Genomic DNA, 72,089 nt, shown 5'->3' with positions numbered 1-72,089 from the left:
TGCTCACGGCTCCAACCTGCTCACGGCTCCATCCTGCTCACGGCTCCATCCTGCTCACGGCTCCATCCTGCTCACGGCTCCATCCTGCTCACGGCTCCATCCTGCACACGGCTCCATCCTGCTCACGGCTCCAACCTGCTCACGGCTCCATCCTGCTCACGGCTCCAACCTGCTCACGGCTCCATCCTGCTCACGGCTCCATCCTGCACACGGCTCCATCCTGCTCACGGCTCCATCCTGCTCACGGCTCCATCCTGCACACGGCTCCATCCTGCTCACGGCTCCATCCTGCTCACGGCTCCATCCTGCTCCTGAAAACCTGGGGCCTATTGCACAAAACTATGATAAGGGATTAAGCCGGGATATCTTGGTTATGGCTCAACTGGCTCAACTTATCCGTGATCCGGTTGCACAAAAGCGGGATAGTTGGACAGCGGGATATGTTATGACATAAGTTACCATGGAGATTTATTCTGTGGAACTTAGCCTGCTCCAGACCAGGCTAAGTTCCAGGATCTATTTAATCTCATCCCTTATCTCAGTCAGCAGTCACCACAAATGGAAACCAATAGTTATTCCACTGCCCACTGCACATTGTTATCACATTCAACCAGACCCACTGTCATTACTTAAACATTTGTGATCATTAATTGCAATCATTTTAGATAAATGATGATTTTGCAATCATTAGATAATTTACAGTTTCCCATAGACTATATGTAAAGGCTATTTGACCAAGAAGGAGAGTGATGGAGTGCTGCGGCAGATGACCTGGCCTCCACAGTCACCGGACCTGAACCCAATCGAGATGGTTTGGGGTGAGCTGGACCGCAGAGTGAAGGCAAAGGGGCCAACAAGTGCTAAACACCTCTGGGAACTCCTTCAAGACTGTTGGAAAACCATTTCAGGTGACTACCTCTTGAAGCTCATGGAGAGAATGCCAAGAGTGTGCAAAGCAGTAATCAGAGCAAAGGGTGGCTATTTTGAAGAAACTAGAATATAAAACATGTTTTCAGTTATTTCACCTTTTTTTGTTAAGTACATAACTCCACATGTGTTCATTCATAGTTTTGATGCCTTCAGTGAGAATCTACAATGTAAATAGTCATGAAAATAAAGAAAACGCATTGAATGAGAAGGTGTGTCCAAACTTTTGGCCTGTACTGTGTGTGTGTGTGTGTGTGTGTGTATATGTATATGTATATGTATATATATATATATATATATATATATTCTCTTATGATCAATCAGCATACACACGCACGCACACACACAAATACACACACAAAATTGCATACATATAATGAAACAGCAGAGGAGCATGGAGCATGAGGAGCTAAGATAAGGTAAGATAAGATAAGAGGAACTTTATTTATCCCAAAGGGAAATTCAATTAAGTCATTGAGCTCATCTATTTATCAAAGAGTTATACAATCTGATGGAGTTACATTTACACAATTTCACTCACATCTGCAGTCAGTTTCAGTTACAATTTCAACTGATTCATAATCAAGTACAACTACGTTTTTGGAAATGTTAATTAACTATTGGATTGTAATTGTGATGGTTTCAGCGGAGCAGTGAGTGTGTATTTGTGCACTACTTACGCATTCAGGCGGTCTGCAATACTTTGCCACGCTTTCTCTCGTTGTTTTATTACTGTGGCGGTGTTGCCTTTCTCTTTGATTTGATCCTTTACCTCTTCGTAAGCCTTCAGGATTTCTGCCTCCGACGGGAAAAGTACGCTGCTCTTGTTGCCATGGTGAATCGGTGAATCTGTGATCGATGGCGGGGTCTATTTGAGGAAGCCGCGTGCGCGCACTGATCCAGGATTGGTTTCACCTGGCTTGATGAATCCGTGTCTGCTCATCCTGGCTCGGTCTTTGTGCAACCAATTAAGCCTGGACGCTCTTGTTTTGGATTCGTTGAACCCAGCTCATTTATCCTGGATGTCTGAATCCTACTTTTGTGCAACGGGCCCCTCCTCCTTCTCTTATTACTGTGCCGACAAAGCGATGTTCATTATTCACACACACTGTGAGACATCCTCAGTCATGCAGCAACACACACTCAGACAGTTAAAGGGTTAATATTGTTAAATTAAAGGACGACAGGTGGACTCAATAATGCAGACAACCACAGAGCTCAGTTCAAAAGGGTTTATTTGCTCCACTGAGAGAATTATACTAGTAATCCAGAGTGGGTTTTGAACCCAGGTCTTCTGCATGCAAGGCAGCAACACTGCTGTTGGACCACATGGACAGGTAGTACTCTCTGGCTGGTACCACAGATAAGGAGGACCGGGAGAGGACAGAGCTGGACTGAGGCAGGGTTGGGGAAATCCAGGATTGGGTGTCAGAGGAGTGGAGCAGAGCAGGCTGACGAGGATGCAGCTTGAGGCTGGACTGCAGCGGGCACAGACAGCAGCAGGTGAGGCAGGTCAGCAGCTGAAGTTCTGGAGATGCAAACTGGAAACCAAGGAGATCAGAGTTAGGAGCAAGGTAAACGACCACAGACAAACATGCACAAAACCTGGTGCAAGACAGGTGCCAAGAGCTTTACCATACAAAGGTTGACAACGAACTGGCGATGACTGCAGAGAAGAGCCAGTCTCAAATACTCCAGGTGGATTGCTGAATGAATGCAGGTGTGGAGATGACTGCTGCAGCCTGCCTCACCTGCTCACACTCAGAGGCCGTTTACATGTACACGGTGATTTTGATAAACGGAGACATCTTCCTTCGTTTGTGCCCTTCGTTTACACGCAAACGGAGATTTCTCCTCTGAAAACGAGTCTTTCTAAAAACTCCGGCCAGAGTGGAGATTTTGGAAAACTCCGGTTGCGCGTTTGCATGTAAATTGAGATAAACGCAGATAAACGGAGTTATAGGCAGTCGACGTCACAGTATGCGCCGGAACTTGCACCTGTGTCAAAAGTGCGACCTATGTTGCTATGGTGACAATGGATACATGGAAGGCTTGAGCTTCTCGTTACACTGCCACCTACAGGTTTGGCATGCTCTTGTGTATATATACACGGGTAAGTGTAAACGAAGATCTTTTTGAAAACGGAGACGGTGAAATGTCCGTTTATGAAAATAGCCGGCCACGTGTAAACGGCCTCTCACACAGAAAGGAGGGAGGAAGGGAAGACGGAAAGGAAAAACCAGGTGCAATCCTAACAAATATGGCTTCAGTTCCCTCCTCAGTGTGTTTGATCCACTCTTCAGCTGTGGCTAAACGTGCAGAGGAGCCTGAAGAGAGATCTGATCAAAAACAAAGAGATGTGTTTGCAGATGAGTGACAGTTCACCAGGGGCCTGTATCAGGAAGCAGGATTAATGTCTTAGCGAGGTAACTTCAGGGTTAACTCTGGGTTTTCGGTCTCACGAAGCCGGTTCAGTTCTTATCGGGGTAGATCACCATGGTAACTTACTCTGAACGGCTATCCTGCTCCGGAGCAGGGTAAGTTCAGGGTTGAATCTGATCCTATAAAAAGCACCACCCACTGGCCAATCAGCTGTTGATGGCTGACAGAAATGCAGCCCAGTCATGACGGGAAGTTTAATTCATTTGATTGATTTTGATTTGAAAGTTTATTTTGAACATTAAAAAAGAAAAGAAAGCAACAACAACAGACAATGAAAAGATTGTTCAAAAAGGAGTGGAAAGAAGTGGAACTTTCATCCCACCCCTTCATAAGAAAGAAACTGATCATTTGCAGACACTTAATAGCACCATTAATTAGTGCCAACATTTTGTTTTGTTGGAGGAAATGATCCCTGTTAAAGATAATGGGCCTAATTGACAGCTTTGCTGCTGGAAATGTGGAAAGTAGCCTATCATGTCTACACTTCATGGTGTTTGAGGGATTTTCCTTTTTGTTTTTTAAAGAGGGACACTAGCTATATTTTTGTGCAGCTGTTAATTTCTAACACAGCTCAATATCAGGATGATTTTATTCAGACTATCAATTTGGTGTTGATATGATTTAATTGTGGCGTCAGCTTTAAGCTTTATTGTAGCATATATAACGTTATGACAAAGAAGACCAATTTATCAGACGCAATGATGTTAGACGATAATTGTAATACACGCAATTCATCTGCGCAGCATTGATTTCATGGGATTCAAGGGTGTGATCAGTGTCAGATGTACAGGTACAGGTACTGTAGCTACTTGAACCAGTGATGAGTCATTTAACCTGCACATCATTTTATTTGCTGCCTTGTTTTGTCTTGATTTTTCCCTCTCTCCTCCTCTATTTCTTCTTTCCTCACCCGTTTCTTTTTCTTCTCTATCATGTGATTTCATTGATGTTTTGACAGGGGAATTTCTTTGATAAGCTTTTAGTGGCTTCTAACCTCTCCGGCACTTTTCTTTTTTTAATCTTGTAAATTTTATACTGTCTGTTTTTAACATTATGTGCAAATAAACTAATCTAAACTGAAACTAAACATTATTCATCCCGTTATGTGTTGCCACGCATGTTTCCTCCTCCTGCAGCTGCCACGGTGTTGGCCTTTTCTCTAATGTTGCTTTTCTCCTCCTCATATTTTAGTAGAATTAATCTCTGATCCTCACGAGAAACACTTTTTTCCCCTCACATACGGCGCTCTGTGAGGACGCTCAGTGACGCTCAGTGAAGCTGCGCTTCTCTCATGATTGTGATTGGTCCGCTGAGTGCGTGTTCACGGCTCTTGATAAAGCAACCCTGGGTTGAGTTACCGAGTTGATATCCAGCGTCGTGATACCGATTATCCTGATTGCCATTGTTAGGGTTAGTCAACCCAGGATAGGTAAAGGTAAAGGTAAAGTTCCACTGATTGTCACACACCTGAATGTGTGAAATTTGTTCTCCGCATTTGACCCATCCCCTGAGGGAGTGGTGAGCAGCAGCGGTGCCGCGCTCGGGAATCATGTGGTGATCTAACCCCCCAATTCCAACCCCTGATGCTGAGGGAAAGGTTGATCTCGCTTTGTGATACAGGCCCCTGGAGAGAATCAGAGCACTGATACAAACACATTTTGACTGTGTAAGGGTGCAGGCTGGATTTCAGATCATGTGCTGGGGACTGAAATAAAAATGTGGTCACAACAAGATGAAATATTTATTTCAAAGTTAAGAGCACAATCTGTGTCCTTGTTCACTGGAGGAGGAGAACATGTGAGACACTGCTTCAGTTTGTGCAGTCTGTGTGACTGATCTAACACGAGAGGTGTGTTTCCTCTCAGGGGCGAGGTCAGGTGTTGAGTTGTGATGGTCAGAGCTTCAGGGAGGTGTCATGTCAGTGAGGGTCCTCACAGGTATGTTGGTACAGGTGTGTCTATGTGTGTGTGTGTCTGTGTGTGTGTGTGTGTGTGTGTGTGTGTGTGCCCGCTGACCAGAACATGCTGGAAGCTATGAATACTATTATATATATTGTGTGTGTATGTGTGTGTGTGTGTGTGTGTGTGTGTGTGTGTGTGTGTTCACAGCAGGAGGCTGCACACACACATACACACACACACACACACACTGAATACTGATACACACAACAACATATACACAGTGTGCACACACAAACCTAACTGCGTGTCAACACAGCTGTACTGTGACTGATAGGTCACAGGTTCAAACCCTGCAACACTAATGAGTGTGTTCAGTGTCACAGAGCAGCAGTGGGATAAATGACCTTCTGCTGGTTTAATCTGCTTCATTATTAATCTGCTGTTTGTTCAAATGTAACTCAGTGAGTGTGTGCACACTGACATGATGTGTGTTTAACACACTGCAGCACCTTCAGCAGGCTCCAGGCTGCGTCCTCACACACTCTCAGTTCATCCTGAGTTCAGCTGCCACAAGCTGAGAGACAAATGTGTCGTCTGCATCATATGGACATAACAGTCATTAGCATGTTAGCCATCACGACTTTGGTCAAAGACAAGATGAAAGAACCTTGACGGCCTGAATAAAGTGTCACATGTTTATATGAATAAAACATGTTGGACTTTGATTCAGACAAAACATCAGAGAAACCACGACATCATCATCATCTTTGTGTTCGGTGCTAATTAGCAGACGTTAGCATATAGACACACTGAACAAGATGGAGGCCTGGTAAACATGACTGTACATCTGCCTCCAGTCAGCAGGTACAGGACCAGTTTAGAGCCACCACCAAAGATATCACCACGTTTGTTCACGTTGGTCATCTTTTGTGTGGGACAGCCCAAAATCACATTGCCTGCACCGTACTGAACACAGAGATGTATTCACACTGCTCCTGTGGGTCATATAATATCAAACAACACAACTGTAGTGACCCAAAGGTGTTAATGAATCAATAATCAAACTTGTCGTCCAGCCTCAGGACCAATTATTTATCACACCTAGTGAGGATTCAATCAGACATCACTCTGATAAGATATCATCTCCACCATGGAGTGGGTGGAGACATGAAACCTGTGACGGCTCCTCTGCCTGCTGTGTTTCTGGCTGAATCCAAATGTCCGCACTTCACCGCACTCGCAGACTTGCAGACTTTGCGGCGTGTTCCCGGGAAGTCTGGGAGCGCTGAGGGCTCCAAACCCACATCCAGTCCACAGGGGGCCTCAGGTGGACCTGGGTGCAGACATCATCAGACTTCACTGATTAATACAGACGTTGAAGGTTTTTCAACTGCCAAAAAAAAACAACTTATGAATGTGTAAAATAGTTATTGATAGTTAGGTCTATTAACACATTACTTGAATTGTGTCGGACTAAAATAATATTCAACCACATCATGATACAGAGATATGTCTCAGTCCAGGCTGCAGAGGGACTGAAATATATTATTATTGCAGCCTGTCAGACTGGACTGTGAAGAAGAAGAGCAAAAGAAGGTCTTTCAATTTATCGAGTTATAGTCCTGATTTAGACGTCTGTTGTCGAACACGTGCAGCCTGTGTGTTATATATGATTTATTACACGGCTCTATTAAATGCTGTAGCCTATTCTGATTGGTCAGTTGCGGCATTCAGAGGTCTGATATTACTGTGTAATGACCGTTGCTATGTAGCCCAGCGTTGCTAGGGACACTGCCCTGACAAGGAGATTCATCTGTTGCCGGCAGTTTTTTTTCTCTCCCCCTGATTTAATTTAGAAATCAATAAAAATCGTATAACTAATCAATATTCTGTCTCAAATTATTTATTTAACTGATAATTAGCCGTGTAATAAGCGGGATAATGTATAATGAGCCAGTGAATACTGGGAAAACAAGTCCCTTCAGGGGAATATAAGCCCTCCGCTGCGTGTCGGGGTTCTATTCCCCTGTCGGGAGTTATTTTCCCAGTATTCACCGGCTCATTATACATTATCCCTTACATATATGTTATATAAAGACGTATCAATACATTTGTGTTCAGTCACAAAAAAGCCTCCACATGTGATTTATATCTTGTTATCTGCAGGAACAGATGAGATCAGCTCTGTTAATCAACTTATATGACACACATATGAATATGACAGCAGCGATACTTGAACATTTCCACGGCCAGGGATGGGCAGTATTTCTATTACTTGTATTTAAAATACGCATTTCAATTACATTTGAGTATTTTGTAATTTGTATTTGATAAGGCCGATAAAAAGCAAATGTAATTTGTAACTAAATACTTTTGAGTGGAGTAATTTTGTATTTAAAATACTCAGAATACTTTCTCTACGAATCAAAAAACAAAAATAATAGGCTACACATTCTTATAATATTGGATGTAACATTATTTTTACTTAGTTTTTTTTTATATTTATATCTATATGTTTTTTTAAACTTGTGCCCTTCAATGACCCAGTGGTCTGTTTTACTGGACTGTGCATCACATAGGAAACTGTATGTTGTTGTGGTTGATGCTTGGGATGAGTCTGCTACAAATGAACTGCCTCACATGGGATCAATGAAGTTGTCTGAATCTAGATCTGAATCAATGAATAATATTTTAGGGTAGCCTACACCAAACTGTGAGAAAACAAGTGCAAATTTGCAATAGCTGCGACCAAATACCATTAATGGATGAATCATGGTCGTTCTTTCTGGCATACTTACTTGTGGTCTCTAATTGCAGCATGTACATTTTGAGCATTTTTGGTCAAGGACTTTTTGAGTTATTCACAATGATGACAGTGAACACGTCACACTACGTTCAGCTGAGGTCTGTGAGGGTCAGTCTGCAGGTCCAGAGGGTGGAGGTTTGGATTCAGCCTCCGTCTGCCGGGCTGCAGACCTGGAGGTTCATCAGTGGGATGAGACACACCTGGACCTGCCGTGCATCCTGCATATAGACCACAGCGTCAGTCAGTCAGCAGATCTCCTCTCACCGTGCACCTCTGCTGTGTGCTCCTTCCTCGTCCTCCTCCTGACCTCACAGATTCCTCCCGTCCAGTAGTCTGGATTATTTTGTAGTAAATAAATCAGCGTATTTGTTGGCATACTCGTGTGTCTCAGTCGTGGGGTTGAGCTCTGACAAACTGAGATGGTGAAACACTCTGTATCCACGACAACAGCCTTCAGCGCAGCTGATTGTGTATTCAGCTGCTGTCATGATTATTGGATGTGCAGCTATCCCATGAAGAAGTAGCACTTAAACACGCCCTGAGGGCTATTAAGGCTGGAAATCAGGATTTTAGTGGGTCCTACATGAGCTGAGACGTGTCTGCGTTACTGAGAGGGCTGAGCTGTGTCATCAGGATTCAGCTCACACTCACAAATTATTCCACTTACACTGTACATGATCCTCCTGCTGAGCACGTCTAACACACTGCTGACAGTCAGAGGGAGACACAGGCAGGTACCAGGCACACCTGAGACAAATCAGACTGAAGATTTCATCTGTAAAACCAGAATCTGTTTGTGATCCTGTTCTTAAAGACTTTAAGGTCTCACTGGGACGGTTCATGACGCACACCAGGGCTGGACTCAGGATTGTACTGGTCAGAGGAGGGTGCGACTGATCACTCAGGTCTTCAAAGACAAAATGAATTCTGCTGTCATAACTAAAGTTTTACTGTTACCCTCACGGAGGCTCTTTGCAGAGTTAACCTCTGACACTTCCTGTTTAACCCTGAGGTCATGACACGACATGTAAAAGTCGTGTTTGATTTCAGAGGTTGAAGAGCAGTGCGTCTGCTCCTGAACGCAGCCTGACTCCACTCTGTCATCTGGCAGCCTCTGCACAAACACCATCACATTAAAAGCAGCCTCGTCTGTGATTTATTGAAGCCGTCCGTCTCTTTCCTGCTTCGTATCGATCCTCGGAGGAGGAATCAGTCTTTTCTGTTGGCTGCCTCCTCACAGAGGTCAAAGGTCAGCGTCAGTCACAGAGCCATGACCCTGCAGCCGGTCAGCACTTTACACACTCCTCAGGTTTAGATCGAGCAACAGAGTCGAAGGGTTTGATCTGCTGTGAGAGGAGGTGTGTGTGTGATGTATAATGAAGTCAGCTGGAGGGAAATTTGTTCACCAGGTCAGAGGTTTGGGATCAGGTGACACACAGAGAGACGCAGTGATGTCATCCTGCTCACCAAGGACGCAGTCTGAGTCTGTTTCTTCCCTCTGCGGCTGAAGTGTGTGTGTGTGTGTGTGTGTACATGCACATAGTGAGGACCAAAATACATATTTAAGCAATAGAGCGAGGACATTTTGGAAAGTGAGGACATTTTAGCCGGTCCTCACGTCTTCATTGGCCTGTTTGAGGGTTCAGACTACAATTAGGTTTAAGTGTGTGTGTGTGTGTGTGTGTGTGTGTGTGTGTGTGTGTGTGTGTGTGTGTGTGTGTTCACCTATTTACCTGAGGCTGAAACCTGAATCCAAACCTGCAGTTCCTCTAGTGTCCACCAGAGGCTGTCTCCCAGAGTGAGTGTGTCCCTCCATGTTCGCATGTACAAACCAACGTGTTTACAGCCTGTCTGGTCTCTGGAGATCAGTTCCACATCTTTATACAACTCACCCGTTCACATTTTATTAAGGCTTAAAGTTACTCATCATTAAGGGGGCGGGGCCTGTTTGACTGACAGGCTGTGTGCTGACAGTGTCCTCAGCTGTGTGGTCACTTCTGGCTCCAATAAAACAAGATGGTGACGGATGAAATGCTGAACTGGAGGCTTCAGAGCAGGACTCAGTTACAGCTTTACAAGCAGCAGCAGCAGCAGCAGCAACAGCAGCAGTGTGGATTCTGCTCGGGGCTTGACCGTGTTGTGAGTGACACAAAAGACACTTTGAAATCTGACGTTAGCGCTCAGATGGAGACGCATCTGTAGAGATTTGGATTTAGGCTGAGGTGGTGTCTTTAGTCCCGTATGTGTTCCTGACATCTCACCAGGGTATGTGACAGTTTATGACAGTATATGATATCTGAGAGTTCCTTCATTGTTCCAACAATCAGCAGCTCTGCTCTGGTGCAAATAAACCTTTAATTCTCTGAGTGACATGTGAACACATGCTGACTCTGTCTGTGCTGGTGCCTGCCAGCTCTGTACTGGTCCTGTAACGTTATCCCCACCACTCCCAGTTACCATATGTCTCAGATGCCTGTTCCACCAGTAAAGACTGACCTCTGGTGGTCCTGTTCCTGCCTCAGGACGGCCTGTCCAGTTGGGGACAGAGAGCTGAGAGTTGGCTGCTCTAAAACAGACCAGAGGACAAATGTACCTGTTTCCAGTCTGGCTGCACCTTCCTTAAGACACCTGAGGGCTCTCTGAAACCAGCAGGTGTGTTCTCTGAGACATCCTGAGAGTCCTCACAGAGCTCCTGAAACATGTAGTGAAGAGCGAGGAAGTGATATGATTGGTTGTCAGAGACACGCCCCTCTGTGAGCCTGTGAGGTGTGAGGACACCCAGTGGACATGAGATGAACTGCAGACTGTGACAGAGCGATCACTGCTGATGAAGGTTGAGACAGACTCAACTCATCACTGCTGCTCTGACCTCACATACCTCAGTGATGACGTCATCACTGCTGCTCTGACCTCACATACCTCAGTGATGACGTCATCACTGCTGCTCTGACCTCACATACCTCAGTGATGACGTCATCACTGCTGCTGCTGCTGCTGCTCTGACCTCACATACCTCAGTGATGATGTCATCACTTTACTCCTCCTCCAGTCAGGAAGCTTAAAGTGAAGATCGGGTTTTATTTTAGATTTAAATCTTGTTTATTTTCAGTGCTCATAAGAAAACTTGTGGAAGTCACCTTTCTGTGTGTGATTGATTACAGTGACGTTTTGTATGTGCAGACGACCTCCTCCATTTCACGTGGCCTTGATTCAGTGCACCATGCGTCTCTACGTTTTATTACACATGCAAAGTCACTGACTCATCACTGCAGTCTTTATGACTTGGTGGGTTGGACGTCATTGACCACTCGTAGACAACAACATAATTTAACAATATTTTTATCTATAAAGTAATACTGGTCAAACATCCAGCCGACCTCTGACCCCTGCTGTGTGTCAGCTCCTCCAGCTGGTTGCTCCTCCTGTGCACTGTGCACACAGTGAATTTCAGGGCATCATAAAGTGGTGACAGAGACGTGCTTGTTTTGTTGTTAGAGGCCGTTTGAATAGTTTTGTTAATGAGGAGTTTTGTATCATGTGTTGTGTTTGTTGCATTGTAATGTGCTCTGATTGGCTGCTGCCTCGACCAGGTCTCTGGTAGAAGAGATTTTCAAACTCAATGAGACTTCCTAGTTAAGTAAAATAAATAAAAATAAGTTCTGGCATTATAGTGTCGGGTGTGAAATGTGTGTGTCCCCCTAATGAGATGGACCCATATGCACCATCTGATCTGTTTCATTTCCTCTGTCATCCAGTGTTTGCAGAACATTTTCTCCTCTGATTCAGAAACTCTTAAAACTCCTCCTGCTGCTCCGACTGGTTTTACCTTTGAGAGCTCACAAGACAAGGAAGCTTTGTAAATACGGCCCCTGATGTTTTTATTTGTTGTGTATAATCTTGGCAGTGAAATGTCCTGTTGTGTTGGCAGATCATTTCACTTATTGAGAAATATTTCACTGATTGTTCCTTGTTTTTAGAGCTGATTTATTGAATTGAGGAGCAACAGTATTAAAAAATCTTTCATTTGATATTTCTAAATATTCTGGAGCACTGAGCCACCTCGATATAGCGCAGACCACACTCACATTTAAACCACCTCCAACCAAACATCTTCTGCTGACCAGACTTTGTAAAATCAGTCTGGACCTATGAAACAGTATTTGTTGTGGCGGTCTGATCGAGGCCTCGGCCTCCTGACATCACGCTGCACATTCAGTCAGAACAAGATTCAAACAGAGCGACAGGTTTAAAACAGTAAATCACTTTTAATTTAGTTCTCTCATCGGCAGGTGAGCTCGTTTTAAACATGATGACAGATGAAGTGCATCGGTAGAAGCTGACAGGATTTAATACATGATTTGATACATGCTCCACTCAGACGCGTCCGTGAATCCACATATTACAAGCCAACATTATTACTCAAATAAAACCACTACAGTTCAGCTCTTGACCTGATAGAATAAAAAGATAAGACAGATCCATCGCTAGATACAACGGTGGCAGCAATACACAGGATTGCCCAAGCAGTAAAGTACACGTTCCTTTAAGAAACAGGGAGAGAGAACGCGAAAAAACCTAACCTCTGGGTTTTTTAATCCCCAATTCAAGTAGTATTTACCCTTTTTTTTGTGTGTTTGCGTGTTTCGATTTGTTTCTTAATAAATTCAAGTTCAGCATGAAAAACAAAACAAAAAAAAGACAAAAAAAGTCCAGATAATACGTGTTGGTGGAGAGGAGACAGGAGGAGGACAGGAGGAGGAGGTGGGCAGAAGAAAAACAGGAGTGACATTCTGGGTTCCTCGGAGGGAAATGAAAAGCAGCAGGTGATGAAGAAGAAGACGAATGAGGTGAAGGGGGAGGAAGAGGAGGCAGCCGTCTTCATGACAGACAGATGTTGAGACTGGCTGTTGAACTCAGCAGGAGCTGGCGTGATCCGACGGTGAAAGCTCTCGACCAAACCTGCGTCAGTTACAAACAGAAACCTTCGGTCGGCTGGTTCAGGAGGAAGAACGAGGAGCAAACACGTCAGGAAGGAGGCGTGTGTTTGTGCAGCAGCCTGAACTCTGACTGACGTGAGTCACTCCAGCTCCTTCCTCCTCCTGAAGGCAGCGTGGAGAAGGTTTGTATTTTAGCTTTGTCCAATTGGTTCCTGCTGCAGCAGATCAATAATCGTAATCTAACTCAGGTTTGGAGCACCCTGGCGTTTCACTGGCGCTGGGCAGAGTAGCGGCCCTCGCTGGGCCCGGCGCCCCGTCCAGAGCCGAAGCTGGGTTTCTGTGCCATGCCTCCGCGGGTGGGGGGTCCTCGGGGTCCTCCGCCGCCTCCTATTCGCTCTCTGGGACCGCCGGGACCTCCTGGACCACGAGGCCTCACGTCCCGCCTGTCGCCCTCCCTGGCCGACCGGGTCTTCTTCTCCTCCACATTCAGGCGGACGTCACCTCTGAACTTGATGGGCTGAGGAGACGAGAAACACGAATTAAAATATGTTCCAATTTAATAAAAGCCTCGTTCAAAACAATCCAAACAGTGACGTAAACACGACGTGTGGATCCATGAGGACCAACAGTGACAACAAGAGTGACCAGCTGACCAGCTTTTATACAAACTGGTCTCTGAACAGACAAACTGTGGTTCTCTCGTCTCACCCTGTTGCTGAGGATCTTCTGAACAGGCTCAGAGTCGTCAAACACCACGAAACCAAAGTTTGGTAGCTTCCCTCCGCTGTTGATCCTCAGCTCCAGGACTGTACCATACTCTGTGAAGGAGGGGGGACGAGACACGGTTTACTTAACCATCATTTTATCACCACTGTTACATCACTACATTTGGAAATGTTAGTTCTGATTTAAAAAATAAATTCATGGGTTTCAAATATATTTACTGTCAGATTTTTAAACTTCAGAACAAAAACATCGACTCATACGTTCTTCATGATTAAATCTGACTTACGTTCAAAGAACTCCTTCAGTTCAGTCTTGTCCACGTCGTGAGGGACGTTTCCCACAAAGAGCTGCTGGGCGTCGGGGTACCTGACCACCCTGCGACCCTCCGACTCGCCCTGCTCCCCTTCACGCACTGAAACAGATGGACAGAGGGACACATGATGTCACATGAACAGAATCACTGCCTGGTTTATTACAGCGTGCACTGTGACTGAACATTAAGACGTCTGTATACAGACTGACTGACATCACTGATCTTTAAAACCAGCCACATGAGGCCTCAGGGTGGACGTTCTGCAGGGTTTCTCCTGCACAGAGAGTTAGAAGCAGCCACCTCCTGCTCTCGACAAAACTCTGACAGCTGTCATAATGCACTCAGTGGAAGATCACATGATCAGGGTGAAACCACCTCCGCCTCATTCTGAGCAGGGACAAGCCTGATTCTGTGTCACCTGCTCCTGGTCAGTGATGTCATCATTGATTTCAGGCCACATGTTAAAGTGTTGCTGCTCTCACAGCTGCAGTCTGTTGTTCAGCAGCTCACGTCACACTGGATCATGTTTGCTTCACACTAGAGGCCTGATGCTCTGTTACCTCTCAGTTCCATCAGCTCAGAGGCCACTGATCCACTGCATACTGTGTGTGTGTGTGTGAGTGAGTGAGTGTACCTGGTCTGGGTCCTCTGTGCACGGGCGGAGGACCTCCAGGCCTCTGTTCCCGCGGCCTCTGGTCTCTCTGTGGTCTCTGTGTGGCTGTCTGGGACTCTGACTTCACCTCGGCTCTGGGCTGAAACAGTCGACAACACGTCAGTGAGGAGAGAACGAGCCTGCAGGTTCAGTGACTTCACTTTGATTCTCATCATAAAGGAGGGCGCCGCCAGCAGCGGCTGTTTGTGTCCTGCTGCTTTCACCTGGACTCAGAGAAGACGATGTTACGCTGCAGCTCCTAAAAACACTTCACACATCCGTCCGCTCTCATCTTTGAGCTCTGGGCACCATCATCAGGCACATGACCATATTCTGACCTCAGTATTATCTATGTGCACATTTTCAACTCCAAACAAACCTGAACGCTCATTGGATGTAATCACCTCCAGGTGATAAGTATCTGAGGGTGGGGGCGTGGCCTAAAGTGACTCAGACCTTATATTAAGGTGTGCAGAATTATCAGGCAGCTTCAATACCTCAGGTACAACACGCTGAGACAGCTGACCTTTGGAGTCATGACCTCAGAACAGTTGAACACTTTGTAGCAAAAGGTCATGGGGGTCATAAAAACACACTGAGAAGAAAAGGTTCAAATTTACTTGAAGGTAAAGCGACCAGGAGGCCGCCATATTCCACACCTGCAGCCTACCTGGAGAGTCCAGGGACAAGATACATGAAGGCTGCTCACTGAATGTTTCTGGAAGGTCACAAATGTTATTAGCTGTCGCTCTGAGGTTCCTGTTTGTTGCACTGACTCCACAAACTGAGTAAATAAGTGAATTCTTTCTGTGATTTAGTTCCCTGATAAACTGCAGACCCTTGATCTCCTCCCGAGACACAAAACTCTCTATTAAACATTCAGATTAAAGGTTCAATAACATTTAGATTGACTGAGAGCATTTGATCTGTTTAACAATGAAATGAATCCTGAAGAAAACTATTTTCCTGATGAACGTGACGCAGTTAGAACAAAGAGAAAAGTCCGTCCCTGAACGACTTCTCCACTGAGTTAACATGTGAACTAAAGCTGTGTTTCAGAGGATACATCCAAAGTTGATGTGAGGTGGAGGTGAAACACTAGATTGAAACGTACCGGTGCTGTGGGAGCAGCTTTGACAACGTGTGGGGAGATTCCTGAGACGGGGACAGCCCCGCTGGGAGGGAGGTTCTTACTGGTGACCGACGCCCAGGAGAACGGCTGCGGACAGACAGGACACAGGAGACATTTAGATCTGATGGACGCAGATAAACTCAAACTCATCCCTGTTAAATATGTCAGCGTTACACACTGTGACGTTCAGACCTACCCTGTTTTCTTCTGGAGCGGCGGGGGTGGGTTCGGCGGGCACGGCGGCAAGTTCTGCGGTGGGCGGGGCGGCGGCAGGGCTTTTGTCTGTCTGGTCGTCGGATGTGTTTGAGTCTGTTTGTGTCTCCAGCATCGTCTCTGGCTTCAGCTCCACCACCGCTGCCTCGGCCTCCTTCTCCACCTCTGGCTCTGGTTCTGGACTCGCTGCTGCCGCCTCCTCCTCATCACCAGGAACCGCCGGCTCTGAACTACACGGACAAAAAAACAGTTACACACAAATCTGCTCAACACACACACACCAGTCTTTGAGAATGTACAAATATCAGAGTTGTTGATCAGTGTGAGGAAGTTAAAGCCCTACAGATCCGTACCAGGCTGACGGGTCGTAGAAGGGAGCAGACTCCTCCGGAGCGACGTCAGGAGAAGGGACCCTCTCCTCGATCTCCTCCACCTCATCCTCCGACTCTGAAAACACACAAACATGTTGAGGACACGTCAGCTCCTCCTGCTCCTGCTCCTCCTCCTCCTCCTCCTGATCAAAGTAAAACACACATTTCTCCTCGAGTTCAACAAACACAGCAGAGCATTTGTCACGATGGTGGTTTAGTGGTGAGACACCATTTTCTTCACGTTGTTTCTTTGAGTTTCTAATGTTCGCAGACATCAAACATTTGAAGGGTTCGTTCACCAGCTGCGGCCGGCGTAAATAAAGACACAGCAGTTCAAAGAGAAACAATCAATGAACCTGAATTATGAGGCTACAGCGCCGACACAAGACGTGCATCTCTAAAGAACCAATGAGAAACTCATCTGTGTATCTTAATTCATCTTTAGCACAACAAAGCCGACATCAGACGGATCATGTCTGTGGAGAAGATGAAAGTGCAGCTGGGAGAAAAACGATGAGTTCAACAAGGTGAAACATGAACACCTTTAATAACACAACATCAACGTTATCTCACCTTCTGGAGGCTCTGAGTCAGAGTCGCCAAACACCTCATCTTGGTAACGGAACACGTCGTTGTGGACGTAGAATTTGTTTGCGACGGTGCCCTGAAGAGAAACCAACAAGATCATCAAACACTGACGGACACTGATGGAGCGCCACACGCTGCTGACTGTGAAGGTCAAACTACAAACCTCAGGCGCCAGCACGAAGGTCTGCATGAACTTCCTCATGGGCTGCATGTTGTTGGACAGCTCGCCCATCACCTGCACCACCACGCCCTCGTTCAGGGTGGCGTGGGCGTCCACGTGCCTGATCTTGGTGTGACAGTCGCGGAAACTCAGAGCCATCACCCTCTTATGGATCTCCTGCACAAAGATGAGCGGAGGCTCAATAAAAAGATTCAACCAGGACAGAATCTGAAAAGTTTCATTCCCGTTTCTCACTGAAAAGAACAAAGCTTGGATTATTGTGTCGTTAAAACTTTAGATTCTCTTTCTTCTCTTAAATGTTTCTGCTCTTTGGTTCTGTTTGTGACGATCCTGCCTGTCTGATATTTATCTTGTGCCTTTATCACACAGGACAGTTTGAGCGTGAGGGGGGAGCGAGTGGAGGCGACACGCAGCACAGGGTGGCAGGTGTCTGTTACAGTATGAGGTGTTGAACTGGGGATGGAGAATCTGGACCTTCACTGTCACTGGTATTAACTACTACATCTGTGGCATTATGACGTGCCTGTTGGAGCTCTTTAAACAGTAGTTTCACTTATTCAGACACACCAAATGTCCGACTGACAACTGGCTTCTTAAAAAAGAAATAATCAGACATTTTTAAAGCATTTAAAACTCAACAGCAGTCCAGACTTTATTCAGACTGTCCGTCAGGGCCCAGTGATACTGCAGGTTTTATTTGCTATATAAATCTGTTCCTTATTGTCAGCAGCTGCAACGAGATGACCCAGTGTTTCAATATGTTGGGACAAAATACCGTTGTTCATCATGTCATGAACAATGTGGTTCACCCGCTCTGCGTGCAGACACACTGCACATGCATGTTTGTATTGAGGTGCTGCTGCTGCTCGTTGTTCCTGCTCACAGAGGAGAGTTAACTAACTCTCAGGTGTTACACATGAGAGTCCGCTCTCTGCTTATAAAAGAAACTGCCTCAAACACTGCAGGAGACACGAGTGAGACAGATAGAGACTTGTGTCCACAGAGCTCATTATCAGTGTCTTAAGCTCCTGCAGCAGCAGAGAGAGAGAGAGAGAGAGAGACAACAGGAGACAGACAGCCACAACTCCACTCAACTATTTTCCTTTCAGCTTCCACTCAGTGTTGGTGCGTGGGAGTTAAGTGCACTGCGGCTTTATGGAAATAACATTTTGAAGAGCTGTTATCTGCTGGAGGAGGCCCACTTACAGACTGTCCATAAACAGCCTCCACCGGTTTGCCGTTGTTGTCCAGGCCGCCGTGCACGTAGGACGAGTTCTTTCCATAAAACCTGAGAACAGAGACACACAGATGAATTTGTTTGAGTTAAAGTGAGGAGGAGCTCACAGCGTCTACAATAACATGACACAGAGCTGCAGCTGAGTCAGTGTTCAGTCACATGACAGGAGACCAGTGTTACCTGTGCAGGTAGTCGGGGGCCTGGTTCAGGAGAGTGTAATACTGTCGGACAAACTCTCGCCCGACCAGCTGGGCACTTGGCTTCTCCATCACCATTTCTTTGGTCAACTGGAAATCTCTGCGAGGAGGAGGAGGAGGAGGAGGAAGGTTAGAGAAACTGATCATGTGACAGAATGTGCAGAAAATGACAGTTTCACACAACTAGTGCTGAAACATCTGTTGTGTTCATCAACACAAAGCTGCTCCACAACTGATCACTGACGAATCATTTCAACACGTCTAAAGGCAGAAGATGTTTTCAGCCTCTGTCACGATCTGCTGCGTCTCTGTTTGACATCATTAGAATATCTTAACTTCTGACAAACCAGCGTCACAGCTGATCAGATCGATGGATCAGAGGAGGGTTATGTATGAAGTCTATGGTCGACCCTCAGATGGGAGCAACTGCAACAATTACCTTTGAGACTTAAATCACTGGTGAGTTATTCGTGTGTATTATGATAAATACATTTGTTATTTAAACACACGTCGACTTGTCATATTGTTGTTGTGAACATGGTGCGGTCAGGTTTGGAGGAGCAGAGGTCGACACAGGTCAACTACAGAATAAAACCTGCTGTAACAGCTCAGTTCTGTTTTATTAAAGCAGCACCTGTCCTGGGAGCGTCTGTGACACTGGGTCAGGAAATGATTGTTGGAAACTCAAACTCTGACACTACTTTCTAAATTTGGAAAATCTTGTCCCGTTCATAACTCCTAACATCTGCCCTGAGGAATGAATCCTCCAGATGAACCTGAACGTCACCAGATCCCAACACTGGGTTCAGAAACTTCAGACTGGTTCCATCAGTACTTTGAGCTCCCAGTGTTACAGCACCAGCACCAGTACCAGTACCAGTGGATTACAGGACGCTGTGACGGCTTGTAGAAACCAACCAGCTGGATAGCAGGCTCTTTTGTTCCTGAGCAAAATACTTTGAGGCATGTTTGTATTTTACAGCATCTAAACTTCTGAGTGTGATGATGATGATGAGGCCTCCAGCCGTCCTGATTGGACAGCAGTCAGATCCAACCCCACCGACGGTTTGAAGTGTAAATCAGGTGAGGTAAACATGGCGTCTGATTTCACGACATCAACATCCAGTATCTGTTTCTCATCGTGGCACACGCTCACTTTCATTTGTGTAAACTGGAAAATCCTGGCTACAGGTGACCAGTCTGACCACATTACCAACCTGTTTCACTGGTAACCAGTGAAATGTGTGATGGTCAGTCTACAGCAGGTAGTGGATCTTCTGACAGCATCACATCTTTATGGGGACATTTTGTTCTCGTCGCTGACCCCACCTCATCCTGTAGGTCTACATGTTTCAGATGCAGGTCCTGGTGAGAGACCAGGAGTCCTGGTGGTCTACACTGATGTTCACTTCCACACATGCTTCAGCAGACCTCCATCCTTCTGTTTCCTCTTCACTATTATTTGCTAAATGCTGCCTTTAGATAAATGCATCACCTACGTGAATGTTTGCACACGGTGTTGCTGCGTGCCTGTCAGGGCTGATGGATCGCCCATTTAAAGCAAGTTTCAAGTCTCTGCTAGTTGATTTTCACACTGTGACATGAAGTGAAACTGATGTCTGCCTGAAGGGAGGAAAAATAAATTAAAGATACAGCTGGTGATGTTCTGTGTTTCTGTTACAGCCAACAGTCTCTCTGTCAATCCACTGGGTCCACTGGGACTGTCCTCTTTACAAACTGGACACAAATATGGAGTTTCATATTTTAGTCATTTGTAGCAGTGAGTGGTGTCAGCAGTTTGTAGAAGAGTACAGACTGTGTTCAGTGTGTTTCAGACTGACACTAAACAAACTACAGCAGCTGTGTTCAGTGGGATCAGTGATGTGGCTTTAAGTCTACATGTTGTAGAATATGCACAGACTTGACCTTTGAACTCTGTAGCACAAAGAATATGGTCAAACTGTGGTGCCAAGTACACACTACACGCACTGCACATTAATGTCTCCACATCCTGTTGGACTACCATCTCTGTACACGCCATATTATTCTCCATCTCACGTGGTTCTCACTCACTCCTGCTGAGCTCCTCCATCATTAACTCGTACTTTTGTTTCTAATCTGTTCTTCTGTTTCTGTCCTCTGCTCTAAAACACCAAAGCTAATTCCTCATATGTGAGAACACACACGGCACTACACCAGACTCTGACATGATGAGTGGTCAAGAAGCTAAAAGAGGCTAACAGCTACCAGAGCGCTAATGCAGACATGTTCAAAATCCAGCTGTTCCAAACTCAAACTGCCTGCTGCTCAACATGTGGTCCCACACATTATTGGTCCATCAGGTAATATCTTATTTTGCACTGATTCTGATCATGACGGCAGGACTATCACACATGACGGCAGGACTATCACACATGACGGCAGGACTATCACACATGACGGCAGGACGGTCACATAGTCTGTGGTCAGGTAGCAGCAAACAAGCTAGCTAACGGTTAGCTAGCAGGGTTAGCAGCAAGGCCCCGGTGTGCCCACGCTGCACCATCAGTCTATATTTACGGCCCTGGAGCCTCTTCACTCCTGACGACCTGTTGAACTGTTTACACATGCGTCTATTTTTAAAAATGGTCTCAAGTTTCTGTTTTGATAAATGTGTTCAACCAAAAGATCTGTGTTTTCTTTCCTTTGCAGCTCACGGTTACTGATCATCACTGTCACCATGACACCATTAAAGTTTCTGGTATCGCACTGTGAAAATCGCACCAGTTAAACTCTTGACTGTAATCTGTCTTCAGTCACATGACCCTCGCACTCCAACATGACAACATATCACTAACATGTTACAGGGCTGGGATCAATACACAGCCTTCTGTTCTGGTTAGAAAGTTAACTTCTTCTGTTTTATACATTGTGTTTGTTGCATTTTAATGTGTCTTGATCAGCTGCTCCCTCTCGACTACGTCTCCGTCTGTAGGAGAGGTTTTTATACTCAGTGAAACTTCCTGGTTAAATAAATAAAGGTAAAGAGGATGATGTCAGTGAACATCACGTCTCCTCTGTGGTGAGTTAATACATCATGTAAACTCTGATGGTGACGGCTCACCAGCAGGTGGAGACATGAACTGTTCAGTGTCTGTAATATTCATTCATTCATCGTGCTAAAGTATGGAGCCACATTCTGATGGTGACGGCCGAATGATGATGCCAGGAGCAGCTGCCCCAGATATTATCCACCCCCCATTCAGTAAAGTTTGGACGCCCCTGCTTTAGTGGACCGCCCCCCCCACGCACACACACACCTGTCCACACCACCACAGCCATCTGTTGTCCTCACACACACTTAGCACCCCCCGATCAGTAGATAAACCAGATCAGTGTGTGAAGAATAAACTACACACACACACACACACACACACACACACACATACACACACACACACACACAGGTCCCGTCAGAGCGCAGCATGGCACGCAAACAAAGGCCACGCCGTGTCCGCACCAGTCATGGCGGCTCGGCGCTACGGGGGCACGTTTGGGACAAATCCACCGGCGGGTTCCAGATATATAACCGGGCCTCATATGGCTCCCTGGCTGCTTCACCGCGGAGCTAAACCGCGACAGCTGCTGGACTCACACACACACGGCCCCCAAACTAGGGCAGGCACCGGCTAACACTTGGTATCAGTCACCGACTAACGCTCGGTGTCAGGAGCTGCCCCAACACGTGTCCCGGCCGGTCCCCGCTCACACTTCACCTCCCCGCCGAGCTGTGAGAGACCCAGCCCGGTACATCACACCGATCAGACCCCCGGGAAACAGAGCCGGAGGTCTGCGGAGGGAAACCGGCGAGTTTGGACCGACAGGAAGGGAGGGAGTCACGACTGGAGGAGGGACAGAAGTGGGCTACACATGGGCGGCGGGTATCTCCTGGCGCCCCACAGTGAGAGCAGGCGGAGATGACGGTGGCTATAACCTGATATTCCACCATATTAACACAGTGTTCATCTCTCAGTGATGATTTAAACACGTTGATAATGAAACAGTTTCATTTAGAGAAACGAGGATCGATCACCGCGCTAACACGGCCACCATGTCCTCACCAGGATGTAGACGGGGCCCACCGAGTGCGACCCAGATAATCTACCGAACACGGTTCAGGAAACAAACTCCGGCTTTTTACCGGAAGCTACGGAGAGTCGGTGAGAGAGCGGGGACTTACCGGCGGGTCGATGATCAAAATGAACGCTGGATTAATAAACGAGTGATTTCAGTGAATCACCTCCGCGGCTCCACAACGTGCTGCTGGACGTCTGCTCCGTTACCGGTTTCACAGCTCTGCAACCGAACATGACATCCCGCCCCTCAGCAGCCAGCAGCCAGTCAGATTAGAGCTCTGGGAAACATCCACCAATCATCTACCGCTTCTGAGTGGGGTTCTAAATTACAGCCAATCCCTGAGCTCCGCCTCTCTACCTGGGTGTCTCGACAGAGCCAATCACGTCACAGTAATGGCTGAAGGTGCGATGGTTTCACAGACCGGCGTCTCCCGGTCACACAGGCTGGTTTCTTTAAGCGGGCAGTGAGCGGTGCACCGGAGCCTCTCCTCCGCCAGGGGGCGACACCACTTCATCCAGTGCTTCTGTTTTATTGACCGAAGAATAAAAACAACAGCTGCTCATATTAGTAAATCAAAGTGATAAACACACGTGAGGACAGAACACAAGAATAAATAAATAATAAACAATAAATAATAAACAGGAGCAGATAAAGACACAAATATAAACATTTATGATGTCAGAGGTTTCAAAAGCTTTTTATTTTATTTCTATTTGTTTGTTCAATAAACAAAGTGATTTAACCGTTTCATGTCCACACTCAGAATAAAGCAATATGTTTTTATTTGCATTTTTTGTTTATTTTTAATTCATTTATGTTTTACATTTTATTTATTTATTTATTTATTTTTACAGACCTATAGTTTTTTAAAACATCCTCTACTAAAAAGTTGAGACGTCACATGATGGTATTTGTAAAACAGAAAAAAATAAAATACATTTACAAACTATGTTCTGTTATAATGTTTGTCATATGTTATTATACCAACATACTGTTTATCAATGTGTTGCCATGGATATCAGTTTATTTCCACATATTTAATATTACAACATGTTTCCTTCAGTGTTGCTGCTGTGATGTAAAGAACAGAACACTCTGTGTCACAGAGGAGAAACTGTGTCATACGTGTTGCTCTCAACAAAACACAGATCAGACCTGCAGCAGCCATCACCTGAGCAGCCCCGCCCACCTGCTCACCTGTTCCCCAGTCCTGCAGTATATATACGACACATTTCCACTCTCTGTCTGACACACTGTGTAGTTTGTGTCCAGGCTTCATTCTGCTGTAACGTTTGTTTGTTTGTTTGTTTGTTTGTTTGTTTGTTTTTGGGGATGATGTTTTAACTCTGCTCAGACAAACACAATCAGCCTTAAAGCTCTCATTGTGTCTCAAGTGATTTAATGTTGACCAGATGAGTTCAATGACCCTAAACCATCCATGGACAGTGAATATAACCACAGTGGAGCCTCTGGGGCCTCTCAGGGGCCTCTCTGGGGCCTCTCTGGGGCCTTTCAGGGGCCTCTCAGGGGCCGGGGCCTCTCTGGGGCCTCTCTGGGGCCTCTCAGGGGCCTCTCTGGGGCCTCTCTGGGGTCTCTCTGGGGCCTCTCAGGGGCCGGGGCCTCTCTGGGGCCTCTCTGGGGCCTTTCAGGGGCCTCTCTGGGGCCTCTCAGGGGCCTCTCTGGGGCCTCTCTGGGGTCTCTCTGGGGCCTCTCTGGGGTCTCTCTGGTGCCTCTCTGGGGCCTCTCTGGGGCCTTTCAGGGGCCTCTCTGGGGTCTCTCTGGGGCCTCTCTGGGGTCTCTCTGGGGCCTTTCAGGGGCCTCTCTGGGGCCTTTCAGGGGCCTCTCTGGGGCCTCTCTGGGGCCTCTCTGGGGCCTTTCAGGGGCCTCTCTGGGGCCTTTCAGGGGCCTCTCTGGGGCCTTTCAGGGGCCTCTCTGGGGTCTCTCTGGGGCCTCTCTGGGGCCTCTCTGGGGCCTTTCAGGGGCCTCTCTGGGGCCTCTCAGGGGCCTCTCAGGACCCTCAAACTTTAAACATATCAGTGAAAACATGAGAAGAAAAGAGAAATAAAAGAAGTCAGTGAACAGTGTGTGTCCACAGAGAGGAAGACATACGTCATCCAATCATGTCAAACCCTCTGACCTTTGACCTTAAGGCAGCACTGAGTGAAGATGGCAGCTATCAGTGAGGATTACAGATTACAGATTACAACCATCTGAAACTTCTCCTGGTCAGAATTCCTTCAGTGTTGATCAGGAGCTGAATTATCCTCACAGGTCACCTTTATAAACACAGTGTATGATCCACACTAACAACAGTTTCTGCAGTCAGGCTCCCCCCACCGTCTGTGTCGCCAGTTTCCTGTCTCCAACATGTTGATCAGTCAGTCAGCCTGTTTTCATTGTGGCGTGCGTCTCTTTCAGGCCTCGTGCCTTACATACACACAGTTTATAAATGAGACTCAGCTGACTGAAGCAGTGTGAACACTGAGTAAAGATGTTTCATGTTAAATAACAGGCTACTATAGAAACATGGCGGAGCAACATGGTGACCTCTGTAGACGAGGACCTGCTCTCTGTGTAGATATACACGTCTCACTCTGAGGGAACAACAACCATTGGATTATTTTAAATCGACACACTGGAGCTTTAAAGCTGAAATCTTTCCACATGTAGTCGCCCTCTGCAGCAGGAGGCTGTGTGCAAACTGCTGACTGTTGTTGTCTGCAGGAAAAATGTGAAAGTTACTGTCTGGATTTTAATGTCTGAAATATAACGTGAGCTTCATCAGAGCAGCTGAGACGACACAGATCAGGATCTCTCAGAGGTTCATTACAAACTGTGCAGCAGGAAGCTGACAAACACTGAGCCAGCTTCACTTCACTGCAGCGTCCCCCTACTCTGAGCCATGTCTCAGCATGAGGACACAGAGTGCAGCAGGAAGCCGAGGAGGAGGAGGAGGAAGAGGGGGAGGAGGAAGAGGGTGAGGAGGAGGAGGAAGAGGAGGGGGAGGGACGGGGGCTTTGTGGACGAGGCTCAGCTGTTGTTTCACATTCTTGACACTGGAGTCTGGATGAACGGGTGGGGATGGTAACAGGGTGCTCCGTCTCTCCCAGGGCCGTCTCCCAGGGGACCAGGAGCAGCTCACTGCACAGCCAGCTCCTCACAGTCAGAGACATTCAGGAGGAGGAGGACAGTGTCCTGAGCCCAGAGACACTCTGTCCAGCAGAGATACGGACATGTCAGCCATGTGTTATACTGTACAGTTACAGCCCGCTGTGTTTGGAACAAAATGTTCCTGTGGTTTGGATTGTTGCACTGCCTCTGTGTGTGTGTGTGTGTGTGTGTGTGTGTGTGTGTGTGTGTGTGTGTGAATATACAGAAATACTGTTCATTGTGCAACATAAATAAATTCTCTAACAGTTTTCATCATGTGTGAAGTTGAACACGTGTGTGTTAGAGTCACAGAGGAACATTATCAACACAGTGTGAAGACGTTCAGACACCAGGTTAAATCTCTGACTGAGATATGAAGGAGGCAACATGATGTTTTTATCTTGGTAAATATAGATGCAGTTTAACTTCAGAGGCGCTGCAGTGTGTCAGTGGATCCACACACATGTTTTCACTCACGCCTGATTACAACCCTTCTCATAGTCAAAAAGAAGCAAGGCAACGCCACCGCCGACGCCTTCTAATTACTTTCAATGAGAAACCAACACGTCTGATGATGAGCATGATGACAGGCTGCAGGAGGCTGCAGGAGGCTGCAGGAGGCTGCAGGAGGCTGCGACAGGCTGCAGGAGGCTGCGACAGGCTGCAGGAGGCTGCGACAGGCTGCAGGACGCACGGAGGGAAAAGTTTAAAGGAACATGTGACGTCAGTCTGGTCTGATTCTATATGTGTGAACCTGAGCTGGAAGATCAGAGGAGAGAGATTGACCTGCGTCGCACTGACAGGCTTCACTCACATCTGCACAGCTGTTGTTTAAGAGTCTCTGCCCAACTTCAGCTTCAGCAGAGGGGATTATGGGTAATGGACTGTACTGCTCCTCTCTAGTCTTCTGACCATTCAAAGCTCAACACTACACGTCACATTCACACACTCACACACTGGTGACCGAGGCTGCCGCACAAGGTGCCACCTGCTGCTCAGTAACCACTCACACACACTCACACACACTCACACACACACTGATGATCGACCATCGGAAGCAGTTTTAGGTTCAGTATCTTCCCCGAGGACACTTGGACGTGCAGACTGGAGGTGCCGCTGATCTTCTGATATAGAAACACTTTGACATCAGTGTGTCTGTCCTCTGTGGTGACGCTCTGTTTCTGACGCCACCCAACAATGACATCAACATGCTCACTACACTTCATTATTATTCCCAGTATGACAATACTCAGATTTTGATACATTTAACAGCCCAGTGTTTCTGTAAATCACAGATCATTTACATTTGTATGTTTTTATGTAGTAGTTAGATTTAGGCACAACAGTCACTTAGTTATGATGTGTATTTGTGGCACAGTCGCAGCTTGAAATGCAGCGATGTCTCTGGAAAAAATGGCCGCTCTTCATGGCACTATGCCAACAGGAAGTGCAGCGACCAGTTGCAAAAACACACCCAAGTTTGGTGCTAAAAACCCGCCGGAAACACAGCAACTCTGACTCTCTTAAACTCAACCAGTGCTGTTTGTTGTTAGTGTTGAACAGTGTCTGCAGCTCCGTGTCACCATCCACCATCCCCTCCACCTCCTGATGACACAGTCAGCTCAGATACTATGTCACTTTACAAACACTGAGATGAAACGTGTGTAACATATCAGTGGTTTGCAGAAACGTACACTGCAAACATTTCCTCTGAGCACTGAGCTGAAAACATTAATCGTCAACATAGAAAACAAAAACCTGAGTGAGTTCAGACCGATGGTGTCTGAGAGAACAGCACCAGAGAAGAAGACGTGCTGCAGGAAGAAGAGGCTTCAGTCAGAAGCTTGTAAACTAGAATCACGAGGAAGATGTAAAAGCATCACTGCAGCACAGAGGAGACATTCAGACCAAAAGAGCTTTTTTGTATTTTAGCACCAGAGAATAAATAAACGTCACACTACATCCTGTCTGCAGAGGACGACACGTGTTCAGGTCTGACTCGTAAACAGAGCGGCCTCCTCACGACTCGTGGAGCCGAGCTGATTTCATGTCAGATCATCTCTGAGAGAATTCCTGAGCAGAGGAGAAAGATACGAATGCATGCAGAGATTTCAGGATCTTTTCATAGTTTTTATTTATTCATGGAAGAGTTGTGTGGAGCTCTCAGTGTCAGAAACATGTTCATATGAGCAAAACTCTCAGCCTGCGAGATTTTCTCCTCATCAAAGGTCCAGACAATATTTCCTCTTTATTGTTTCAAATATCAGTACACGCGTGTCCTCGTCCGGGACACGCACTCCGTATGGACAGTAAAAATGAACAAGTCTTAAAGCAGTAGTCAAAAGATCAAAAACCAAAATACACACAATGCCAAAATAAAGTCCACCACCACAGAGAAGTGCAACAACTAACTGGATGACTGTAGGAAGCAAGCAGAGGGAGCATTTATTTAGAAACTTTATTTTCCACTTTACAGTTTGGTCTCCTCACGTCACGTGTCAGATTCATCTCCAATTCAAAGCATGAACTAATCAGAACACATTATATATAGAATATCGTCAACAACATACATTTACATCAGAGGTCTTTAGTTTGTCTTTAACTGGGAGTGATGTTAGTACAGACTGTGTGCACGCTTGTCTTTTCTTTGCTTTTTATTTTAGTGGTATACGTACGAAAGGTCTTTATTAAACAAAATAAAAAAAGAATTTGCAATTAGCACCGTTACTGTGATTTGTTTTAACTTAGGGATCAGCACCTCGTCCCGTTAGTAGTGACTAGGAGTTCGTCATACTGCTGCAGCTGCTGCTCAGATGATGAGGTCTTTGTCCACGTCCTCTGCAAACACACACACACACACACACATCACAACATATTAACACCTGTGCAAACACACACACACATCACAACATATTAACACCTCTGCAAACACACACACACATCACAACATATTAACACATATTAAATCTTCTAAACAACAGGTTTTGTAATTTGAGTTTTATTAACGATGATCACAGCATGTCAGTTAAATGTTTAAAGTTTAAAGTATGTGTTTAATTATTTAAGTGTTTTAGAATTTTTGTTTTTCTAGTCAGAAAAAAAAGAGATAATTTGTGCAGCCTCCACTTGTGTTGTCTCGCTCCAGGTCAGCAGACTTAACAAGTGCAATCAGCGTCATGGAGCACACCTGTGCAGGTGCAGACAGAGCAGCAGTCAGAGGCCGTTTACACGTACACGGTGATTTTGATAAACGGAGACATCTTCCTTAGTTTACACGCAAACGGAGATTTCTCCTCTGAAAACGAGTCTTTCTAAAAACTCCGGCCAGAGTGGAGATTTTGGAAAACTCCGGTTGCGCGTTTGCATGTAAACTGAGATAAACGGAGATAGACGGAGTTATAGGCAGTCGACGTCACAGTATGCGCCGGAACTTGCGCCTGTGTCAAAAGTGCGACCTATGTTGCTATGGTGACAATGGATACATGGAAGGCTTGAGCTTCTCGTTACACTGCCACCTACAGGTTTGGCATGCTCTTGTGTATATATACACGGGTAAGTGTAAACGAAGATCTTTTTGAAAACGGAGACGGTGAAATGTCCATTTATAAAAATAGCCGGCAACGTGTAAACGGCCTCTCAGTCTGCTGCACACGTCCTCACCACACCTTTGCTTTGAGTCATTTGTTCCCTTCTCATTTATTTTCCAGCACATTTCCACTCACCCACTCCTCACACTCCTGACTCTACAGATCTTAGTTTGACTTTTAAATCACTTAATTTGTGAGTTTATCTGTGTGTCTGATTCTGTGTGTCCGGTCTGACAGACGAGGTGTGACACATGGAACAAAATACTTTCACAGCTGCATTTAAAATATTTCAAATACATTATTTAATTTGCCATTTTATTCTCAAATATATGAGACATTTTGAAACCCAAATTAAAACTGTAGAAACTAAAATCTTGAATGTGCAGCCTCCTCCTCCTCCATCATTTTATTTCTATAGATCTTTTAAGAATTACAAATGATGTTTCTCACACCAGTATTTTGTGTCTTATTTTGATGATGAGCAAGTTTTTTTTCCATTTTTTTCATCTATAACCAGACACTGTTGATGTGTTTGAGCCGGTCCCTGACAATAGATATTTAAAAAGCTGTGCAGCCTGTTCAAATGTTGAATATCTGAGGAATTCTTTGTCTTTTGTATTTCAGCATGTGCAAACTAAAAAATAGAAGGTTAAAGTCTGAAGCATTTTCCATGTCTGCAAAACTTAGTGCCAAATACTGCAGATTTTTAACAGCAGTCTTTTGGACTGAAAAAAGAGCTCATTGAGACATTTCACTTTTCCTGACAGTTACAGACTGAATAAACAATCATTTAGTTCAACTAAAATATTCATTTGCTGCAGCTCTCTCTGACTGTTTTGCAGTGAAATTTCACTAAAGCTGCTGAAACCTGATGAAAACACGATGAACTGCTTTAATTTTTAGTTTTAGTGAAACCACACTGACATTTAATAAAAACAGAGGTTCAGAATCTTTTTGCTGTTTGCTGATCATGTTCGTGCACATGGGTCGATACTCACGCTCCTTGATGCCGAAGCAGGAGGCCCACTCCTCCAGGGCGATGTATTTGTCGTTGTCAGAGTCGCACTGCTCGAAGAAGCGAGTGGTGCAATGCTCCATGGGAATGAGAGGAGCACGCAGAGGGGAGAGCTCTGTGTGGGTCAGGTACCTGCAGACAGACACACACCAGAACAAGTCAGTGTCAGTGTTCACATTTTACCTTCTGTAAATGCATGTGACATCACCTGACGTGAAACATACAAACTTACTTAAACTGAAATCTACGATCTTTCTCTGAACCAAACTGCAAACATTTCACAACGTGAAATGTGTTTACATTTTATACATTACATAACACTGTCGTTTAACTGGTAAGGTGCCAGCGCCACATACAGGCCCAATCCCAATACCCCCTCTTGTCCACTACCCCCTAACCCTTGTCCCTACCTCTTAGCCCTTGGCCCTACCTCATAGCCCTTGGCCACTACCTCTTAGCCCTTGCCCCTACCCCTTAGCCCATGTCCACTACCCCTTAGCCCTTGGCCCTACCCCTTAGCCCATGTCCACTACCCCTTAGCCCTTGGCCCTACCCCTTAGCCCTTGGCCCTACCTCTTAGCCCTTAGCCCTACCCCTTAGCCCTTGTCCACTACCCCTTAGCCCTTGGCCACTACCTCTTAGCCCTTGGCCACTACCCCTTAGCCCTTGTCCACTACCTCTTAGCCCTTAGCCCTACTCCTTAGCCCTTGTCCACTACCCCTTAGCCCTTGTCCACTACCCCTTAGCCCTTGTCCACTACCCCTTAGCCCTTGGCCCTACCTCTTAGTCCTTGGCCCTACCTCTTAGCCCTTGGCCCTACCTCTTAGCCCTTAGCCCTACTCCTTAGCCCTTGTCCACTACCCCTTAGCCCTTGTCCACTACCCCTTAGCCCTTGTCCACTACCCCTTAGCCCTTGGCCCTACCTCTTAGTCCTTGGCCCTACCTCTTAGCCCTTGGCCCTACCTCTTAGCCCTTGTCCACTACCCCTTAGCCCTTGGCCACTACCCCTTAGCCCTTGGCCCTACCCCTTAGTCCTTGGCCCTACCTCTTAGCCCTTGGCCCTACCTCTTAGCCCTTGGCCACTACCTCTTAGCCCTTGGCCCTACCTCTTAGCCCTTGGCCCTACCCCTTAGCCCTTGGCCCTACCTCTTAGCCCTTGGCCACTACCTCTTAGCCCTTGGCCACTACCTCTTAGCCCTTGGCCCTACCTCTTAGCCCTTGGCCCTACCCCTTAGTCCTTGGCCACTACCTCTTAGCCCTTGGCCCTACCTCTTAGCCCTTGGCCACTACCTCTTAGCCCTTGGCCCTACCTCTTAGCCCTTGGCCACTACCCCTTAGCCCTTGGCCCTACCTCTTAGTCCTTGGCCCTACCTCTTAGCCCTTAGCCCTACCCCTTGGCCCTACCCCTTAGCCCTTGGCCCTACCTCTTAGCCCTTGGCCCTACCCCTTAGCCCTTGTCCACTACCCCTTAGTCCTTGGCCCTACCTCTTAGCCCTTGGCCACTACCTCTTAGCCCTTGGCCCTACCCCTTAGCCCTTGGCCACTACCTCTTAGCCCTTGGCCCTACCCCTTAGCCCTTGGCCCTACCTCTTAGCCCTTAGCCCTACCCCTTAGCCCTTGACCACTACCCCTTAGCCCTTGGCCCTACTTCTTAGCCCTTGGCCCTACCCCTTAGCCCTTGTCCACTACCCCTTAGCCCTTGGCCACTACCTCTTAGCCCTTGGCCCTACCCCTTAGCCCTTGTCCACTACCCCTTAGCCCTTGGCCACTACCTCTTAGCCCTTGGCCCTACCCCTTAGCCCTTGTCCACTACCCCTTAGCCCTTGGCCACTACCTCTTAGCCCTTGGCCCTACCCCTTAGCCCTTGTCCACTACCCCTTAGCCCTTGGCCACTACCTCTTAGCCCTTGGCCCTACCCCTTAGCCCTTGTCCACTACCTCTTAGCCCTTGGCCCTACCTCTTAGCCCTTGGCCACTACCCCTTAGACCTTGGCCACTACCCCTTAGCCCTTGGCCCTACCCCTTAGTCCTTGGCCCTACCTCTTAGCCCTTAGCCCTACCCCTTAGCCCTTGGCCCTACCCCTTAGCCCTTGGCCCTACCTCTTAGCCCTTGGCCCTACCCCTTAGCCCTTGTCCACTACCCCTTAGCCCTTGGCCACTACCTCTTAGCCCTTGGCCCTACCCCTTAGCCCTTGTCCACTACCCCTTAGTCCTTGGCCCTACCCCTTAGCCCTTGTCCACTACCCCTTAGTCCTTGGCCACTACCCCTTAGCCCTTGTCCCTACCCCTTAGCCCTTGTCCACTACCCCTTAGTCCTTGGCCCTACCCCTTAGCCCTTGGCCCTACCCCTTAGCCCTTGGCCCTACCTCTTAGCCCTTGGCCCTACCCCTTAGCCCTTGTCCACTACCCCTTAGCCCTTGGCCACTACCTCTTAGCCCTTGGCCCTACCCCTTAGCCCTTGTCCACTACCCCTTAGCCCTTGGCCACTACCTCTTAGCCCATGTCCCTACCCCTTAGCCCTTGTCCACTACCCCTTAGTCCTTGGCCCTACCCCTTAGCCCTTGTCCACTACCCCTTAGTCCTTGGCCACTACCTCTTAGCCCATGTCCCTACCCCTTAGCCCTTGTCCACTACCCCTTAGTCCTTGGCCCTACCCCTTAGCCCTTGTCCACTACCCCTTAGTCCTTGGCCCTACCCCTTAGCCCTTGGCCACTACCTCTTAGCCCTTGGCCCTACCCCTTAGCCCTTGTCCACTACCCCTTAGCCCTTGGCCACTACCTCTTAGCCCTTGGCCCTACCCCTTAGCCCTTGTCCACTACCTCTTAGCCCTTGGCCCTACCTCTTAGCCCTTGTCCACTACCCCTTAGACCTTGGCCACTACCCCTTAGCCCTTGGCCCTACCCCTTAGTCCTTGGCCCTACCCCTTGGCCCTCAGAATGAAGCAACGAGGGGTAGGGGTTGAAATCTTTCCCTGGGAACTGGGACACAACTCACTACGTCACCGCGTCGATTACGTTCATGCATACGTAACTATTTTAAACAGGAAGCTGCGAGCCATCTACATTTCCAACCGGCATCTACAATGGAGTCTCCGGTTGAGTTCATCCTATTGATTGTGTTTGCCGTATTCATCATGCTTTGTTTGATGAACGACAGACGACAGGGGACTTCTGCTAGCTAGCTCGCTAACCAGCTAACATTACGAGGCAGCATAGTTATGCTAGCTGGCGTGTTATCGTAATGTGAAAAGTCCGACAGGCCCTAAGTGGTGTTAAGAGGGCGTGGTCATTTCACATATTTTCTGTGAGGCCACATTTGATCATGAGAAAACATTTCTGAGAGTTTAAAGAAAATATAAAGACAAACTGACGTCTCATGATCACAGGAGAAACTTTTCTGTCATCAAGTAAAATCAAAATGTAAAAAAATCCCCTTCGTCCACGTCCTGTCTGTTTTCACACATCTCTGTCACACTGTTGCTGAACACACCTTCACTTTGGTTCTTTTACTAATAAAACTCATGTTAGTCTCCTGCGTGTTGCTGTGAGTTAAATCATTAACAGGAAATAAGGAGAGAAATTTCTGCCAAGCAAAAGGAAAATGTTGGTAAATCTGTGGCGGCCACATCCCTGTTTTTTTTTTCTTTTAATAATAAGTGGTTATGGCGTCAGCTGGTAACTGTTGGATCCATCAGTGCAGCTGCTGTGGTGTGACTTCACAGAAACCAATCAGCTCTCAGTCTGCCACAGGCTCCACCGCCGCCTCAGCTACACACAGATTTAACTTCACAGTGCTGACTGGTCAGAGTATAACCTGAGCTCTGTGCTCATGTCTCCTCCGTCTATGACAGAACGATAAGTTATAATAGAGTCATGTTCGTACCCGTCGACGGGGTGCTGGTCAAGCTGGCCGAACTGCCAGTGGACGGGGAAGATGTACATGTTGTAGTTCTTCTCGAAGTCGTGAGCCAGCAGGTCCAGAGAGTGCTCGCCAGCCTGCAGCCTCTTCTCGTTCTCGTAGATCTTCTTCACCTAAAAAACATGAGACACATGATGTTACCAAACAGCACAGACACAGACACAGAGAGCGACGAGGCTGCCTCTCAATTTACCTTGTTTGTAAGAGAAGTGGAGGATCAAAGCTGTGGTGGATCCAGAACGTGTCTCTGTGGTATTCAGGTGTGTTTCAGTCAGATAAACATTTTCCTCAGTCTGAATGAATGATGTCTTAAACTGTTTGGTTTGTTTTCAGGCATCAAACTGTGCCTTAAACACATAGAATAAAACAGTCTTTACCTTCAGTATTGTTGGTGACGTGTGTCTCAGTGTTTGGGACATTCATGTTTTATTTCTCCTCTAAAGGACTTTAGACACAAACTGAACTCTTGTGTGTGTGAAGTGTGTCTGCTCTGTGTAAATATGAGTCTCATGTCTTTATAAGGCAGCGTGTGGCAGAGCACATCAAACATGTACCATGTGTGTTTCATGATATTTGTTATAAAGTTTAAGAACATTTGTTAATATGTGGAGCGTAACAGCTGCACATCAGAAACAGAGCTGAACACGTTATGACGAGTCCTCCTTGTTTTATGTTCCAGAATATCTTACAGCCTAAAGTGCATTAAACTGAGGTAAGGTAAGGTAAGGTAAGGTAAGGTAAGGTACAGTGAACTTAAGGGAACACTTAGCAGCTCTGTGTCATTACAGTGTGTGTAGTCTGTGTAAATGAACCGTTTTAAACTTCCCTCCATCTTACAAACCGTGCTCAGACCTCCCTGCACACGGTGTCTCGCTCCAGAAGACGTGTAGTTGTAAAGCTGCAGAGGTGAACTAGACACGCCCCTACAAACCACGCCCACCGCCATTGCGGCACAAACACACCTACTCGACTGTTATTTGAACCCTGCGACAGTGTTTGAGTCTCTCATAATATGTTTCCACAAACAGGTTTTAGTGAACTGTCTATGTGTTATAAAAGAGTTCATGAACAGGAAGTGGCGCCATACTGTTTCTCATACTATGAAACACTGCGCTGTCTTTGACTTAACTTGGAGAGTATTGACCTTCATCCTGAATCAGTCTCTTTACAGATTGTGCAGCGACACACCCGGACAGATTCATACACTGTCGATCCTTGGACTCACCCTGAGCTTCTGCTTCTCGGTCAGCAGGTTGTTGTCCTCGTCGCGCTCGTACAGAGTCACCAGGACGTTCTTCAGCCAGTCCCTCATACGCAGGGGGAACTCGTTGAGCTCAGAGTCCACACAGGGCTCGATGACTGCAGACAGTGAGGCACACACACGTCTTTAATCCATGATGATATTTCACACACAGCAAATTCTTAGACACACACACACACACACACACACACATACACACACACACACACACACACAGTTGTTAAACTTCTGATGATTGATGACGAGTGAAGCAGTATTAAACACATTATTCAGTTGGATGTGGAATCAAAACCTGCGGTCGAGTTTAAAAGACATTTAATGGCACGACCCCACTGATGATATCTGCAGCACCCTCAGGTTTGTGGAATAAATAAAGTTACAATAAATAAAACCTAAAAAATAATGTTTTTGAAAACTGAAAAGATCAAACTGACACTTGTGGATTTGTAACAATGTTCAGTCACAAATCAACTTTAGATTCTGTTTTAATTGGTCTTAAAAAAGGACAGTTCACACAGTAAAAGAGACGAAATCTTTAACTCGGTAAAGTCATAAAAAACGAAGTCAGATTTTCAGCCGCTGCAACAAATAACAGCAGAAAGTAATTAGCTCTAAATGATTTCCCAAATCAACGACCTGCTTTCTGTTTTATTCAGTTTTATTGTGGTGTAGAGAACACCAGCCTGATCTCCATCTGGACCCTTCAGCCCCGACTCTCCTCTCACTGAGTGTGTGTCAGAGTGTGTGTGTGTGTGTGTGTGTGTGTAACGTTGAGATTAAACAGTGGAAGAAATGCAGCCTGCGTGTTCAGACAGATTCTGTGTGTGCAGAGCTGCAGCCTGCAGGTCAGACATGACGCTCTGATCCTCCCATCAGTCACTGCAGCTACACACACACACACACACACACACACACACAGCTTCTTATAACACACACATGGGGAGGAACTAATGATACTTCTGATCCTCCCTTCAGTCACTGAAGAAACTCAAAGACTCAGCATTATATTTGCATCGCTCAGATGTAATAAACACGTGTGGTGACTTGTAGCAGTCGTTCGTCTCTTTTTATTCCTTCAGGTGGATTTGTTGTTTCATTTCTGTGATGGTTCATTTTTTTGTTCATTTAAAGCTGTTTCATTTTTGAATCATCCACCGTGGTCCCACAGAAATATGACTCAGATGGACTTGAAGCTTGTGTCGAGGCTCCAAAACCACTTCTTCCACCAAAACCAGTGTCTGCACGCAGGTTATTTAAACACCTGTAAACCTGCTTAAAATAGGTGATAATATTCTTAATATTAATGATGGTGCATCACTGCATGGAGCCAGTTACAGGACTCAAATTATTGCGTTCAGCCAGGTGTTTCGTTTCCATCACTGCCGAGAGACGGAGCCGATAAATGTCTGTGACTGGTGCAGAGTCATTTGATCCCTAACCCTGTTTGAAACCTTTCCCTAATATTAAAGAGTCAGACGTCAGCAGGCGTTTGAGAGTTTTTGTGCAGTGGAACAAAGACTTTGGTTGAGTTTAAAACACATTAAACTAGGCTTGTTAAGGACATCACGTAATGTAACTACATGAAGTCAATAGAAGTCAATATGTTTAGTTTCACACAGGCCATGAACAGCGGTCTCCTGGGGAACAATTCTGTGTGTGTTTGACCCATTTGTCACAGCAGCCTCATGTGTACCGTGATGTTCTCGCCCTTTACACTAACAATGGAGCAGCAACATGAACCACTGTTTATCGTGTGATGTCACTGAACCACAGATTTGTGTTTCAACAGTAACAAACGGCCCTGATTGATTTTGATTGTTTCCATGGAGACAGCCTGTAATTTTAACACACAGTGTGTTTCACATGTTGGTGTGAGACCGTGCTGAGCCTCAGACTCCCGTCATCATCAGCATCATCATCATCATCATCATCCTCCCTCAGACCACAACTAGTTTTATATCTGTTAAACTGCAAACTGCTTTAAATAAGAAGAAAACACCATCTAAATAACGAGAAGCAGATTTTCTGCCTCATTAACGTCTGGCCTCAGTGAGACAGGCGGGTGTGTTCAGGGTGGAGGCAGCTCCGTCCTCTCCACAGAGTCATTCACTGCTAACAGCTGTTCATCACTCAGCAGATCTCCTCAGATTATTTCACTGAGCTCTCACTCTCACTGTTTCATCTCCATCCTCCAACCTGATCACCTAAAGTTCAGGAGCTCTGATGACTCTGATGATACTGAATCAGAGCCTCACAGAGACGGACCCAAAGCCTCCTCAGTTCATACGCTAAGATTCAGATCCTGTCTGACAGATCTGAGTGCTGAGTCAGAGGACTCAGAGACCTGTCTGTTAACATGCAGCTGCTCTCTGTGTCAGGGCGCTCACATTTGCAGGATCCGATGTAGTCCAGGTGCAGCTTGTGGCCCTTCTTGGTTCCCTCCAGGGCGCACTTGGTGGCGAAGAAGTGGCAGGAAGAGTCGTAGGTCTTGTTGTCGGTGCCGCAGACCTGAGAAGGAAAGACAGATGGATGAGTTCACTCAGCTCTGAGCTGCTGTCTGATCACAGCTCATAAATACATGCATCCAATAAACCCAACTAACTTTTAGATTCCACGTGAACTGACAGACAAACAGGACTGACCCTCACACATGGCTGTTTAAAGGGACAGTTCACTGTGTAATGTTGTGCTGCCTGTTGTTAAACTCACGTGCTCGAACTCGGCCTCAGCAGGGAGGCAGGTGGAGGGGTCCTGGCACACACACATGGGGGTGTTGCTCTCGTCCACCTCACACACTTTGCCCTTCTTGCAGTGGTGGTTCAGGCAGGGGTCTGTGGACAGAGGACAGGTACAGAAGACAGATGAGTTAACAGACGCCATGACTCCGTCCAGACACACATGCTGTCTCCAGTCTTCTGCTGCGGCGTTTTCACCAACAACAAATCATTAAATGTGACAGGGTTAAAGCTGCACTGTGGAGCTTTTGTCTCCCCCCTCTGGCAGAGAGAGTAACTACATAAACAGTGTACATAAACTGCATCCCGAGATTTGTGGCAGTGGGAGCTGATCAGTTGCGCAGACAGAAAATTTGCCACCTCAGTTTGTTTTGGAGCTGCTTCTAGATCCATGAAATATCTCAGACACGAGGGACTTGTACTGCAGAGATGGAGATGGAGTCTTACAGCAGCTAATGGAGCGGACATGACCTTAAGATTTGCCCAGAGGACGTGAGCGTCTTCAGCAAAGAGACGACTGGATGTCCGACACCATTCAAGAGAGAGGAACTTTGTCTGAAGCCAGGGAGCTGCAGACGTGAGACAGAATCACTGATGTAGTGTGAAGTGTGTCTGAGCAGCAGCTGTGAGCTCATACAAAGTCATGCATGAACATTTATACTGTGCAGCACACGTATGTGACAAATATGTTCCTGCACGCAGAGCGAAACGCTCGGCTCATTACTGTATTAAAGTCCTGCACTGTAGTTTAACTACTGAACAAACATAAAGCTGTCATCACACGCTTTGTTTGGTTGAAAACAAATTAACAGTCGTCAAACACAAGTCATGGAAAACTGCGATATTAAAGAGTTTCTAGCAGCAGCAGTAAATCCTTCAACAGGATCTGAACACTTTGTACAGTTGGACTGATTTCCTGCTGCGGGTGCTGCCCGTGTGCCGCAGGCTGCGCCTCAGTTACTACTTAAAGCTGGAACGTGTAATTACAGTACAGAATGAGACGCTCTGTTATTATGGGATGTTTGATTTGTCAGTCTGAGGCTTCACTAAACGCTGCAGCCTAGAAAGCGTAGCTGGAGGACAGAGGAGCTAAATCAGACGCTGTCACGCTGAGTTTATCAGAGTGTGTGAAATAACACACACACACACACACACACACACACACACACACACGTTTGAAGGATCGATGGAAGTTTGATTTTTATACTTTCAGTCCAGGTCAGACGAGTCAGTGTGACGTGTTTAAACCTGTGTGAACACCTGTACAGTGGTGTGACGCACAGGAATCAGGCATTTCTGATAATTATTTCTTTTTATTTAACTTTACTTTTACTTTATTATAAATTATAAATAAAAGGATGTTTTTACCTTTGTACTAAATTTCAAGACAACTTTTGTTACTGGCTTTAAAAAATTAAACAAACAAACAAATATGAACTTTTCACAGTTTAATAATGTAATGTAATGTAATATTATATAAATACTAGGTTTATTTTATTAATGCTTACTTGTCATTTATACATTTATATTATAAAACTATTGATTATGGCCACTTCAAATATTTCTTTTAAAATCATACTTCAATGCCTCTAATGTAATAATGTGTAGAGATATTAATATTAACACAGATGAAAAAAGACTGAAGGATCAATAAATAAAAAATATATAAATAAAAATAATAAAAACAGAAAATATAAATATTGATAAAGAATAATTTTGGATCAAATAAATAAATTCATAAAAAACAAATAGTCAACAGGAATTAAAAAAATTAAATACGTAATAAATAAAACAATAAATAAGAGAGACAATAAAGTAACTAAACTAAACTAAAACTAAATGAATAAACAAATAACACAATAAAAGTTTCAAAGTAAACCAGACGGTGTTAATGAGGTCCCAACCTCTGCATTTATTCATTTATTCCTATATTTATGTCAGCATTTATTTAGTCTGTTGCATTTATTCATTTAATGACATAAATATATTTATGTAATTTTTTTAATCCGCCATAAAAACTCACAACACTTGCACAGAACACCAATGAAAAACTTGAAGCACTAAACATTAAAACACAAAGTGAGGGACAGGGTGAGGGACAGGGTGAGGGACAGGGTGAGGGACAGGGTGAGGGACAGGGTGAGGGACAGGGTGAGGGACAGGGTGAGGGACGAGGTGAGGGACAGGGTGAGGGACAGGGTGAGGGACGAGGTGAGGGACAGGGTGAGGGACGGTATGAGGGACGAGGTGAGGGACGGTATGAGGGACAGGGTGAGGGACGGTATGAGGGACGGTATGAGGGACGGGGTGAGGGACGAGGTGAGGGACGGTATGAGGGACGGGGTGAGGGACGGTATGAGGGACGGGGTGAGGGACGAGGTGAGGGACGGTATGAGGGACGGGGTGAGGGACGGTATGAGGGACGGGGTGAGGGACGGGGTGAGGTGCGTGTGTGTGTCTGTGTGTGTGTGTGTGTGTGTGTGTGTGTGTGTGTGAACCTACTCTCAGTAACAACTTCCTCCTCCTCCTCAGCGATATCGATGGCCTCGTCAAACTCTCCGATCTCAATCTGCACGGGGTTGGCTCCCACCTCGGCCTCCTGAGGAACAGCAGAGGTCAGAGGTCAGACTGTCACGTGCAGATCGGCGTGTGTGTGACTCGCGTCCACCTCCTCCCTGATCTGATTAAGTTTCCGTGCGGCGGTCCTCAGGTCTATTTCTGCACGACGTCCACTTACACCAAACCGCCTAAATGCCCCTGGTTTCCTCCAAAGAAGGTTTAGACGTCACCACTAAAGAAGGTTCCTCCCTGAAGGCCAAACAGAGTCTGGGAGCAGCCAGACCATAATATCCAACAATAACAAGCAGCTGGGTCCTCATGTGGTGAAGCCATGAAGAACGTAATGGCTTCCTGACCGACTGGCGGCTAAAATTAACAGCTGTGGGATCTCTGGTCCCACTGGACCTCTGGAGCAGGAAACGATAAAACATTCACATGCAGCTCGCTGCGAAGGTTTGAGACGAGCAGATTCTGGAGGGTTAGTTTGTTTACACACTTTATGGACGACAGAAACGTTTCTGTTTGTTTCTCCCAGAAAAGTAAAATCATGGGCTGGAAGGATTTCATCTTTTTGTTGGACGGATTTATAAAAAGGGAACAAAGGGATTTATTTGGGAGGAAGCTGGTGAACGGATTGATTATATTTTGGTAAATATCCAGAAGAAGGATTTCCAGCATTAACAGATTAAGTCTTGGTGGAACAAAATGACATCAGGGCTCCAGGTCAGCTGCAAAACAACATCTGGACCCTCTGACACATCGTGCATCTCAACTTTTACACAGAGGACACAGTTTTTAATATGGAGGACGTCAAAATGAGTCCCAAGAAAAAAGAATCAGAGAGGACATCAGATGATTCAAAACATGAGAAATGTATGTATATATGTATATATATGTATATTATTATATTTTCATATTCTTCTGCATTAGGTTTATATTTCTATTGAAAAACATGACAAACCTTCACCTCTTCAGACCTCTAAAACATTTTCAAATGAAACAATCTGAAAGGAAAGAAAGTCTTTTCTAATGAGGGATCAGAAGCCGACAACCCGTCAAACATGGTGGCGTCATGTCTGTTGGAGTGATGGGTAAGTAAGTCATCTATGAAGGTTTTAGTTTGCAGAATCAAAACCAGCTGATTTATCAAACGAACTTGCAGGAATTTTTGTTGTTCTGTTTGTTGGAGACCCAAAAAACGCTCCCACTGGTCGTCTGTGCGAGCAGCTTATTACCTCCCATATTTACATTTACTGCAGGGCGGTGACGTCTGGATGTAGTAATTACAACGGGAGCAAAAGCAGGAAGTCAGGAGGCGTAAAGAGCGGCATGTTCTGTGTGGGGAGGAGGTCAGGGTGCATGGGTCAAACAAACACAGGACTTTAACAAGACTGCTGTTTGTGTCCTCGTGTGAAACCACAAGTCAGCGCTGAGTTAAATTACAGAACTCAGTGAAAGTCGGTGGTTGTTGGACCCATCCAGTCGTTGTCCAGTTTAGGAAACGTGTCAGAGGGTCAGAACAAACAGCCTATGTGTGGATTTGTTCAGTTTGATTTCCACGTCCTGCGTTTAGTTTCCAGTGACTCTGCAACAGATCCATTGTCTCACGGTCTGAAGAAATGAGTGATTCAGCTGAGGGCGTTTTGCCGCCATCGTCACGTTAAGAAATAGCACTGAACTTGTCTGGCTGCAGAGATGAAACCCCAAAGCTCCGTCGCAGATCTGATCATCTCTGCGAGCAGCTGCACGGCTCAGAAACACATCACGGACGCCAAACCAAACTCAGAGGGGAGTAAAAGTATTCAGGCCGAGTTTCACAAAACAATCTGTGGAACAACAGCGTTAACCAAACAGAGCTGTGCTACTTTTAATGGATGTTAATTACAAGTTGGGTTTTATTTATGTAGGTTTTTATAAACTGCTGAGATCATGACGTCCAAAGGACCTGAAACACGAGTCAGTCCACACGACCTGCTTCATCTCCAGGTCAGATTAAAGTGAGACCTGAGGTGGATTTATTAACCAGAGTACAGAGACGCTGCTCCTGGAGGTCGGCCACGAGATGTTTGGGAGATCGGTGGGAAAAAGCTCAGCTCAACAAAACAGCAGTCTGCGTGTTGGACGAGAGACAGCCGAGTAAATATGAAGAACCATCTGCTCTGATTCTGTCCAGCAGCTTTCTGACTGTCAACATGTGGCTTTAAATTTGTGTCTGTGTCATTCAGCCGTGACCTGCAGCACAGATCTGAGCACTGACTCATCTCCCCTTCATATGTTAATTATCTCACTGCTACTGTCTGCATCATTTCAGCTTTTACACAGACAGGAAACCAGAACGTTCTCACTACAGTACAGCTGCTGTGTCAGACACCGACGCACTGATGCACCTTTCACTGGGCAGTGTCCGACTGAAACACCGCCGGCAGCTACGGAGCTGAAGAGTCCCTGCAGGGCGAGCAGGAGGGGAGCTGGATGGATGCAACAAACCCTGGATGTTCACTCAGGAGCCAGCTGCTCACTGCTTTCAGTGTTGAGTCAAACCACAGTGTTTCTTTCCAAAGCTGACCACATGCTTCTGCTGCACAGGGAAATAAACACGAGGTGTTTTACTGACGTTGTGACTTTGACACACTGAACGTATCTGACCAGCAGAAACACTTCTTGTGAAAACTGAGGTTAGTTTTGCAAAGACACGATGCAGGAGGACACCTAGAGACACCTAGAGACACCTAGAGACGCCTAGAGACACCTGGACACACCTAGAGACACCTACAGTGTCACGTGTAGATGTTAAAGGTCACTGACAAAGCAACGATATTTGACGAGTCGTGACGAGAACATGTTAGAACAACATGAGACTCTGAAACAGGATGAACATCTGGACTGACCTCAGCAACTGGCTCCTCAATGACCAGCTCATCCACGAAGGGCTCCTCCTCAGTCTGACACACACACACACACACACACACACACAGATTAAACATTACAACTTGTGCACATGAAGCTAAAAACACTTGAGGATAAGGAGTCAGAAGTAGACAATGATCTCTCTCACACACACACACACACACAAAAACACACACACACAGGAACACGGGGAAACTCACACGTGAACTGATAATCACTGAGGAGAGGAGAAAGGAGGACGAACACAAACACACTCAGGAAAACACACAAAGAGAGGAACATGCTCATAAAGACGACAGGAGACCACACACACACACACACACACACACACACACACACTGTAACTTACAGGAGCAGCCATGGCATGGCCGGCCAGGCACAGGAGGAAGACAATCCACACCCTCATCTTCAAAGGCTGTGGAGACAGACAGACAGACAGACAGACAGACAGACAGGTGAATACAAATGGATCTGTTGATGTTTGATTAGTTGTCATGTGATCAGGATGTTGGTGATCAATAGCAGCTGACGCCCAGAGCTGAGCGATCAAGTGTTTAATCGTCTGCATCTGAGGAATTATTGAACAGTTATTAAGCATCGTCCTTACAGACAATAAATCCTCCACAGAGTAACTCTCTCTCTCTCTCTCTCTCTCTCTCTCTCTCTCTCTCTCTCTCTCTCTCTCGCAGACCTGTGTGTGATCTCTCCTGACCTCATGTGAGTAGAGGAAAACTCTGCTAGCTTCTAGGCTAATTTGTGCAATTGTAAATGCCATAGACTGGTGCTAATAATGTTAGCGTGTTGTATATGTGGAGAAAACTGTCTGGTTAAATACATTTGTTTTGTCTGTGAACTCTGTGAGTTATAATGAAGCTTTACTCTGTTTGATATTGTCACAGTTAAATGTTTGATGTGTGTTTGTGAGCATGTGTTAAAGTGTTCTCTGCTCCGTCACCTGACCTGATGAAACCTTGTGTGTTTATATAAAGCTAATTACAAGTAATGAGTCAAAACACCTCCTTGAGGAGTTTGTTCGGTCTCACGGGCTCTTTTTGATCCAATCAGAAGGATAACACGACCTCTTCATGTAGAAAGGTCTGATTTCCTGTCAGAGTCGTCCCCATCTCTCTATCGTCTCTCCATCTGATCGTCTGAGCTCCATTGTTGGGAACCCTCTGTGTCTCTGCTGCTCTTCCACTATCACGTCTCATCTGAAGGACTAAATAAGGGCTCCTTTGTTTGATAATGGAGCGTGACATTGCTTGGTCTTCGTCCCTCTTCCTCTATTAGTTATCTCCCTCTGCACCTCCATTAAATCAGCTGTTCAGCCAGACATCCACAAACCATCTCACATCAAAGACGTATGGTATATCTGGGTCTGGGTCAAAGTTCTCTGTCACTCATCTGCTTTATGTTGTGGCTTGATATCATAAAGAGCAGCACCCTGTCCCTCACCACAGTTTGGACCATATACTGAACGCTGCAGGAGATCAGCGCAGGATAATGAGATTTACAAAACAGAGCTGGGAATAGTTGGGATTCCTGCACCTCAGAGGGCAGCAGGTTTACACCAACAGTGCACCAATAAAACCAGATGGGCTGATCTTGTAGAATATTTCTCCTTTTGTTACTCCATCATGAGCAGCCATTATCAGCTCAGACTGGCAGGAAGTGAAAAGCTTCGCCTTGAGGGAAACTGAATGTGACATTTGGGGGGTGGGGCACTTCGCTTGGCTGGTTGCCGGGCGTCCTGAAACTGGTGCGAGGGCCTCTTGACACGCAGCGCCTGAATAGGACGACGTGTTCGGACAGATGCAGTGAAAAGGAGAAAGTTTGCAGATGACTTGAGGTGAATTGTGTTGACATGTTGTTGTTGGACGAGTCCTCGAGCGACACGAGAACGTTCTGTCATTTGGACGACAAAGAGTTGGTGAACGTTCGCCTGCAGCTGCATTTTTCTTCTGTTGTCAGAACTGTCGGTCAGTGCTCAGGAGTGACTGACGTGTGATCCAGGTGTTTACCACGTCGCATTCTTTCTTCACAGCAGGTTTGCACATGTTTTGTCATCAGATGAAACTCGCACACAACGTCCTCCAAAAACTACAGCTGTTATTTTACGCTGTTTATACTACAATCATGTGTTTATCGGCCCCGGCACCTGAAGAGAATGTTGGCAGTGTTTGTTTTTGCAAACTGCAAATACACAGATACATCTGAATGTTTCATACGTATCATCTCAGTGTTTCTACAGTGACGTAGTATCTGAGCTGACTGTGTCATCAGGAGGAGGAGAGGATGGTGGATGGTGAGACACCTGCAGACACACCTGCTGAGCTGCAGACACTGTTTAACACCAACAAACAACTCAACTGGTTGTTTAGTTCCAGCAGACTCTCTGCCACCAACTGTGGGTGTTTTTTTAGTAACTTGCCTCTGAGTGTCTCGAGGGGGTTAGGCCCCCAAAAATAAGTATTCTAAGCCAAAACCTGATCTTTTCCAAACTATAACCAAATGGCTTTTGTTGCTAAACATAACCACACGTTAACCACAGAGTTATTAAAACATGAAAAACACATCCATAATCCATAACGACGTCCCCGTGTCCGTGGTTAGCAGAAACATTTTGTTCTGGTGATTTGGTTGTTTTTATTCAGCTGTTTGGAGAAAACCTCCTCGAGGCTGACACAGGATCTGTTTTATTTTAGTTTCACACAGTTTGGTGACACGAGCTGGACTGTTGGATTGTTTTGTTTCCTTGTCATCACTAAATGATTATTTTGGACAATTAACTTTTTAAATAACTTGTAATGGTGAGATCTGCACGTCAAAATCACAAAATACATTTTGTGTTAAGATCAAAACCAAGAAAAACATCTGATTCTGGGATGAATGCATTAGTGTGTTATCATTGCATTAAATATTGAGCAGGGCATTGTAAATCCCTTGTCAGATTTCTTAATTTAGGTTTTGGGGTTTTCTTGGGTGGCAGCACTAACCCTGCTGGGAAAACAGAAACAAGTCTCTACAAACACACTTGGAGGCTTTAAGGAGGCTGAGGTGATGGAAGGAGGAACATCATCTGCTTTTCATGGCGCTGTTCCTGTGGGCAAACACAGGGATGTCTTGGTGAAAATACAAATTAAAAATAAAAGCTTTTTGTGGCACTACCCCTGCAGGAAAACACCAACAGGTCGCTAAAAGACACCAAAGTTTGGTGCTGGAAACTGACGATGAGTCACCGAAATACAACTGGTTCAGTCGTTTGTCTGCAGGTGTCTCTGCAGGTGTCTCTGCAGGTATTTCTGCAGTCTGTTTTCTGAAGAGAGAATATAAAACACCATGATTGCGTCTTTGTCTGTTTCCACCTGTCAGAGGAAAATCTCCCGCTGCTCTCTGCAGAGTGGAGGCAGCACTTTTACAATGGTGACCACTGTTAGAGAAAGTTCCAGAGATGAGAAGTCATGAGCAGCTCAGACGTGGAAAAATACAGGCACCCTGGCAGTGGACGCAGACGGCGACGTCTCCAAATAAGCTGCACACAAGGAAACGTCTCTGTGCTTCAGAAAAACAAGGTGCTCTGCTGACGGCAAGTTCCGTCAAAAGGTCTCCTGACACATGTGAAGGTAACGTGTCTGAGTGGGAGTGGGAGCTTAACGGGATCACAGAGTGTCATGTCCACAGAGAGTGGGGTCAGTGTTTGATTTGGAGGGACGCGATGTTCCTGTCGTATGTCGGCTTTAACATATTCCTGTTTGAGTTACTGAACTCGGCTCGGCAGGAAGGAGGAGGCCGGACGCGCTGACGTAACAGCAAAACAAATTATTTTATTTGGAAAGCTGCGCTCTAATCAAACAGCACCGAGGCTAAAAGGGAAAGTGGAGGCTCATAAAGAGACTCTTTCTCTCCTCTCTGTATTTAATTTGGGAGGTTAGTTAGGTAAGCACTGCTGCTGCTCATACACACGTCTGAATCTGACTCTAATATCTGTCTCCTTCCTGCCTCCCTCGCCTTCACATGCTCTCTACAGCAGCACATTTAGAGGAATTCTTTCTTCATCTCCTCGGTGACATAACAGGCGGCTCTGAAGCCTGGACAAACAACCTGCAGCCATGTGTGTGCCAACAAACAGCACAGACAAACAACAGCAGCATGCAAAGGACTGAGAGGAGACAAGAAACACTGATCTCCTCTGTCTGTCTGTGTTCTCAGCTCTGCACACACACATTCTTAAAACCGACCGACCGACCTGCTGTTCATGAGATCAAATCTGAGGTTTGTCAAGTGCAATGAACTGGATGGAAAAGATGGATGCATCCAAAGGCCAGGAAAAAATATTGCCATTCTGTGTTTCTGCAACGAATACATTTCATATGCATCATATCATTTGTAAAGTGACGTAGTATCTGAGCTGACTGTGTCGTCAGGAGGTGGAGGAGATGGTGGATGGTGAGACGCCTGTAGACACTGTTCAACACCTTTATCTTTGGTTGCAGCGTTTCCTGCCAGGACAGCGCCACAAAAGCCGTTAGTTAGCAGCGAGACATGGCCGCCTTTCCTGCGGAGACTGTGTAACTGAAGCTGATCTTTTTCTAACCAAGTGTTTTTGTGCCTAAACACGACCGCACGTTAACCACAGTGTTGAGCTGTCAGACAACATAAAGTCTCAGCGGGATAATAATATGGTAGAAATGTATTCATGGTTTGCAGAAGTACATTTATTCTGGTGACTGTGTTGTGACGAGTTTCACAGTTTGTTTCCTTCTGATGTCGCAACACAAAACTACAAATCCACATCCAGTATCTATATCTATATTACACTATATGAAAACCTTTCTCCATAGACTCCATTTTTCACATCAGAGACATGGACTTAAAATCCAAGAAGAAAAAAGAACCTTCACATCAGAGGACCTTTTTGTCTTCAGTCATTTTCTGTGATGGAGTTTATTTCCTGTCTCTGTCGTCACCTGACAGCTTCCGTTACACCTGTTCCTCCTCTCAGACTCAGCGGAGGGTCAGCATCAAGAAAAAACGATAAACTGAGAGGATGAAGACAGTCCTTTAGCACCAGCAGGAACATAACAGTCAAGGTCTGACCCTGTGTGGGCAGTGAGTTTTCCAGAGGTGGAGTCAGTGAACAGGTCAATCTCAGCGACCTGCGGCCTCTGATTTTTTGCTTCGTTTTAAAGACGTTCCTTCAGTCTGAGCTGCGTCCTCACCCAGCCATACGACACCTGACACATTGAGCTGCTCCCTGGAGGCTCGGGGGGGAAACCCCTCTGAGTGTCCTGGACAAAGAGCAGCCTGAGAGAGACCACCACTCATCCCCATCGCTCAGGCAACTCTGAGCACAAAGAGCACAAACATCAGGAGATCAGGATCCATGTAACCTGACCTGTGTTCTCCTCCATCAGGACAGAGCCTCTGTTTCCTGTTTACTTCACTCTCATTGGACATTCACACGTTCACTCTGGGTCATGTGTGTCGCTGTGTGTCAGTTGGAGGTTGTTGCGTCTCCGTCTTTAGTTTTTACACACTTTGCAAACTGCACTTCCTGTTTCTGTGACCACATATTCTTTAAGGTATCAAGCACTCTGAAGACAGAAGGCTCAGGTCCCAGTGAGGTCACAAGTCGTTGGTGTTAGGGTCCAAGTCAAGTTGTCAGCTCGAGTCTAAAGTCATTAACTAGTGACTTCAGTTCTGTGTGTAACAGTGTGGAGCTGCTTTCATCAGCCCTCTTCGGCCTCTCTGCAAAGATGAACTGAAATCTTTGCTCTCAGATCTCATCATCAAACCTCACTGCCTGAAATGACTCGAGTCGTGTCTCAGTCTTTGTGTGGTGTGTAAACTGTGAGAGGTCAGAAGGCTTTAAGCGTATGTGCTCAGTGAGACAGCCAGCCGACGAGTCAGAGTGAACATCACCACAGCTCTGATCGTTACAGTCGTCTCACTGTCTGAACTCAAGCGCCAGAGAGAAATGAAATAATGAACCACAACACTGCTCTTTATTTATCAGAGGAGGGTGTGGCCGGGTGTGACCCTCCCTGAGTGACTGGAGGAAGATCCATGACCCTCCCTCCTCCATAAATCAGTTATTAGATTTTTAAAACTTTCCCTTTGATGTTTGAGAGATGAAATCCTGGAGTTAGAAAAAAGACAGTGAAAGAAAATGTGTTCAGGGACTGTAGGAAATTTGAAAATCCAATTTCTGTTTTATATTTGTCACTTTATCGCCAAAATTTGGGATCTGAATCTGTATTCCTCCCCAGCCTTATATAAGTGCAGTTCGTGCTGCAGTTAAATCAGTAATAACAGGCTGCAGCAGCTCGGGAGGATTTTCCATCAGCTGTTTGTTCTGCTGCCACACAGGAAGATTTAAAGACCTGAAACCATCCAACGTTTTCCATCAACACTTCAGTGAGTCACCTTCACCGTCTCATGTCTCTCTCTAAACCCATATCACTTCTGTCCCCTTTAAAAGTTTCTGTATCATGCTCCTGTCTCAGACTCCTGTCTCAGACTTTGTCCCCATGACCTGTGTCTCTCTGTCTCCGTCCCTCGCTCTGTTTCATCACATCCTTCTTTCTCACACTAAATTCCAGATTCTTCACAATCCTCTCTTCCCATCGGGGGATTAGAGCTTTTCTACAGATTGCCAAGCTGGCCCGGTATTTCCCAGCATCCTCAGCACCACCACCCCCTCCTCTTCCTCCTCCTCCTCCTCCCACTTCAGTCCAGACCGGCCACCTCAACAATTAAGCAGCCAGAGACACTGTGTCTCCTCCTCACTCATACTAATGCAGACACTTTGTCTTCATCAACAGGTGCGACCAGCGCAGAGAGCAGGACACTGAGTCAGTGTGAGGACCGAGGACAGGAGAGGACACTGAGTCAGTGTGAGGACCGAGGACAGGAGAGGACACTGAGACGTGACTCTATTTTACTTTAAGAATATTAGTGTAACTGTGCAGACTGAAACACACTCTGTCCTGTAGACTGGAACAAAAGACAACAGCTTCACTGCCGGACACGTTTCTGAACATTTTGTTCTCAGGAGGCTTCTTCAGGCGTCCACGTCACGTCTGTGTAATTGTTCTGTATCAGACCACCACTTCTTCTTCTTCTTCTTCTTCTTCTTCTTCTTCTTCTTCTACTTCTTCTTCTTCTTCTTCTTCTTCTTCTACTTCTTCTTCTTCTTCTTCTTCTTCTTCTTCTACTTCTTCTTCTTCTTCTTCTTCTTCTTCTTCTCTCGGCTGTTCAGACAACTGGCTTCCAAAAATCATCTCGTACGTTCACGTGTTGAATGCACACTGAGAGAAACTTCTCTCCTTCAGCAGATGAAGGTGAAAACAGCCTTCATGAGTCAAACACGTTAGCACGACTCTGCACAGTGACGCTGTGACGCTACAAAAAGTTAAACACACAAGCAGAAAAGGTCTTTGTGTGTGGAAGTGATGTCACACTGAGACAGGAAGCTTGGACACATTGTGTGCTACAGAAATCAGATCAGGACCAAACTCTGCAGACACACATTCATCTCTTTCTTTATCAAGCTGGCTTTGTGCGTGGGGGTGATGTCACATCGAAACAGGAAACAGTTTGACACGTTGTTTATGCCGCAGAGATCAGATCATAACGAGCCGTCCTGAGTTGAGCCCGTGCGGACACAGACCCTCTCCCTGTGGGTGAGCTCCAGTGACGTCCCGACACTCCAAGGCATCTGAACTAACTAACAGAGCACTTTAAACAGCTGGTAACCCGTCACCATGGCAACCCACATTCCTTTACATGGGAGTAATCAGAGCAGGGGGAGTCGCAGAGGGAGGGAGGGAGACAGAGGGAGATATTTGTTGGGAACAGGCTCCCATTGCTCTATCAGGCTTTGTTGGAATCCCATCCACCCCCGCTCCTCCTCCTCCTCTTCCTCTCTCCCTCCCTCCCTTCTTTCTTTCTTTCTTTCTTTCTGTTTAGTTGCTTTATTTTCACAGATTAATGCTGCATTCAGACAAACTGGGAACTCTTCACCAACACAGCGTCTGAACTAAAGTCTGATTATGTGACAGCAGTAAATCAACTCTCAGGTTAGCACACAACAAAGACTGTGCACAAATTAGAGCTCATATCAGTCACACCTCCCTCCTCCCCTGAGCTTTACCCCCCCACCTCCTCCTCCTCCTCCTCCTCCTCCTCCTCCTCCTGTTGCCGATGTGGCACACAATACCTCCACAGAGAATGAACCCTCCTAATCACAGCCTGTTTACCTGCAGGACTGATTTAATGACAGAGGAGTGTTGATGTCACTCATCTCACACACTGACTTTAAACTGTGGAGAACCAGGAGGAGGAATTTAGAGCTCAGGCAGCTGCAGGAGAAACTGCTGCAGGTAATCAAGTGTGAACTTTCAGTCCTGGGTGTTGAGACTGCAGCAGACCGGCTGTGTGTGTGGTTGATACTCTGAGAAGAAACACTTCTGCTGCTCGATTCGTTTGGTCAAACTGGCAGAAAAACAAATTGCTTATTTGATTTGATTTATTGCAGCTGACAAAGAGACAAGGATTCATCTCATCTCATCTCAGAGCACAACTAACTGTGTTTAAAAGAAAAACTCCACAAAACTTCAGCCTGAAAATAAAAGTGCACTTTTACAGCAGCTGAAACATTCAAACCTAAACCTGCCTGAGAGTCTCTCTCACTCACACACACACACACACATTCACCCTGCAGACTAAGGAGTGAAAGCTTGACAGGTTAGTGCAGCAGAGCGGCGTCACCTGATGAACACATGAACACATCTTACCTTTGGCTTTGCAGAGCAGGGACAAGAGAAGTCAGCTGTGTGCGGAGCCCAGGACGATCTAACTGCTTCACCACTTCACACAGAAGACATTTCCAGTGGGACGTCCCAGTTTGGACACAGACCCCCCCTCCCTCTCCCCTCCTGCCCTGGTGGGCGGGGCCTAACGTTGAGTCTGAACTGAACCTGCAGTTTGAGAAAATAAACTTTTTCTGGTAGTTTCTTCTCTGTTTGATGTTCAGAGCTGACTCGGCCCATAAATGGACAGATGAGCTACAGTCACTATTTATAATCATTCAAATCTGTTTGTATGTTTGGATGTGTGATTGAATTTATGGAGGTGCTTCTGAACACTTGGTAAACCTAAAAAACTCCTGAAACTTGGCACACAGATTGACATCAGGCGTCCAGGAGCAGCACTGGGCTTAAACCAGTTTGATATAGTTGCCAGACCCAGTTACTCCAACTTCCAAGTCCCTCATGTCATGCGGCACAGAAACACTTCTTCCCACAGTGAAAAAGACGCCTGTAAATCAGTGGATACAAAAACCCTGAGAAATGATTTGTTTCACTATCAGGATTTGATTCATTCAGTCTGAGATCATTTTAAAGGTCTGAGAGTCACATGATTAAAGGCCGTCGCACACAGAGTCCTTTTTATGGTGTTTTTTAGGAAAAAACTCAGAGAAACTTTACACACTGAGTCTGATGTGTTTTATTGTTCTATTCAACAGGACAATCTGCAGCATGAGACAGAATAAACACACACATGTCCTCTCTGTCTGTCTCCACTCTCTCCCCGTGTCTTGAATTTGACATTGCAGCTGAAGGGACGGAGCACCGTCAGCGTCTGAGACTTTTTCGGCCGATTGAGCATGTTGAATCTGTGGCGGAGCTTGTCGGTGAGAGAGATCACTCTGATTGGCTGTTCAGGTTTTATTTCCTCGCCCCTGTAGCGAGTGAATCTGCCTGTAGTGAAACCGGGGCTAACCGGTGCTTCCTCCTCAGGCTCCACTTCACTCAGCTGCCCCACAGACCCGCTGCTTCTTCACACTTTAACCTGAATAACAAACCGGAGCTAGCTGGGAGCGGCTAGCGGAGCGTTAGCCGCAGCATGACCAGAGGGAAGCACAGCCAGTTAGCCTCCGCTAGTCTCTGAGCTAGCCCCGGCTCTCCGTTTGGATCCAACCGGAGCACCGAGCCCTGGTTTGTTATTCAGGTTAAAGTGGGAAGAAGCAGCGGGTTTATCGGGCAGCTGAGTGAAGTGGAGCCTGCGGAGGAAACACCGGGACCGTCTGGATGTAATAGTCCGTGGAGGTGCTGCGGTGCTCGGCTGCACAGATAGGAAACCCCTCGGCTGACAGGATGTACCACTCTCTCACTCCGCTCTCTCTCACGCAGGCGCAGAACGTACGTGCTACTTGGCCGTCGGATGTAGTCCGTGTAGTGTGTTCAAATGCAACTGACACAGGGCGACGTGAGGCGACGTAGACGACGCAACAGTTGGCTTTTGTCACCGCTAGTTCTTTGATGTCGGTTTGGTGTGTCAGCACCTTAAAGGCTCTGACAGATGTGAAAAACACAGAAAGTCAAACTGGACTCTGTGTAAAGGCCTTAAATCAATGTATCCTCATGCTCGTTAGCACAATGCTAAACCGGACGTTAGCTGCTCAGCTGGTGGAAGTCTCAGGTGCGCCTCCTCTGTGGGCCAATGATGAGGGACATCTGATCGTTCTGTTCCTGGGAGGTTGATGTTTTTTACTTTGCAGTTTATAGTCCCAGCCACTGAAAGTGCAAAGTGAGGAACATTTTGTTTGTTTGTTTTTTCTGATGTGTGACATCATTTCTGAGGAGCTCATAAAAATTGGCACACACACACACTGGAGTTGACAGCTAGCTCTAAAGATCCTCCAAACACACGACAGGGTTGAGCTCAAGTTTCTTTGACCTTCACTTTGTCTTCAAGACAGGAAGTCAGCCATCTTGGATTCTGAGCATTAATTTTCATTGTACAAACACATGTAAGGACTGCAGGGCACACACAGAGTCCGTTAACTGTGTGTTCAAACTAGTGATTACTTTGACTGATGTCATCAGACATGGGGCGTGACTTTTAGCATTTGAACGCCGTTCTGGCGCCCCTGGTATACCCTCACCCCTCTCATCATTTTGGACATATTTTTCATTGGGTGTCATAAGCTCCGCCCACCCACAAGTCCCACATTTAGAATTTTTAAATCTATTTTGTGCCAACGCTTCGTCAGCTCCTCCAGGGAGTTATCATCATATTGGGGTGATACGACCCTCCATCTCACGTGACACTAGACTGCACTGTGATGTCATAGGTCGTGTAGGAACAGGCCATTTTAGGCTCTTTACACATTTGGAACTTTACAAAACTTGATTTTCAGTGTTTCCACAGAAACAGAAAGTGACTGACTGCACACTGACATTAGCACAGATAAAATCTGGTACAAAATATCTCCGTGCATGAGGTTAAGGTTCTCTGTGCGTGACACATACATGTATTAAACTAAAGGTGTGCAGACAGATTTATGAGAAAGAGCTTCCTGCTGCCGCCTGCACACACAAACCTGAAACACCAACAGAGTTTTAAACATGAGTTTAATGTGAAGTGTTTGGGGCTGATTTACAGCGTCAGGCCACAACATGACTGATATTAAACTAAAAAACATATTTCATTAAACCTAGAACATCCAGTTGTGCCAAGTGAAACATGATCCAGGTGTTTATGGTTCAGTTTAACAGTTTGATTAATGTTGGAAAATATGGTGTTTAAATACGGAATAAATCAACACTGATTTAAATCACACAGAGAGTTTCAGTTCAGAGCCAATCAGCACGCTGACCTCCACATCTTTACATCTCTGAGTCATAAAGACGTCACATGACTTCCTGAACTGGAAATAAAAGTTTCTGTCAAAATAAATCAGGAGAGTAAATTATCTGAATATTACCTGAAGAGTGCACGGGTCTGATGTGGGGAGCCTCTGATGTTGACCTTCTCGACCTGACGACACACCCTCTGCTATATTTACACTCTGAGGTCAGAGGTCAGGCTCAGATACAGGACAGCAGTCATGGAGCTGGTACAGGTTCAGCACAGTGAACACATTAAACCTGCTCATCATCAGCATGTTGTGAGCATGTGACTGTGGCACGCCGACATCAGGATTCAGCTCAGAGCCAGGCTGTGCTTAAGATGCTAACGCTCAAGAAATATTCTACAATAACTGTTTTACATACACATGACTTTTGTTTCTTAGTCGCCATTGGAAAAAAACTAAAATGTCACATTTGTATTGTGATGAATGTGGACGATCAGTGAAGTCTGCAGACGGTCCACCTCAGGCCTCTGTGGACTGGATGAGTTGTAGATTTGGAGTCGCAGCACTCGCAGACTTCCCGGGAACTCGCCCGCAAAGTCTGTGAGTCTGAAAGTGTGGTGAGGTCCGAATATTTGGATTGAGCCAAACTCACGTTCCTCCATTTACAACTGAACTCAAAGATAATGGAGCTCTGAGTAGTTTTGTTTGTTAGACACTTTATTAAAATGTGCTGTATATTTTGTACGTGCACTTCTGCAGAGTTCTCAACATAAAAGAAAAACTGTATCTGACAGAATCTGAGCTCTGAGTCCTGGTTTCAGTCCATACTGCTGCAGCAGAGCAGCTCTGATGTGAAATAAATAAATCTAAAAGTCCATTTTCTTTGGTTTCATTTGGTCCCCAATCAGAACACTGTGGATAAGAACTGATTCATCTCGTTAATATGAACTGAAAAACTGTTTGGAAATGAAAAATAATGGAGTTTTAAACATGCAATTAAAATGTCATTAATCACCATTTTGAAAAATGAATCGTCTCATAGCCATATTTATTTTATTTCATTACTGGAGCTGGTGATCTGTGTTGTTACTGACTGCATGCTGTGTCTATTCTGACATCACTCAGTGACACGTTTAAGGCTCAGTGAGAGTTCAGCGTGACTTCCTGTCAAAACATGGAGTCCTCAGGAGAGTTGACAGCAAACGTTGAGTCTGTGGAACATCGACCTCACACTCATGATTCACTTCTCAAACACCTGCCGTCCACTGACAGACACGAGCAATCGAACTCCTCATCCAGTCCTCACGCTCCTTCAACACAGACTGTGTCTCTGCTCTCAGGCCGGAGGATTGCTCCTGTCTGTTCCCACAGAGCTGAGCTGATGTGAGGAACAGCTGGATGGGAGGAGGGAGGGAGGGAGGAGGAAGGAGGAGGGAGGGAGGAGGGAGCTGAGATGCAACGTGGCGTTTTCCATTCTGCCTGGAAGCCACAGTCCAGCCGATGATGGAGAGAGGGAGGAGGAGAAGGGAGGGAGGAGGGAGGTGTCGCTGCAGCGTGAGACTCTCTCCTTCCTCCTCCCACAGTCATCCTATCTTTCACCCTTCCTCCCTTTTTCCTCAGCTCTGTCTCCCTTCTTTTATTCCCCCTTCTCTGCTCTCACACCCTGTTCTGTCTGTTCTCCTCACCCCTCTCCTCCTCACCCTCCTCACCCCTCCTCCTCCTCCTCTCTCGGTGCAGACGTGGCAGTTGTCTCAGAGTTTGAGTGAACATGTCTCACAGAGACGATGAAGTGACGAGCTGCAATTATGTTTTCTCAATTATCCATCTGCAGGTTTAATCATGTCGAGATCTGAAGGACCAAAACATCATAGTGTAACATTGATTATGTGCTCACATGTTACTGAAGGTACACAACACACACACACACACACACACACACACACACACACACACACACACTCGTCTCTGTGCCACATCACACACTTACAGAGAGAAAAGGCAGAAGAACAATAACTCTGATCTGTGAGGGTGTGGAGGACAAAAATTAAGACGTATTCAGTCTCTATCAGACGAGCTGAGACAGATTTAGGGCCTGTCCCAGTCCCCACACCTCCCCTACAGATACACACTTACACTTGGGTGTGCGCGTTCACGTTTAGGCTCGTGGTGTCCCAAAACAGAACTGAGGTAGAGGAAGTGGTTTCCAACACTTAAAACCTGCCCTAGATTCCAAGGGAGCCCCGACCCACACTCTCAACCAAGTGGAAGATGAAATTTCCCAGAACACCTTTTGAAGTCTGCAACTTCTGCAAGTTTTGGAACAAAACAGTTTGTTACTGTACGATCGTAATGTAGGCTACACAAACAACAGATGGTTGGACTAGCATAAACTCGTCAGCAACTCGGTTGAACACAATGTCAAAATATTTAAACAGATCGACTTCCCCGAACAAAATCGATCAGAACTAGAAGACGTCGTAGGAGCCTCCTGTTTCAGACGGAGAAAAATAAACAGAGCACAGGCCACAACACAAGCGCTAGAGCCGCCATTTTCATTGTGTCACTACTACGCGTGACGTATGCCTGCATGTCGGCCACACCGATTTGCATGAAGTGGTGTCTCATTTCTTAGGGAAAGATCCCTAATATTTCTCACTTCCCTCATCAAAGGTTATCTCACAGACGAGGGCACTCAATACCAAGAGGAAGATTTAAGGGGGAGAAATGGGACAGGCCCAAAATCTATGTGAGGCTCAACAGGCCTCTGAAACACACCTGACCTTATGCAACACCTCTGATGTCACTTAGATAAGAAGTCTGATTGGTGGGAATGTTTTCAGCCCATTATCAGTTGTCATGACGACTATTAAAATGCTTCAGACGAGACAAACTGCACCGAGCAGGAGGCTACAGAGAGCATCTCCAGCATCAGGTATCATAACCAGATGCAGCTGTCTCTGTTTCAGCTGATGAAAGTGAACTGTCTCAATGTTTGTTTGAGCTCAAAGATCCTCTGAGGGGTCCATGTTCACGTTTTACTGTCAGGACATTTTGTGTTAATGGTTCTAAACATGTTTCTGTTCCAGGTGAAAGGTTGATCAGATTTTCTTTGTTACTTTCCTGTGACTTTTTCCTCAGTTTCACTCATTGTCTCACGTCCCTCATCTCCTCCTGAGCCTGATCGAGGGAACGTAACAGTTTTTTTTAACCTTTGAAAATTAGCATCATCACAGCTAACCACAGAATGTAAACACACCATGCTAACCAAGCTAAGCTCCGCCCTCTCATTCAAATATGGTCACTTCTGGCTCAAAAAAATCCAACATGGCGACGCCCAAAATGCCAAACTGGAGACTTCAAATCAGTCCACAAACCAGTGGGTGATGTCATCTAGTGATTCAGACAGTCTGTGGTCGTGTGTGTAACTTGAGTTAAGACAAATGTACTTATTTTAACCTAAAGCTAAACAGTGATGTCAGCACACAGCTCTCACCTGTCAAACCTTAACCCTCCGATCCCCCTTATAAAAAATCACACCTGTCCCCTGAAAAACAACCATAAAAATATTAAATATTCATATTTTTTTCTACTTTTTTTTGCTTAAATCTTTTAACCAACTTCTACTCAGATTATACATATCAAATATTAATTCATTTTGAGGATTTTTAACCCTTTATATGCCATTTTCTTTACATGAAGTCACCGTTACTTTTATGGAAAAAAAAACATGAATTATGAATTACTTTCTATATAATAAATGTTGGATGGAATTTTTTTTCTAATTATCACAGTCTGGGATATGTGAATGATTAATAACAACACAAATTTTGATGCATTATTTTTTTTTTGTGCAGTTTAAATTTTTCAGTAAACACCGACACCTGTCCCCTTCGGGACGTTTTTCGTCCTTGTTGAAAAACAACCATAAAAATATTAAATATGAATATTTTTTTCTACTTTTTTTTACCTTAAATCTTTTAACCAACTCCTACTCAGATTATACATACCAAATATTCATTGTGTGTGTGTGTGTGTGTGTGTGTGTGTATGAGGGAGAGAGAGAGAGAGAGAGAGAGAGATGGAGAAAACAGTAATGTAACTTTGCAGCAACCTGCAGCTCATAATTTGCAATTTTTAGCTACACAATTACACACACACACACACACGCACACACACACACACACACACACATACAGACACACAATATTTTTTAAGTATCTACACAGCCACAGCCCCCACACATCCATATCAACACTAACCTAGCATTTATTTTAAATTTTTTTGCAACAATGGCTCCCAAACCCCAATAATGAAACACAGGAGAAAAATACAGGCAATTTTACTGCTTATTATTTAGTGTGTGTTTGCTCTGCTGGGGGAGCAGGAGAAAATGTGTGATTCAGCTGGATTTTAGTAAAAACTTCCATTTTGATCCCCTAACTCTGGAATGCATGACTAATATCATCAGATTCATGTTTCTAAGTTGCCATGAGGACGTGATGAACAAATATGGAATTTATGGTTTTACATTTAGCTATATTTTCACATAGGGATTTGACATTGTGTATTTTGAGTCCATGTACACACACACACACACACAAACTAATATTGCAATATTTTTATACAGACCACACTGTCACATCCTTATGAGCACTGCAAGACCATTTTTTGATCTACTCTGCATTTGCCCTCCCTGTTAGGGGCCTATAGTGCTTCAAGTGGCCAAACCAGGAATTGTATTGAAAAGACAGCAGGGCCCCAAAAATGGAAATTGGCCCCATCTGTTTGTTTTCTTTGTTTTTTACCATTCTTGGGTCTCTCTAACCACCCCAACTGCCAGAGACAGAAAACAATCATGTTTTTTATGTAAACTGAAGAGGAATAAAAAAATGTCGTTTTAAAGGGCCAGTGTGTAAAATGGGTTGGAAACAGTGACATCAGTGGTCAAATTCTAGATTGCAGGGCTCACTCGCTCACCCCTCCCGTCGGGTAAATGACGGCGGCCTCGTAGGGACAAAAAGCCTTGCGCACAAGTTTTTCAGGAGTAGGTCTATCTAGCGACGAGGTGAATGTTTATTTAGAAATCTAAACCATGTTACGATATTGTAATGAATCCCTCACGAGCAGGAGACCAGAGGAGCGTTCGGGAAAAAGGCCAGTTTATTTGAGCACTCCAGAAACTCCGGTAACACTCCAGGGGGTAAAAGACTCCGTCCCAAACTCTGACTCTTCTAGCTAACAGACACACTTCATACACACATACTCGTTTACCATGCCGAGTGGGTACCCCCTCCCCTCTCTGCTCCACCAATCTCCAGCCCACACACTGACTGACAGCGTAGCCTGTAAACAGAGCTCAGCTGTTTATTTAGCCTAGCAATATCTCCGGACTATAGTAGCTGCAATGGACGACTTTGAACGCGATTTTGAAGAGTTTCTTGTAGCGGACACAGACCCAGAGCCATACCTGTTTGAGCCGGAGCACACAGATGAGGAACTCCATGTGTTTGATGCTGAGCGGGTGAGAAGAGAGGCTGAATGCACAGAATGGGATTCGGTGCTACTGCTACCATCGTTGGGGAGATATATCATCAGGAGGAAAAGCGCTGCAGAGAGTGCATCACAAGGAGTGAAGTTGCGTCTTCTTTTCCTCGCAGATGACGGTTCGGGTTCATTCTCTCCTGTTGCGTGGTAAGTGTGGTCCATTCGCAAACTTTATAACTAAAAAAACTTCACTACTCTCCATCGACAAACTACTAACACTCTCTGCTGTTTCCTCCTCCTTCTTCCTTCCTTCCGCTGTCTTCGTTAGTTTATTTATACACGCGAAACGCGTTCTCTGGCTGGCTGGATTGTCCGCTCGGGCTGCCGTACATACATGGCGACGCAAGATGGCGATCTCTCTAAAGCAAGGCCCTTGATATATATATATATATATACACATATATATATATATATATATATATAAAAGCATAATTATAAGGCTACGAAAACCAAACGAATTTCATTTTATAGCGATTATACACTTATATAAACATATTAATGGGTAGAATATTCAGATTCAGATTCAGATTGACAATAAACCATGCCAAATATTACGCACTGGCCCTTTAATGGGTTTCAATGGGGACGGTTTTCGTCTGAGAGGGCGAGGTGTCATAAAAGTTTGCCATTTGTGTATTTTAGGCCTGATTTAGGAGCCTCTTTAAAATTTGAAAATATCACCAAAAATAAGGTTTCTGAGCAAATGTCTTGCTATATGCGTGAACACAGCCAAAGTTATCAAAAAATAAAAAATGACTGAAAAAGATGTTTTCCATCCGAGCAGGACCGGACCGGGTCAAGCCTTAATAAAATGTAAACAGGTGAGTTGTATGTAAATTCCCCGCACAGTTTTCATGAATGTTTAAATTAGTTATAGAGACTGAAACTGTTTCTGTACCAGGCTGTAAACATGTTTATTTCTGCTCTAAAAAACACTGAACAGCTCATAAGCTGCTGAAAACCATCAAATCCACCATCCCCTCCACCTCCAGATGGCTACGTCAGCTCAGACACTATGTCACTTCAGATACATTAAACTGGTGCACATGAACATAAATGTATCGGTGGTTTGCAGGAACATATGATGCCAGCATTATTTTCTGGTGACTGCTCTGTTCTGCTGAATAGTGTTTGTTGTATTTCTGTGAGCTGTGACAGGTTCTAACACACAGCATGTTTTACACATTATATGTTTCATATATGTGACGGTCAGGACTGAGCCTGTCGAGTGTTTCACTCAGCTGAGAGTCAGAGTTCACTCTGAGGACGCACAGTTGAAATGAGTCCTCACAGGAAACAGACCGATCCTCTGAGGATCTGGACACCAGCTACTGGAATGTAGAGTAATAAAATAACATATGGATTCAGCCATCAATCATTTTATTATCCACACCTCCTCCTCCTCCTCCTCCTCCTCCTCCTCCTGATCAGACACACCAGCTGCTCCTGATCCTCCCTGATTAACCACATGGTTTATAAACCGAGCTGCTCCTCTTCCTCACCTGCTCTGCCTCTCTGTGTATCCCAGTTTGATGAAGGTCAGGTTCCAGTCTGAGTGCGCTCCTTGTTTCTCCTCACTGACAGACACAGTGTTCGTTTGGAGACAATCGACTTTAAGAGAAAGATTTAAGGCGATGCAGCATTAACCATGTGGCAGCCAAAGAACAGTCAGTCCTGGCTGAGATCATCATGATCTGGGGAGCAGAGGGGAGCAGAGGGGCGCAGAGGGGAGCAGAGGGGAGCAGAGGGGTGCAGAGGGGAGCAGAGGGGAGCAGAGGGGTGCAGAGGGGCGCAGAGGGGAGCAGAGGGGAGCAGAGGGGCGCAGAGGGGAGCAGAGGGGCGCAGAGGGGTGCAGAGGGGAGCAGAGGGGAGCAGAGGGGCGCAGAGGGGAGCAGAGGAGTGCAGAGGGGAGCAGAGGGGAGCAGAGGGGAGCAGAGGGGTGCAGAGGGGAGCAGAGGGGAGCAGAGGGGAGCAGAAGGGTGCAGAGGGGAGCAGAGGGGAGCAGAAGGGTGCAGAGGGGAGCAGAGGGGTGCAGAGGGGAGCAGAGGGGAGCAGAAGGGAGCAGAGGGGCGCAGAGGGGAGCAGAAGGGAGCAGAGGGGTGCAGAGGGGAGCAGAAGGGAGCAGAGGGGCGCAGAGGGGAGCAGAAGGGAGCAGAGGGGTGCAGAGGGGTGCAGAGGGGAGCAGAAGGGAGCAGAGGGGTGCAGAGGGGCGCAGAGGGGCGCAGAGGGGAGCAGAAGGGAGCAGAGGGGCGCAGAGGGGAGCAGAGGGGAGCAGAGGGGTGCAGAGGGGAGCAGAGGGGCGCAGAGGGGAGCAGAGGGGCGCAGAGGGGAGCAGAGGGGAGCAGAGGGGCGCAGAGGGGAGCAGAGGGGCGCAGAGGGGAGCAGAGGGGTGCAGAGGGGCGCAGAGGGGAGCAGAGGGGAGCAGAGGGGAGCAGAAGGGTGCAGAGGGGCGCAGAGGGGAGCAGAGGGGAGCAGAGGGGAGCAGAGGGGCGCAGAGGGGAGCAGAGGGGAGCAGAGGGGAGCAGAGGGGTGCAGAGGGGTGCAGAGGGGAGCAGAGGGGAGCAGAGGGGAGCAGAGGGGAGCAGAGGGGTGCAGAGGGGTGCAGAGGGGTGCAGAGGGGAGCAGAGGGGAGCAGAAGGGTGCAGAGGGGTGCAGAGGGGAGCAGAGGGGAGCAGAGGGGAGCAGAAGGGTGCAGAGGGGCGCAGAGGGGAGCAGAGGGGAGCAGAGGGGCGCAGAGGGGAGCAGAGGGGCGCAGAGGGGAGCAGAGGGGAGCAGAGGGGAGCAGAGGGGTGCAGAGGGGAGCAGAGGGGTGCAGAGGGGAGCAGAGGGGAGCAGAGGGGTGCAGAGGGGAGCAGAGGGGAGCAGAAGGGTGACCAGTCTGAGAGATAAAGCTCAGATACCAGTTTAGCTTCAGAAACACACTGGATCTGCTCCAGATCACCAACACAATGTATCACTTTGACTCTATGAGACAGATCCCTGATCAGTTTCACTGAGATATGTGAAGAAGTTTAACCTTCTATGAACACATGAAGCAGCAAAATGATGTCTGATTGTGAAACATTCAGAAATGCAGCAGTTAACAAATTAAATGAGCTTCTATTTATGACACGACTGATCCTCACACACAGATTGAATATTTGGAGCGATGGTTTAAATCTAGTTTATTTCTTCCTCCCAAAATGTCCTCGATGGTTTTATTCAGTTTAACCTCAAAGTGTTTGAGGTGTTTTCTCCTTCGCTGCAGAATCACCAGGAAGTAAAAGCTGCCTCAGCCTCACAGTGTGTGTGCAGACTGAAGACACTGCTCAGAAACACTTAATGGTCCCAGTCTGACAGGAAGTCAGGTAAACTTCAGAGAGGTCAGTCCAGTGATTGTGAATCAGTTTCAGCTGCTTTGGGTCAAATCAAAGAGACAACAGGAACAATGGAGAGACAAACAGGAAGTGGTTTTACATGTGGTGTCCACAGACAGTTGCTCTCTCCTCATCCTTCCTGACTGATTCTTCTCTAGTTTGGTCTTCTGCTAGTGTCCTTGGCACTACTGGTAGCATGAAGCGGGACCTGCAGCCCAGTCAGGTTGATACCATGCCTCCATGAGGGTGGCATGAGGGCCCCACATCCTCTACTGGGACCTGTGCTCACAGCCCAGCACCGTGCAGCTCCATCATTCACCAGAGAACACCAGAACTACACCTCAGTCGTTCCTTCATCAACTTCTGATGTGAGATTTAAGTGTTCCCTTCATTTTTTTGAGTGGTGTTGGAGAGAGGTAAAGGTAGGAGGAGGAGGAGGAGGAGGAGAAGGACGAAGGCAGCAGAGGCCTCAGATAATTTAAACCCATAACAAACATCAAAGCAGCTTTTTTTTAAAACCTGTTTCCTCTATAAAGTCTCAGCTGCTCTTAAAATGATTTCCGCTGTATGCCGACGGACAGAGAGCCTTTTCACTCTGATGGATGTTTTGCCTTCAGTCAAACTGGGCCTCTTCCTCCTCCTCCTCCTCCTCCTCCTCTGCTCGACACACACAGTATACACCCCTAGAATAAATTATGGGTCTTTCTTCAGGGTATTTTTGGCTCATGTGAACATATTTTAAGGTGTTAATGACATGTTTGTTGTGCAGCGTCTCATTGGTCGACCAGACAAAAGAGAAATTAAATTACAAACAGAAAACTTTACAGCGACCTCAAAAATAAAACTTAAAAAGATCCAGAAATAAAAGTTGTTATTGGCTGCATGATTCAGTTCCTTTGTTGTTAATTGCTGTAGTTTTTTAATGCCTCAGGTCTGGAGGGGACGCTACGACCTACGAGTCAACGGTCAGTCAGCTGAACTGTGGCTAGTGAGCTGATCTCCATCATGTTTCCTGACGTTCACAGGTCTCTAAAATACTGGAAAAATATATTCTATAAAAGATGAGATGAAGTTATCACAGAACATATGTACTGGTTGGATATCGATTTAGAGTTAATTGACAACTTTGTTTGCTCTCATGGAATTTGTGGAGGAAATAACTGCAGTAGAAAATAAAGAATCTGCAGCAGATATTCCTAAAACTCAAAAAGCATTTGACACCATTGACCATGAATGAATTATGATTAAATACTACTACTACTACTACTACTACTAGAGCAGTAACACTGTTTATTAAGCAGTGACCTGCAGGGATGAGTGCGTCTACATAAATAACTTCTAATCACAACTACTGAAGGTTACCTGTGGGGTTCCTCAGAGCTCAGTACTTGGACCACTGCTGTTTATTCTGTACATAAATGATATGCTGTATGTGAGGCTTCCAAAATACTGAAAAACTGTCTGATTTACAGGTGACACAGATTTATTAAGTTGTGGTAAGAATTTGAAGCAACATGTAGTCTAGAGAGTTGGATTCTAGTAAATAAAGACTGAAATTAAATCAAAAGACATTTAAAATCTTTAGGAATCATTGAACTCAAACAAGAACCTCGTGAAATGCTCAGTGCGTTTCCATAACGACAGAGAAAACAGATTTATATAAATCCCTGTAAACATGTCAGTGTGAGTGAAATGGTCCTGCAGTGAATGTGTCACAGTGGGACTAACACACCCAGATCATGTGACTCCTGCATGTATACAGTCAGTCAGACCCAAACTGGCCGAGGCGCTCTGAGCATGCTCCACAGTTTCCGCCCCGGGCTTTGACCCGGAAGTCCAATAGCATTAAATGTGTAAGAGAAGAAGAAGCCAGTAACAACATGGAGAAATCTACATCCAGAGCCGTGACTTTTTGGACGGACCAAATGTACAGAGCTGTAAAGTTGTCCACCATGGTAGCAGTTAGCTGCTAGCTAACCGTAGCTAACTTGTTTGTCCATTGTTTGGTCTGTGACGTAATAGGTCAACAGGAAAAAGGTCCAATACTAACAAGCTGAAAGGGGGCATATCTCCACCTATAGTAGAGGAGTTGCCAACTCAGTCTCACTCCGAAGTCGTTGAAAACCTTTACTTGGTCAGTGATTTCTGGTGCTGGACTCCAACAAAAAAAGCCGTCCTTTCACATCAGCATGATACGCTGCTGGGCGCCACTACTGTTTAACAGTGCCCATCAGCTTCAGGGGGAAACACAGCGGAACAACAACAAAACTTAAGGTGACAGAAGTCTGACTGTTCACTTCCTGTAAGATTGAAAAGCCAAACCCTGTTCTTTTTTCCTAAACGTAACAACGTGTGTTTGTTGTTGAAGGAAAAAAACATCAGTTGGTGGTGTTGTTCTGACGTAGTGCTTTTATTTTGAAAGAGACTGTATGCAAACTGTACATTTCCTGTGAAAACAGAAGTGTATTTTGAAAACAGACAATGCATGTAACAGGCTGAAGTTGACACGGCGTCCCAGAACGTCAACAACCAACACACCCAGGGTACCTTGGACGCCATATGTGGACGTGGAAAGTCCATGACCAAACATGTGACGAGGTCACAGTGAGGATGAGTTGTGGATGTGTACAACACCAACCTTTCACAATAAAAGCCCTGGATATATAAACTGCTAACAGTTAACTCAGATTCACTCAGAATATTTCACTAAGATGAAACTTGATAAAACATCTTCCAGCACCTTCAGTTCTCCAACAGCTGAACTCAGACAGACAGACAGACAGACAGACAGGCGCTGCTCTGGGTCGGTGTGATCTCTGCTCATTGTTCCACCTCAGATGGAGTCAATCCATCACTTTGCTGCTGGTGGGAAGAGAAAATATACTCAGATAAGTACTTAACATTTCCATGGCGTTAATTTGTCCTGCCCTGGCTCGTTAAGGCCTTGAGAATATAATTTCTACTCATTTATTAAATGATATGAGTGATTTATTCCCACTGGAAACAGAAAAGGGTTCATCAGAGGAAGTAGGGTTAGGTACATGTCCATGCAGGTAATCAGAGTATAAATATCAGAGGAGTACTGAGGCTGTTTGTTTGGTTGAGTGACTCTAACTACAGCGTCACACACGTTGTTCTTCAGTGTGGACTGAGCGGACAGCTGAATGCCTGAAACGTGACAGAGCGAACTGTTTGTGCGAACTGTTTGTGCGTTCAAGGCAACTCTGTGATTCCTTAAAAACAGTCTGGCCGCGCCGCCACACAGAGACTAAACCCCGATGGAGGGTTACAGGCTGTAATTACACCGACACAGCAGAGCACAGGAGCTCGCTGCCCAACCGCCGAGAGCTCAGGACGAGTTTGTAGAGATTTGTAAAGGACACGCCGACGCCCACACACAGTGTCCGAAATCAGCCACAACATAAGTATCAGGAAGACGGAAATGATCTGTGGTCAGACTAAATCTGTGCAGGTGAGGACAGATGTCATTACTGCAGGTGGGTTGATGATGCAATCAGGTGACAGCGAGGTTACTGGGTAACAAACGGACTGATGGTCATCTGTGTTTAAATTCCTCTCACAGGTAGAGACGACTGAAACACAGCCGGTTGTTTTAGATCAGAAACCCCCAAAAGAAATGTGTGTTATTGACTGAAGAAGATGTTCACCACATCTGATGTAACGATGCAGCCGTAACAACACACGGAGTCTTTGGTTTAAGACATTTGACTCAGTGAGGCTCACAGAAGAATCTGCTGTAACGTTTATATGTCAGTGTTTGTTCTGTGGCTGAATCACTGAGTCAGAGCAGCAGACGTCAGCAGCTGCACTCAGTTTGCGGACGTGTAAACTGCAGCTCAGACACAGTGTACTGACATCACACGCACACATACACACACACACACACACACACACACACACACACTCGGGGCTGCAGGCAGTGCAGTAAAAAGTTAACGTGCTTTCAACTCTCAGCACATTAAAGCTGAAACTTTATTCTGTGCTGCAGTGTGGACGGACGGAGGGCAGCTCTTTATCTCTGCTGCGTCTCATTACACTGAGAACACATTCACACGTTCACCTGCAGAACACTATGTTCTTTTACAACAGCTCAGGTACATGTCAGGTAAATGTTATTTATTCTACAATTAAAAGAAAACTGAGACGTTAAACTTTGAGACTTAATGGGAAACTTTTCAACCTGGACTCTTTTTACATGTTTAAAGTTGTTGTTTCTGAAATTGGTGCAGGAGTCCAGAGGTCACCGACCGAGCGCCGGATTTCATTGACCTCAGAGTGAGACTTGGTCGGGCCCCTCGTCTTCTGTCATTTTGCAAAACAAGCTGACCTCATGTGTTACTCAGAGCGTCAGATCTGATTCTCTGGATCTTCTGACTCTAAATAATCATCAGGTTAAAGTTTGTAAACATGACAGTGACAGTTAAGATGGTTTTTAGTGAATGGCCCTGAATTTGTTTGTTTGTTAGTTTGTTTGTTTATTTGGTTTCCTCTGGACAATATGAAAACATGATTTTAGAAGGCCTGTTCACCACCTCAGCAGAATCTGGTGCCTCCTCCCGTGTTTGTCGCAGGTTCAGACCTGCTCCTCTGCATCTTCAGCAGAAACACTCAGTAACTATCTGATCTCATAATCTCTGTCAGCAGAGTGCACAGACGGCCGTTAGGCGGCGGCTAAATGCCAACAGGATGTTAAATGTCACAATATTTGAGTCCAGCGTGCTGAGGAGAGAAACGAGCGTCTAACAAAGGGACTCACATTAACAGCATTTAGCAGAGCTGCTGACGCAGCATTCATCCATCAGGACTGTGTCGTTAAGGCTCAGCTTATTAGTGTCATTAATCCTTCCTCTCTGTATCTGAGGATGTTACAGGCTGGTCACAGCAACATGGCGGCTGCTGCAGCACGGTCTGCCAGCACTGTTATCAGATCAAAGAACATACAGTACATGTATACGTGTTTATGATCGTGTGCATGCGTGTACAGGTTCATGATGTGAGGGAGGGTTTTATCTCTCTGGGCCTGATGTGTCTCCTTTCTGTCCTGTGCGTGTGTTTACATGTGTGTGTACATTAAATGCATCTCTCTGCAGGTGACGAATGACGACAGGAATTTCAGATAATCCGTATCACATTCCCATCTGATCTGCTCCTGCCCTCTTATTCTGGACTATCTGATCCAGATTCAGCCACTCTTTCAGTTTTGGAATGCAAATCAAAACTGGAATCGTCTTGTACTCGCCAAAACAAGGCGGCTGAACGGGGGCGACCACAAACACCACATGGCTTTGTGATGTTTGCTTCTCTGCAACATGTCAGAACGCTGTCCATGCAGCAAGTTCCTGCAGAGCTGAAGGCAAAATCAGCAGCGCCCTCCAGTCTCTGCACAGCCGAGGTACAACAACACACAGGTGTGTGTGTGTGTGTGTGTGTGTGTGTGTGTGTGTGTGTGTGTGTTATCAGGGCCTGTGTGAGCCTGTCGGAGGACTGACTGCTCCTCTGCTCTCTTGTTTGCTAGCTTTGTTGCAGCAGGTATGACGGGACGTCTCACACTTATTGTTCATATCAGGTCGTAGAGTTCACTGACCTCAGCTCTGAGCTGCAAGGAGGTTTTTGGCCTAGTGGCCACGGAGGGAACTGCAGGATCACGTGACCACACTCTGACACAAAGAGTTTTTACTGAACACAGTCCAACCATGAAGACGTTATCCTGAGTGTTTACTTCTCATTAAATGAAAATGTAAAAGCCTGGATAAGCAACACGTTTGCAGCAGGTTAAGAGCTCTTTAAGTGAAGTTAGTTCATGGGTAAAGCGTGAGATGGATCGGCGGTTTGATGCGGCGTCTGTAGTGATGCGGGCACTGTGCCAGACCCTCCTGGTTCACAGGGAGCTGAGCCAGAAGGCAAAGCTTTCTATTTCCTGGTCCATCTGCGTCCCAACCCTCACCTATGGTCATGAGCTCTGGGTAGTGACTGAAAGAATGAGGTCACAGATACAAGCGTCTGAAATGAGTTTCCTCTGTAGGGTGTCTGGGCTCAGCCTTAGAGACAGATAGATTTTTGCATGTTGTGTTCTGCTGTGTGACTCAGAGACTCTCTGGGTCTGATCTCACACTCAGCGCTCACAGCCAGCGTCCATGTTGTGTAAGTAGCAAATGTTCGTGCACCCATCTAGTGGCTTGAAGATTTTAAAATGAGGTGTGGTCAGGCACATTGCTGCCATGTTGCAAGTATTTTCCTGACATTTCAAGGGAGTGATGGGTTGTGGTTGGGTAAAATAAAACATCATGAAAAAGGACAAAATGGATGACATCCTGCAAAATGTCAACGTAGCAGAGATGAGAGCAGAGCTGGTGTCTGACTCCATATTATATGCATTTACACACAAGGTGCAGCATTACTTCACTGTAGACCTTCAGACCTGTGGACTGATGACATGGACGTGAGGTGAGCTGGTGGACGCCCCGAACATCAAATCACAGCTTCAGAACTTGTTTACAATTTTTGCCAGAAAACAAAAATAGCTAGAGATAATGTCCAGTATGTTTTCTGGTAAATCACATAACAACCGTTCTGTCTTATAATCCCTTTATTTATTTCTATTTTAATCAAGCTCAAACTTTGTAAATGTTCTGCTTCAGTTTTCACCAGTTTCTGTGTTAACCTGATTGTCTGTATGATCCATGTTCCTCCAGGCTGTGACAGGACAGGAGGAAGTAATTCCACTGACATGATCTGTTTCCTGTGATGAGAATTACTGGGGAAGGTCGACGTGAGCTTCCACCCACAGCAGGAGGACACAGTCCCACCAAACAGAGAGGGAATATATGGCAGAGACTCCCGGGGAGACGCAAAGCCACAGGGTCAGCAGACTGTTTGCTCTCGTCAGTCAAAGTGTAACCTCCTGCTGATGGGTGTGTTTGTTTTGGCACACTGGACAGGATCTGACGGCCCCAGCTACACCCCACCACCACCCTCACCCCTCCCCATGGGACACACACGTATACACAGACTCATATATTACCTGCTGCTGGTCAGCTGAGGACACACTGTGTGTGTGTGTGTGTGTGTGTCTGAGAGGCTAACATGCTAACAGCTGAGCCTGATACAGCTGTAAGTTCAGCTTAGACTGAGCTGAGTCTGACACGTGTCACAATGGCTGCAGCCAGACGTATGACGACATCTGAACATTATAGGTTACAGTTATAGATATGAATCTAATGTTGTGCTCTAACAGCCTCCAGTCTGCTGGGTTCAGTCTCCACACCAGACGCTGAAGCTGCTGCTCCAGTTTATCCCAGACATGTTGACTGTTGGATGGAGTCAAGGCCAGAGCTCCGAGTCTAAAGTTCTTCTTATAGTCTGTATGAAATAATGGGCGTGGCCACCATGACGTCACTTGTTGGTTTTGAAGCCTTCAGTTTGACATTTGTTCCGTCACCATCTTCAATTTTTGGAGCCAGAAGTGACTGTATTGAGATGAGAGGGTGGAGCTAACTCTAATGCTAGCTGCTAGAGAGAGCGGAGTGAGAGAGTGGTACATCCTGTCAGCCGAGGGGTTTCCTATCTGTGCAGCCGAGCACCGCAGCACCTCCACGGACTATTACATCCAGACGGTCCCGGTGTTTCCTCCGCAGGCTCCACTTCACTCAGCTGC

General features: G+C 46.1%; 2 protein-coding genes across 3 annotated transcripts; both read right to left on the bottom strand.

The window, feature by feature from the left end:
* Nucleotides 1-12,321: 12,321 nt before the first annotated feature.
* g3bp1 (GTPase activating protein (SH3 domain) binding protein 1) lies at nt 12,322-22,981 on the bottom strand. The gene is made up of 12 exons (XM_033629617.2): nt 22,843-22,981; nt 18,607-18,723; nt 18,396-18,477; nt 17,172-17,345; nt 16,994-17,084; nt 16,403-16,496; nt 16,033-16,279; nt 15,819-15,923; nt 14,687-14,804; nt 14,026-14,151; nt 13,722-13,831; nt 12,322-13,530 (listed from the first exon to the last, which is right to left on the bottom strand). Exons 2-12 carry the CDS (start codon nt 18,699-18,701, stop codon nt 13,282-13,284), a joined length of 1,491 nt encoding a protein of 496 aa, XP_033485508.2. The 5' UTR covers nt 18,702-18,723; nt 22,843-22,981; the 3' UTR covers nt 12,322-13,281.
* Nucleotides 22,982-28,333: 5,352 nt separating this feature from the next.
* On the bottom strand, nt 28,334-52,806 carry sparc (secreted protein, acidic, cysteine-rich (osteonectin)). 2 transcript variants are annotated; one of them, XM_033625137.2, is made up of 10 exons: nt 52,669-52,806; nt 44,220-44,285; nt 43,852-43,905; nt 40,907-41,003; nt 38,379-38,500; nt 38,057-38,177; nt 35,634-35,767; nt 34,373-34,521; nt 30,475-30,623; nt 28,334-28,727 (listed from the first exon to the last, which is right to left on the bottom strand). In XM_033625137.2, exons 2-10 carry the CDS (start codon nt 44,274-44,276, stop codon nt 28,699-28,701), a joined length of 912 nt encoding a protein of 303 aa, XP_033481028.1. In that variant the 5' UTR covers nt 44,277-44,285; nt 52,669-52,806; the 3' UTR covers nt 28,334-28,698. The 2 variants fall into 2 exon arrangements, with proteins under 2 accessions (XP_033481028.1, XP_078025732.1); XM_078169606.1 differs by lacking the exon at nt 43,852-43,905.
* Between the last annotated feature and the right edge of the window lie 19,283 nt (nt 52,807-72,089).

The sequence above is a fragment of the Epinephelus lanceolatus genome, chromosome 7 (assembly GCF_041903045.1).
Source record: "Epinephelus lanceolatus isolate andai-2023 chromosome 7, ASM4190304v1, whole genome shotgun sequence".
NCBI classification, from domain to species: Eukaryota; Metazoa; Chordata; class Actinopteri; order Perciformes; family Serranidae; genus Epinephelus; species Epinephelus lanceolatus.
The sequence above is the reverse complement of the archived record's forward strand: the minus strand, read 5'-3'. Positions and strand labels throughout refer to the sequence as shown.

Coding starts and splice junctions, on each gene's coding strand:
- g3bp1 (XM_033629617.2), bottom strand. CDS start 18,701: ATGGTGATGGAGAAGCCAAGTGCCCAGCTGGTCGGGCGAGAGTTTGTC. Junction 14,152..14,686: donor GCACAGAGGACCCAGACCAG/GTACACTCACTC, acceptor CATCTGTTTCAG/TGCGTGAAGGGGAGCAGGGC. Junction 13,832..14,025: donor ACTGAAGGAGTTCTTTGAAC/GTAAGTCAGATT, acceptor CCTCCTTCACAG/AGTATGGTACAGTCCTGGAG.
- sparc (XM_033625137.2), bottom strand. CDS start 44,276: ATGAGGGTGTGGATTGTCTTCCTCCTGTGCCTGGCCGGCCATGCCATG. Junction 43,906..44,219: donor GCCATGCCATGGCTGCTCCT/GTAAGTTACAGT, acceptor TGTGTGTGTCAG/ACTGAGGAGGAGCCCTTCGT. Junction 34,522..35,633: donor CCGAGAAGCAGAAGCTCAGG/GTGAGTCCAAGG, acceptor CATGTTTTTTAG/GTGAAGAAGATCTACGAGAA.